Source organism: Hibiscus syriacus, unplaced genomic scaffold (assembly GCF_006381635.1).
Source record: "Hibiscus syriacus cultivar Baekdansim isolate YM2019G1 unplaced genomic scaffold, ASM638163v2 tig00111200_pilon, whole genome shotgun sequence".
In the NCBI taxonomy this organism is placed as follows: domain Eukaryota; kingdom Viridiplantae; phylum Streptophyta; class Magnoliopsida; order Malvales; family Malvaceae; genus Hibiscus; species Hibiscus syriacus.
Window position 1 is genome coordinate 154,787 of NW_024063016.1, and position 64,472 is coordinate 219,258.

Below are 64,472 nucleotides of genomic sequence, written 5' to 3' on the forward strand. Positions count from 1 at the left end.
TGATCAGCCTTGTGACAACTAATGCGAGTCTCCATTAATGCTACCATATGAGGTCGATGTTCTCGGGTGTACTCTCTAAGAACTTTCGGAAATCTAATTCTGCCACAACTCCGACAATTCCACGTCATTAGCGTAAAATCCATAAGACAAGAAATAACAAGATTACCTCTTGGTGTTCAATGCCCTCGACATTAACTTTGGGAGCAGCACCTTCAGTGTGCACCACACACTGGGCTTGGATATTTTCCTCCGTATTGGCTATAGCCTCACGAACTGGCATGCTAGTTTTGCCTTGATTTTAAGCTTCAAGTCTCTATTGCGAATAACATACGTAGCACTCCTTCCTTTGGCCATTGTGGTACGTCAGTTGTAAGCTAAATTTTGGATTTTCGGGCTCGACCGATCACTGCTGCTCTCCGCCTGATTGAAAACGATAACATGATGAAGCTTAGGATCAATGGAAGTCTTCAGCTCTTGACCTTTAAATCCTAAAGAATTGTCAAAAAATTGGGTTAATATTTGACATAAAATTAGTAACGTTAAGGCTTACCACTTCCGAATGATTTAAAAACTAGAAAATTTTGGGTCAGTTTTACTAAAATAGAAAATTTGGGTCGTTTTGTAAGAATAGAGAATTTGGGATTCCTATATAATAATAATTTTAATTATAATAATAAGTTTAAGAATTCAAGGGCCAATTTGATAATAAAGATTATGTATATGTATATTATTAAGATAAACAATTGAATGAGGCAATACCTTCAAAGGTAAAGGAAATACTAAAATGGAGGAAGAATAACTTTGGAAATAATAAAATGGTCGATTAACTTGCTTGCCCATAATTTAAAGTTAAATGCATTTTTTTAATAGTTTGAGTTTATTATAATACAATATCTATTTATAATTATTTTAATCATTCCTACATTTTTTAAGTATGTTTTTCATGAACCTAAAAAGATCCATTATATTGAGTTATTTTGGATATTACTTGCAAATTAAGTATTTATTGGCATGCTAGCTTGATGTGCTATTTTTGTGAACAATTTAAGATGATTATAAGGTAGTATATATTTACAATTCATTTTAATCATTGATAATATACACTCTACAAACGTAGCTACTCGAACATGATACCTTTAAAAAAAATAATATTTTTTACCACTAAAATCATTTAATGAATTCAACTTTATGCGCTGCTTAATAGGTACTTTATGTTGTAAATTACATGTCCACCTGTGGTAACTTAACGGCAAGATGTTTTCTACGCATGTTTGGCACTAATGGGAGGGTTTTAGGAATATATATATATATATATATATATATATATGACCATATTGTTATAAAATATGTAGTTTCTCTAATAGAAACAATTAGTTTTATTAAAAGAAAAATATTCAAAATTACAATGAAGGTTTACAATTATAATCGTAAATTAAACATATAATTAGGATATTTTCATGTAACTGTTAACACAAGAAATTAGTCACTTAAGAATTGAGATCATACAATGCCATATAAGGAAAAGGTTAAAAACTCAACCAAAATACTCGAACAAAGATATATACATATATATCTGAATGCATTAGCAAATGAACCATAAAAGATGATGAAAACTAATGAAAAACCATCGACAAGTCACATATCATAGTCGAGCGACGTGAGAAACTATCCACGAACGCAACCACATATCTCAATCTAATATGTGGGTTCAAAAGCAGGAAGATTAGCAGGATAATAAATAAGTGTCATTTTGATCAATCAAAGCTTCGCCAAATCTAACCCTGAGAAAAAAATAAAAACAAAAAGAACGATCAAACGATAAAAAAAGTGTCAAAAGACAAAAGAAAACGTATCATAAATACATAATAAAACGTGCCACAAAAATAAATAAATATAAATGCATAATTATTAAAAACTAAAAATCAAAAGGGAAGTAAAGATGTAATATAAGAAAATAAACGAAAAACAAAAAGTATTTTATGTCGATAACCAACACTAAAATATTATTTATTTAATTATTAAACATTTTATTGATTTAATATAACACTTAAAATTATCTAGACCATTGAGATCAAGTTTAAAATGTTACAATAATTCATGTGATAAAAAATTGATAAATCTAAAATAACAAATCAATACATGGTAAAATATTATTTATCAATTAATATTATCTAAATATTTTTATTATTAATTTTTAAATATTTTAAAATTAAAGAATCTATAAATAAATTTCTTCTTTGGAGAGCTTAACTAATTTGTCCCAAATAATTCAAGGTTATCTGGAATATTTTTCCAAATTTAATCGGGCCATATGGTTGGCCGAATGTAATGATCATGTATTAAACATAGTATTCTTTTTATTGTTATTCCGGTTCTAAAGTTTTGTCTTCATTAATTTGGACTAATCCGGATCACACGCCTGATTGTGGTAGGGAGTCTTCCAACGAGGATTTTTTGCACATACAATGACTCAAAATCGAGACATACTTAAACGATATTAAATTGCTTACCACTTAAACCAACTCCGTTCATAAACATAATATCTTTTTTGTCCTACTAAATTTTTATTTTTAAAAATTTAAAAATTTAAAATTTTCTTACTTAAAAATATTTTATTAAAAATAATAAATAACAATATTTATATTTCTCTTTTTATTCTTATATGTTATATTCTTTTACGACTATTAAAATAAATATGTTAAATCAATCGATTTTCCTGGAGATAATTTTTTAATTTATCTAATTTTTTTTAACAAGTTCTAATTTTTATCATAATTTTATCTAAAAATAGAGAAAAATTTACTTTAGATAAAGAAAAATATCTAACATTACACTAAATTTTTATAACTATACACATAAACTAACCTTGTAACTATGACATTTTCTTATAATCATTAACACAAAAACTAGTCTATTAAGATTATACAACAACCATACACGTAAAAGGTTAAAAACCTAACAAAAAAACTTGAACAATGATATATATGAACATATCTGACTGCATTGGCAAACGAACCACAAAAAGAGATAAAAATACTTAAAGATCATCGACGAACCGAAAATCAGAATTGAGCGAAGTGAAAATACAATTCATGAATGCAAATCGAGTATCTAAATCTAATCCGAGGTTCTAAAACAAGGAATATCAACATGATAACAAATAAACATCACCTTAATCAGTTGTAACGATATCAAATCAAACCCTAAAAAAAGATAAACTAAAACAACCAAATAACCCAATAAAGAAAGAGAAAAATATACGATAAAAACATAATTATTAAAAAAATGTGATATAAAAAATTTAAAAAAATTAGAAAACATGAAATATTGTCATCAACAACTAATTAAAAGTTGGTATAACCGTCAATCAACAAAAATAAAAAAAAGTAAAAACTTTAAATTTTTTTTTTTGAGAGAAAACAACTACCACTTAAACTTAATCATAAATGGATCTATAATTCATAATCTAACGGAAATAAAAATAAATGATATAACCAACTCATTAAATTATATAATTTAACATTTGATGATATTTATATTCTAAAATTTTATGATGAACATGGAATAAAAGCAATGTGACAAAAGGAGTAGTAATTAATTCCGGAAATGGATAGGGTCGAGATTCGAGATTCGAGAAGAGCGAGGCACCGAAAAGAAATGGTTAACGTAAGGCAACGGGCATAGGGATTTGGGAGAAAAGTCAAAACTTGGCTTATTCGGTGTTTTGGAGTTGCTTCCAATCTTTCTTCTTCCATCAAAACTTACTATTCTAGGACTGCGACCGAAGGCGGACACGACGACGTTTGGAAGTTCTATAAGGCACCTGGTTTTGCTGAAGTGAAAGCCAGGCAACCGCATTCCTTGAAGCAAAGCTTCCCGCTAACACTCAAACTTTGCTCACAACAACATATACGCACACTCCTCGGCTTCTTCCTCTCCAAGTAACTTCCTTTTCCCTTACATTCTTACTCTCTCACATCACTCATTCTGGATTCTTATGTGATTTCTGCACTATAAAACCCTGTTCCACTCTTCCCATCACTCAACCACTTTCTTCTTATCTGAGTTTCACTTCTTTTTCCTTTTCATTCTCAATTTGTCTCTGCTGTTTTTAAGGGTTGCCCGATGGTGGGTTTTCGATATTCAGGCACAATAACAGATTGTTTTTATTCTGTGCATTTATTGTTGTTGCCTTGATCATTTGACCTAGGAGTTTAATTGAATCAAATGGAGCTTTATTTTTCTTTTACCTCAGATTTTCTAATTGTATAGCTGTCAGTCAATCATGGAAGTAGATACTTATGGATGCTGAGCAGTGATTTCTCCTTTACTAGTCTTCCTTTTCCTTCAATTTATCGTCAGATAATTTAAATTTCCCCTTTATACTGATGCTGATATATGTTATTTTTTTATTTGCACCAATCTCAATACATATACTAGTGTTTGATAGGCATTCTATTTATATATATATGTCCTCTGAATGTTGTTTCCATATGCTGGATGTGGTGCAGGCAATGGGTTATTGCAAGCTTTCTTGCAGTGTGCTTTTCTATGCCTGTTCATCAGTTTGTGCCCTCCCTATCAATCTTTGGCTGATGGTGAAACCTGGCAGCTAAGCTGTTTATAGATGCTTCCGAGCGGTCAGGCCATCCAATACCTCAAACACTCTTTGGAATATTCTTTGAGGTCAGTTCAATTAATCTTTGCTTTCAGTTCAGATGTTATAACATTTTTATTTATTTGTTGAACAAGTGATCCTTCTTGCCCTATAGGAAATCAACCATGCTGGTGCTGGTGGGTTGTGGGCAGAGCTTGTAAGCAATAGAGGTTTGTTTGAAAACCTTATAATCAATGAAGTTGAGGAAAAAATAAAAGAATGGTTTCTCTCTCTTGTGTTTTTAAATTATATAATCGATTGGACCCCTATATTGAAGAAAAGTGCAAGGTTCAGAATCTTTAGATTACAAATTTTACAACACTATATTTGGTTTTTGCCTTGTCTAAAGTTCTTGTTCAGACTAAAAAATTTAGGATCCAACTGTGTACCCAATAACTTAAGGTTTACAACTTCTTGACTTTTTCTTTGATTTGGCATTGAGAGGGGACTAGACATTGGGGAATGTGAACGAGATGGTGAGCAAGTAAAATATTTTAATCACTCGATGGATCATACACCATTTTAATGCAAGAGAGATTTACCTTTCAGGCTGCTTTTCTGTTGAAATTATTTACTTTTCCCATATTGCGTGTTTGATTTTGCTATTTTGTGCTCTTTAATATCTCTTATACAATGGATTTCTCCCTTCTGTTGTTGATGAGACTACCCTCAACTTGTGAGTTTCGATTGGCTTTCAAGGTACCTGGTCTGTTCAGTCACTTGAGAGAACTTAATCATAACTATATGCCTAATGCAATTCCTATTAGCTAGAAGTTTCAGTATGATATGTGGTTTTGTCTTTTATTCACGTGCCCATTTTATTTTTCTCCTTGAGTTTGATTGATTGGTGGCCATCTAGATTGCTTCATAAGATTTGGTTGACTACAAATGATCGAGTCACAGAAAAGAACTTTTGGGGATAGTCCTTATATTTCCACTCTAAACAGAAAAAATATCAGTAAACATTTTCATTTGTTAAGGCTTTGAATTATCATTTTTTTTTCTCCTTTTCTTTTTCAAGGTTTTGAAGCTGGGGGATCAAATATTCCTTCAAACATTGATCCATGGTCCATAATTGGGAATGAATCATCTATAATTGTGTCAACAGACCGATCATCATGTTTTGAACATAACAAGGTGGCTCTCAGAATGGAGGTGCTATGCACTAGTGAGGGCACTAGTACCTGCCCATCTGGGGGAGTTGGTATATATAACCCAGGCTTTTGGGGCATGGTGAGTATAAATTGATATCATATCAAGTACTTCATGTGATATGTGTGTGTGTTTGTTCTGTCTCTGAATAATTGGGGTGAAACAAAGACTAGTGAAATGAAATTTTCTCTGCCAAATGCTTTCTTAGTGCATACTCTATTTTATTCGTTCTTTAGACAACATGATTGTAATGTAAACTATAGTTTCTTGCTTTCTCAGCAGTTCTACAGTTCATATAATTTATTCCTTGTTTCTCATGCAGAATATTGAGCAAGGGAAGAGCTACAAGGTCGTATTTTATGTCCGTTCAATGGAAGCAATTGATATTTCTGTATCTTTTACGAGCTCAAATGGGTTGCAGACACATGCTTCCGCTAACATAACGTAAGAACTTAATTAGAAATGGTTCCTTCCTTCAACAATTATTGTTTAAGATGCCGTAAGGCATTAAGTTAACTAGTTAACCCTGTTGTCCTTGCAGAGCTTCTGCTTCTGATGTTTCAAACTGGACAAAGATGGAGGTTCTGTTGGAAGCCAAGGAAACAAACCACAATTCAAGGTTGCAATTAACAACATCAAAGAAGGGTGTGATATGGTTAGATCAAGTGTCAGCTATGCCTTTGGACACTTACAAGGTTTTGTGTTTCTTTCTTAAGTGTGACGTACTGAAAATTGACAAATTTATGTTTTTACTTAGTTCAACTGCCAATATTTCTTGATCGCATAGAAGCTGATAATTAAGAGATTTTTAGTATGAGAATTGCTTAGAAATTTTAAATTGGCTATCCTGGCAGGCATATCTTCTAAAACGACGATGACTTTTAAACTAAAAATATGTACTTGATAGCTTAGAAACTCTTTGGATATATCTTGAACAAGCATGTATGTTTAAAGAAAACTCTATGAATACATCAAAATGTAATATTATCAGAATAGTTATTCGAAGTTTTAGATGTTATTTTGCAATTTGTCATACATTTGAGATGAATACGTTGCAATTCTCATGTGTAGGCTCCGTTCATCTGCAATGTTGGGTTTGGTGTGTGCCTGTGTGTTTTATAGATTATACTAGAAAGTTGTTACCAAACATTTTTTTCAATTTCAAAAATAAAAACAGAAATGGGAAACAATGCTAACCGGATGGAATACTAATTTCAAGGTTTCCTTTGGTTAGAGGTGAATTATTTGCAAATGTTATTTTTTCTGAAGGAGATTGCAATTTGCGGGTTTTCTATTGCATGACCTTGTTCACGATTTCAAGATGTCATATGTATCTTATGTAGTCTAATCTTTTATCTTGTAATGGTTTTGGAACAGGGGCATGGTTTTCGAAATGATCTCTTTCAAATGCTTGCAGATATAAAACCTCAATTTATTAGATTTCCAGGTATGTCCTAGTTATGTGTCTTAACAGCTTAGGTTGGATGCTTTTGTATACAGTCCCAATGCTGGAGTGTTCTTTTAATAATTTATTTTCAATTTGATGATAATTTCTAAACTTCAATGTCTTGGTTATCTAATTGTACAAGAATGCTTCATTCCTTTTTAGAAGGAACAATTGAGTCCTTTGTTCTCGTGTAAAATCTGTGACTGGAACAATGAGTCCAACCTATTGTTCTCATGGGTTGTCCTTGGCCTCGTCCTTTTTTATTAAATTAAAAAAGGAACTCAAATAATGAATTTGTTATCATGGTTTTTGGTATATTATGCGTTTGTTTCTCAACAACCTAAGGAGCTCCTCAAAGCTATGCAACATATAAAAGGCATCAGGTCAATTTATACGTTTTTAATGTGCTTAATACTTGCCAAGTCTTTTCTAAGTGAACTTTATGCAATTGCAAACAGTTTCCTTTACCGTTCCATTTAGTGACAGCAACAGGGTGAGGCCAGTCCAACTCTATACTGTTTAAATCTGTTTTGGACATTATGGTTATTTGGAATTGCCGTACGTTTAGAGTTGGCAATTAGATTGTTTTGGATCATTCTGTCCTTGAGGGGTTTGGATTATTTTTCAGTTGTGCTTCGCTTCGAGCCTTAATGGTTTCAAAAAAGAGAAAAATGGAAGTGTTTGGAGTATTTCAAGTTAAGGCTATTTTTTGTGTTTGGAGTATTTCAAGTTAAGGCTATTTTTTGTGTTTGGAGTATTTCGTGTTAGTATATCATTCAATATTTCAGTTATAATCTGCTGATCATTTGTCTTGTAAGTTTATTTAACACCTGCTGCCCTTGTGTGTTTTTAAGCACTACTTATATATATCATAAGTTATAAACATAAAAAAATGATTTATATTCTTAATTATATTGTATTAGGTGGCTGTTTCGTGGAAGGTGAATGGTTAAGAAATGCTTTTCGCTGGAAAGCAAGTGTTGGACCTTGGGAAGAAAGACCTGGTCACTTTGGTGACGTTTGGATGTACTGGACTGATGATGGACTTGGTTACTTTGAGTTCCTTCAAGTGAGTATCTTATTCGTTTGTATAGATTTCTCCTGAGCAATGAGTAATTCAATTTATGCTGTTCAAGTGCTAGCATTTTAAATTATTATTATCTTCATGCAGTTAGCAGAGGACGTTGGTGCATTGCCGATATGGGTGTTCAACAATGGTACTTTGCATGTGCTCTATGTGCTCCATTCTATCCATTAGTTTTTTTCATTTTTCTTAAAGTTATAGCAAGTTAACTAATTCCTTTAGTAACTTTACCTTTTTCCTTGTGCTTGATCAAAATTTACAGGAGTTAGTCACAATGATCAAGTTGATACATCCAGTGTTTTGCCTTTTGTGCAAGTATGTCTCTGCAATTCTCCCTTTTGCCAACGATGGTGGTTAATAAGACTGTTTTTTTATAATATGACTGAAGTTGGGATAGTCCCACATGGGTTTAGTGTTTGTATTAGATAACCAGAAGGAAAAGAGAGCCTTATATATATATTTTTTATAAATAAATATCTAGAGGTAGCTTAAGCGTAATTGGTTAAGGGTGATGATCTGCACTTGCTTTGCTGGAAATTTAAGGTATCTAAATCTAATTGATGAGATGAGGTAGCAGGGTTGGAATTTTAGGGTTTTGAGTAGCTAAAAAAATTCTTTTTTCTAACATTCTCTTCTTTTTGTAGAAAACAAAATTTTACAATGTTTGGCATACATTTTTTTAAAATAAAATTATGTATTTTGCAAACTTTCCAATGAGATTAGGAGGAAAAAATTCAAGAATGGTCTTATTATATGTGGTTACTTACTTTGTCTTTTACCATCTTTCTTTATAATGGTTTCTTTCTTCTTCCTTTTGATAATATTCTTTATAATATATTGATTGCAGGAAGCCCTTGATGGCCTTGAGTTTGCTAGAGGTGATTCGAGTTCTAGGTGGGGTGCTGTTCGAGCGGCAATGGGACACCCTGAACCTTATGATTTGAGATATGTTGCTGTTGGGAATGAAGATTGTGGGAAGAAGAATTATCAAGGTTGGAAAACTTATCATGCTTGTATATGCATATTTATGTGAATTTGTTAGTGAGATGGTAGTTATAAATGACTGAGGAACTTTTATAGTTTTTTTTTTTACATTAATAACCTTTTTTGTCAAAAAATATTAGTATTTGAAGGCAAATTCAATTTGTATGGTCCATATGATGGTGGACGTAGAGTCTAGCCTGTGAGTATTTGGTGTTGTGAAATTATAAAAAACACTGCTGTCTTAGGAGACGTGAAACGCTTTTATCCATTGCACAAGGATTGCTGGTACATGTTTACTATTTAGGTGGGGGAAGCTTGTTTTCAAGAGTGATTGGATTTGCAGTTGTTGGTTTCTTAATTGATGTGTGTGCATGTGTGTCACTCAGAAGCATATTAGCATAAGAGCTCATATAATGAGTAGTTATCGGGGATGGACCAAGGGGGGTGCGGTTGCACCCCCTAGAAATTTCAAATTCCCTTATATTTTATGTATTTTCTTTGTATTGTCGATTGATTATCTTATTTCGCACCCCTTAAATTTTTTTGGTATAACCACCGGTATCCGACCTATTGATAGACTAATCCGGATCGGATACTACAGAGCCGACACCCCCTAAATTTTTAATATAAGTTCTTAAGTTCGTGCCCTCTGACAGAAATTCCTGCGTCCGCACTTATCTTGGTTTTGTGAACTATATTATGCTCATGGCCTAGTTTCAGGAATACCGATGTTTAGTTCCACATTGTGATTGGTCCGCAAATATCTGATTTTGAAAAGTGTGCTTGAAAATTTGTGGTTGGCAAACAATGATGAATGCAATTTTCCTGAATCCTGAGTGATTTTTGAATACAAATATCACGGAAGTTACTGCCATCCTGTATCACTTAACCAGTGTTTTTACCCAAATATGAGAAATTTGATATGTTACTGCAGTTCTTTAGCAGTAAATGGTTATTTAATTTAGAAATATCAGTGTGGAGACTCACTTCCCCCTACTGTTTTTTTATTTTTGGTTGAGCAGGAAATTACCTCAAGTTCTATGATGCTATAAAGCGGGCCTACCCAGATATCCAAATAATTTCAAACTGTGATGGGTCGTCCACCCCACTCGACCACCCTGCTGATCTTTATGATTTTCATGTAAAGTTCTTGACAACATGCATAATGACAATAGGATGACTTTTTAGTTTATCTAATTTTGTTTTCTGCTTTTCATTTTCTGTTAAGAATATGGATGGCGTGATAAGTCTTTTCCTTGATCTCTTAATAGGTTTATACATCTGCCAACGACTTGTTTTCCATGTCCAATAAGTTTGTTCATACATCACGACAGGGTCCTAAGGTATGTAAATGTGGTTATCAATGACATTTGGATTTGTTTGTTTTCTTATTTGTTTCTTCAACACATTTCAGGCCTTTGTTAGTGAATATGCTGTGACCGGGAAAGATGCCGGCACTGGAAGTCTTTTAGCAGCACTTGCTGAGGCTGGTTTCCTTATTGGTCTGGAAAAGAACAGGTTACTTTTATTTATTTTTTATGTTCTTCCTATTCAATAAACCTCCAGGCATATCCTGGTCTCTTCATGAAAGCCCCACCTGATGGCACATTATTAATTGTGTGATTGGTTGGTTTGCTAATCTTGGATCCTTTCGTATAACTTCGAAGTTTCAAAACAACCGATTCTTCGCCATTGAAAACGGAAATTGGAAAAAGAATATAGTGCAGAGATTTTGATGGATTCTTGTATAACTTGTAGAAGTGTTTCTGGAGCACAAGCTATTTATATACCTAGACTGTGCTTCAATGTCATAATTTTATGTTTTCAAGCCTCTGAAAGTATGTTTACTGTACTGCAGTGATGTTGTGCAGATGGCTAGCTATGCACCACTTTTTGTAAATACTAATGACAGGCGGTATTTTTCTCTGTTCTTTTTTCTCTCTCAGTATATATATATATGTAATCTCTCCTAATTATGTTGTAAATATGATCTTGATAAACTTTGTTATTAAGGTGGAACCCAGATGCGATTGTCTTCAACTCCTTTCAGGCGTATGGGACTCCTAGCTACTGGGTACAACGTTTTTTTACGGAGTCAAGTGGAGCAACTTTTCTTAACGCAACACTGCAAACAGATTCCTCTACTTCCCTTGTAGCATCTGCAATTGCTTGGAAAAATTCAGATGGTCAAACCTACATCAGGATAAAGGTCTGTAACATGTTGATTGTGACATTTTTCTTAAAATATTTTCCCATAGCTAATTTGATTCATTTTGCCTTCTTCCTGACAAGAAGTCCAAGCGCTCCAAAACATTTTTGTTACCCAGGGCGCGTGATACTTAAGAATTAACTCACAACATAGGTTTCAGTATAGATACATTTACACATTTAGAAAAGGATAATTGTTTGATTTCCCTGAATGTGTTGGACCTAGAAGAACATCTTTTTGGTTATGCGTATATATTTATATAGAATTATTATCGGGTATGTTAATATCTATCCCAAATACAACATCCTTGGATGAAACCTAATATATATTTCCTTAAATCTGATTTTCTCGAGGGTTGTAGGTTTGTTGGTCAGTCAGTAGAGTAAAGTAATTATGAATTCTGAAGGTGATTTCATCCAATCCCTTCTACTACAAAAGAAAATTTCTGAATTTGACTTCCTAATTAAAACTTTGGCTCACTTTTCTTCTTATTAATTGTGATACTCTTATTGATCTATGAATGGTCTTATAGGCACCTAACCTCCAAATTGTCACCATTGGCATCGTGTTTAAGTTCAGTGGAAATTTGAAATGAAGTGCAGAGGACAGTTTTGGTGCAAAAGTAGACTTTGTTACTTGCTTTGTATCTTATAATTTTTATATTGAACTCGATTTTCATTTCTAATTGTGCCAGATTACTGTAGTCAAAAGAGAAGAGAGAGAACAATGATGGATAACTTGAAAATTTAGGCATTTTGGAATTTACATGTCTCCAATGTTGATATTTTGGAATTCACACGTTCCTGAAAATCTATCGAAGTATCCAAATCTTTTTACTTGCATGCTTCTACCATTGTCTTGCTAATTGAAAAGAAATCGACTGTCTTTGATTTTGTGCTTATATTCATCTTACCATATAACATATTCTTCTTTGTTTTAAAATCCAGGCTGTAAACTTTGGGAGCAATTCAGTGAACCTCCAAATTTCTGTTGGTGGAATGGATCCAAACTCTGTAAAGCTGTCTGGATCAACAAAGACCATTCTCACATCTGCTGGTGTGATGGATGAGAATTCCTTCAACGAGCCAAAGAAGGTAAAACTGCTATTTTATTCTTTATTTTTCATCCACTGTCCAGAAGGCATGTTCTCCGGTTTGCAGAAAAGTGTGTAAAGTCTTTGCGTATTTTTATGTTATTGCAGCTTTTCCCACCATGTTAGTCTTTCTACTACTTAGTTTGTTTTGACTTACTAACAAATGAATCAAAAGTTGATAAGAAAATTTGACAAAGGTAGAAAAATGTACGCTTCTGTTCTGGTCCTCATTTTGTTTTTGTTGCATTGATCATGATACTATTTTCAAAAACCTTAAAGCCATGTATTGATTGCGTGATAGATAACTAGGAGAAACCGATAACCACTGAGGAATGAATGCAAGGCATTCCATGATAACTAGTTGGCCATTGGAAAAATCCGAGTTCATGTTACTCAGTTTTATGCATATTCCCTAAGAGAGTTTATGGTAGTTGTTCTCCGGTGGTTTTCTTCACAGAAAGTAATATGAATTCCCGAAAGGTCGAATCTTGTCCCATGCATTATTAACATTAGAACCAAGAAAAAAATTGGAACTTAATATCTGGATGATAAAAACATAATCACTAAATTTTCTTTGTTGATATATGCAGGTCGTACCCATTCAAACACTGCTGGAAAATGCGGACAAGGAGATGAGTGTCCTACTTTTACCACATTCTTTAACTTCATTTGATTTGTTAAAGGAGTCTGTGAGTCGTAGAATTACAGAAGATGATTCGTCCCTTAAATCTTCTATCTGAAATAAATTAGTGGAAGTAGTAATATGCAAACTTATATGACATGGGGGGGGGGGTGTCTCTGTACTGTACTGAAACTATATATGTTCTGAATAATTTATAATGTAATGGTTATATACAGTTTCCCCGTCCATTTGATTTTCATTTCCGACGTTTTAAAGTTTTAGAAAACTACGAAAAAGGTATTTTCATTTTGGTATGTTGTGATCAAGCTGATAAACCTAGGAAAAGAAAGAGATGCCACCAGGAGGAAGATGATGGATCCAATGATGAATGCAAATTAGATGTTTAGTACATAAACTATCAGTCCTGGTCTGTTTTAATACCTAAACTCCTGGTCTGTTTTAATACCTAAACTTTCAATTTTCTTAAAATTGTTATAACCATTTTTTACAAAACAATTAAATATTTTTTTAAAAAAAGTTATGACTATTTATTTTGAAAATTTGGTTAATTGAAATTAATTTGAAAAACAGTTTGATTTTAGAGTCGTCACCAACCATTAAGTTAGGTAGGTTGGAAACTTTAAATGACAAAAAATAGTATGTGTTTTTACCAAAGATTCGTTTTTAAGGATTCGGGAGTCGATTACGTGTGGAGAATGATGAGCTCCCCCACAACGCCCAAATTTTGGTACCTAAACAATTATACGATGTTTAAATATTGAAAATTACGAACTCGAAAATATATTTAAATTATGATCCTCTTATTTATTCGAATTTATTAAAAAAATGTTAATTCGAATTATGAGTGCCATTTTGTGTGAACAATCTTCGGGGAAAGCACTTCCTTTGTAGTTAGGAGACTTTCCCATTGATTCCCCTCACAAAACGTTGTTTCGCAAATTGCGCCAAGATAAAATAAAGTAAAAATAAAACAAAATAAAAATGAAAAGTGATGAAAAAGATTCGAAATAAATAAACGTGGTATAAAGAGAGAAATATCGAATACATAACAACATTTATGCGAAAAAATCTTCGTAAAGACACCTTCCCTTGTAGTTGGGAGATGTCTTCGTAGATTCCCCGCACCATGGAATTTTCCAATTTTTATACATACATACAGACATGAAATTCTAACGATCAATAAAACAAAGTTACAAATTTGGGACTAATATACACATTTACAAACATGATAAATTAAAATACAACAAAAATTAGACATGTTTAATAAAATAAGGGACTAAATAGTAATAACAGAAATTTTCAGGACTAAAATAACAAAAATAGAAACTTAAATGACTAAAATAACAAAAATAGAAAGTTAAAGGACTAAAATAGAAAAAAAGAAAGTTAAAGGGTTGAACTGTAAATATAGAAAGTTAAAGGACCACAATAGTAAATACAAAAATTTAAATGACTAAAATAGTAAAAATAAACATTTAAGGGTCTAAATAGAAAAAATAGAAACTTAGAGGACTAAAACAGTAATTACAAATAAACTAGAGTCCAAATTGCAACTATTAAATAACATAGGTACTAAAAATGAAAATAACCCATAGACAATGTAAAGGTCTAAAATGAAATAAATCAGAAACATCAATGGTCAGATAATAATTAAACCAAAATACCAAACAGGGATTAAAATACAAGATTTACAAATATCAGGGCCAAATTCGAACATCAATAAAAATATACAAAACATGCTACCAGTGACTAAAATGAAATAACTAAAAACATTGTGACCAAAGTAAAAAATACAAAAATATGACAAAAATAAACAACTAGTGACTTAAATATAATTATTAAAAGATACATGCCTGAAACAGAACATTAAAATTTCATTTAATGATCAATTCAAGAGATTACAAATATATAGAGACCTATAAGGTGATTTACCCCCAGAAATATGAAAAACACGGGTGTGAGAACACAAAGAAACAGGGACTAAAGTTGACATTAACCCATAAATAAAAACACGCTGACACTCCCCTGTTAAACGACGTCGTTTTAAGTTAACTATATAGGCCCGAATTTAGGGCCTTTTCCCCATCACCCCTCATTTCCCCTCTTTCTCAGAAAAAACAAAGAGAGAGAGAAAGAGTCACAGACTCTCTCAACCCTCTCTTTGGGGAGAAGAAAGACCACAACGGTCGGAGAGGAACACGACAGTACACGCGACGGCGCTCGGTGGTCGGAGAAGCACAACCGACCTCAAATCGTTCTTCTTCTCCCCCACAACCTGAAACCCAAATTATTTTCACCTAAAACCAACCCTAGGAACGTAGATCTAAACCTTTACCTTTCGAATAAACGTAACTCCGGCGACCCGTGAGCTTCCCGACGAGCTCCGACCAAGGTAAGGGCTTTTTCCTTATCCCTTCTTTTTCCTTTTTTTTCGTTCAATTTTGATTCTCTCAACCCTAAATGCTCTCTAGTTTTTCCCCTTTCTCTCTCTCTCGTATTTTCTCTCTCTTATTCTTCTTCCTATTTTTCTCACTGAACCAGAACATTTCCCTCTAGTTCTTTTTCTCTTCTCTTGTCTCATTTAATGGATGGTTCCCCTTTGGTTAATAATGATGAGTTATATAAATAGGGGAATGGGTTTCTGATTTGGGTAGGTTAAAAATCTTGGATTTTTGGGATTTAGGTATTTTTTTAATTTAGGGTTTTTAGATTTAGTGATTATTGACTGATTTTCTTATTGATCTGGTGTCTGTTTGGTTACTATTGATGACGATGACAGCTCGGGATGACTCGACGACGGCTGATGCACGTGGGGAGATGACCGATGAAGCACACGCACCGGTAGGGAGTCGAATAACTACTGGTGGTGGCTGTTTTTTACCTATTGGGGCGGCGGTGACTAAATTAGGGTTTAAAAACCCTAATCAGGTTTGGGTTTAATCCTGAGCCGGTTCGGGTTAGATGATAGATCATTGGATTCTCAGGTTGGGTCTGCTGCTAGTGGGTTGCTGGAGCTTCGGGTTGGGTTTCTGTACTGGGCTCTGGGTTAACCCAAAATTGGGCTTCTTGTTTGGGTCAGCTATGCTTGCTGAGTGGTGAGTGGGTCCTGGGTAGGCTTCAAGGCCTGCAAAATATGTATTCAAAATACTTAATAAAATAATAATAATAATAAATATAATAATAATAATATAATTAATATTTTAATAGACCCAGACAAAAACGGGTGTTTACAGTTGCCCCTCTTTGCACATTCTTGTGTTAACAAGAATAGGGCAAAGACGAAAAAGACAACCAGTTTTTGTCTGGTTCTCTCTTTTTGGTTTAAAATTTGATGTGTTTGTTGGTAGGAGACGAAACTGCTCATACACGATGAAGAGTTCTGGTCATCTAAGGGTGACACGGCTCCTACGTGATGAGGAGATCTGGTCGGGGGATGACACTGCTCATACGTGATGAAGAGCTCTTGGCCATCTTTAGGAAGGGTGATAACTCGATTCCTGTGTGCTGAGGACAGTTGGTTATCTAGGGGTGACATGACTCCTACGTGATGAGGAGATCTGGTCAATGGATGACATAGCTCATACGTGATAAAGAGTTTTGGCCATCTTTAGGAAGGGTGATAACTCATTTCCTACGTGATGAGGACAACTGGTTATCTAGGGGTGACACAGCTCATACGTGATGAGGTGATCTGGTCAGGAAATGACACAGCTCATACGTGATGAAGAGTTTTGGCCATCTTTAGGGATAATGGTTTCAAGAGAAATCAACTCAAAGATTATGTTTCAAAAGAAACAAACTCAAAGATGGGTTTCTCAAAAAAATAATTGTCTCAAGAGATACCAAATTTTGTTTCCAAAGAAACAGACTCAAAGATGATTTTGTTAAGAGAAACAGACTTAAAGATTTTTTTCAAAATGAACAGACTCAAAGATTTGTTTCAAGAGAAATTGTTTCAAGAGAGACAAAATTCATTTTAAGAGAAAAAGATTCAAAGATTGTCGATTCTAGGGAAACAATCTCAAATGTGTTTGTTTTGTTTCAAAGAAAACAATTTCATGATTTGTTTTTAAAGGGGAAATTGTCTCACGCGATACGAATCGATTTTGAAAATCTCAAGTGAGATTAATTTTATTTCAAGTACAACAAATTTAAATTTGTATTTCAAAAAAAGATGTCTCAAGCGAGACGAAATTTATTTTGAGAGAAATTGTCTTAAGCGAGACAAAATTTGTTTTAAAATTCTTAAAATTTGTGGAAAAATGTCTCAAGCAAGACAAAAAAAAATTTAAAGAGAAGTTTTCTCAAGAGAGACAAAATTTGTTTTTAAGAAAATTGTCTCTAGCGAGACGACACTTTGTTTTTTAAAAAGATAATCTCAAGAGCTCATAGTCTATCTATCAGTTCCTGCATGTTGAGGAAACATCTTCAGAAGATCTGATTGTTGACTTCAGGAAGTCAAATATGTAGATGTCATTGTTCTTTTAGGTTGAAGACATCTAGTTATTTTCGAGCTTTTATTTCCTGAAAAATTGAAATGATATATTTATGACTGCCTATCTTGGATGTTTATGGGTGTCATGATGAAGTTTGTATTTTATTTGATTTGTCCTCAAGAGAGGGAAACTCAAAGTGTTTATTGCACATAATGATGAATGTTTGATGCAAAAATGCAAATTTCATGTGCCATGTATGTATGTATTGATGTATGTTTTCTCGATCTGGAAGAATAATGGTTGCGAGAGCATTCTTCATTCTATCATTGATTCAGTTTGTCTTCATTTCCACCAGGGTGTACTCTTGCAAACCTTGACTTGAGACAATTTGTTTTCTTTGCCCCATCAAATTTTGCCCCAAAAATTTGGTTTCTCTAGCCCCAACTTCGATCCTAAGACTCGGAGAAATATTCGTTAAATTCCAAGATATGCTTCTAGAGAAATTATCTTGTTTGATAATGTTTTTCTTCTTCTTTTTATTTTCGAAAATTTGAAAATTATCAAAAGGAATTTTGAACAATGTTGTCTCCTTCTAAGTTTCAGAATTGAAAAAAATCATAAAACATGAGTTCATTGGATATAAAAGAATTAACTACTCTTTTAATCTTTGATAGTTGTGAATCTTTGACAAATATCAAGATCTAAAGGTTGGTTTTGAGGTTGGCTACCTAAACTCTAAGGTTTGTTTTATTTATTCGGTCATCGTGAAGATCAAGGCATGCCCATCTTTCTTGGTTTGGCATTTTGATTGGAGGCAGACAAAATGTCACAACTAGCATAGTTAATTTCTAAACTCTTTAGAACCACTTTTGTTTCAGTTCTCTGAAATCTTCCATTTGTTCAAGCTTTGTAGACTCCTCTAGTCAAGGTAATGCAAAAATATCGGTTTAAAAATGAGATTTCTGAGTGCTCGTGTGAATTTGACTATAACAGGTGTTTCTCAACTCCCTTAGTTCATATTCACCGAAACTCCTTATTTTGATTTAATTTACCATTTTTTGGCTAGTTGAATTCAGCTTTATTGTACATATATCTTATAAATGCCTTTGTTTGGCTAGCTAAAGGATTCATCTCATCACGAAGTCTTCGACTTGACAACCACAGTGGAGTAAACACCGATTGCCAAGTACCTGATCAATGTCATGATTTGAATGTAATCTATTCATAAAGCCAGGGCTTTGGAGTTCCCTCTATAACCAATTGCTTTAGCGGAATAGCTCAGCTTTATTGTATACATATATATATTCTGGGTATGGATTCAATTTCTTAAGCTCGCTGAGGAAAACCTATTATAGTCCCAGTATTTTTTTATGGTAAAAAATCTCATCGTTAGAGTTCAATTTCCAAGTAACTGACCTAAACTAGATTCATCTACTTGACCGTTCCATCTAAGAAGATCATGATCATCATTAAATGTCATTAACATAAGTAGAACCAAATAGCTTTGTAATTTCATGTGCTAGTTGCCCCATTTTGTCTTCTCCTAACACATACCTGAATGTTAAGCCTTTGATTGATTGTACATGCGATGAAAGAGTTAGCTTGGTCCCTGCAAGATAAGGGTATGCACTCAGATGTATTTTTAGCTTAGGATCAAGGGGTCCTTGTTTTGCTGGGGTTCAATCTTGTCATTTGTCAAAGATTTATAACCTCAATTATTAAAGAGCTTTTAATTAAGATGATATTTAAAGAATTCAAGATTAACATTTTCCCATTGCTCATTTCCTAAGGAGAAAGCATTTTATTGAAAATGTTCGAACTTCAAGTGATTTATAAACATTTAAACATAAGAAGAAAAATAAGTTGAAACAAGATGACATGCATGAGAATGCAATAAAAACTCCTGATGGATTCCCAACCGACTCCCTATCAGAATGCCCCAATTATACATTGAACGTTAATACCCCTGAATCAATTATATCTTGGACCTTACGCTTCAATACCCTACAGTTCTCAGTGGTGTGCCCTGAGCTCCCAATATAATAGATGTATATGGCGTTAATATCAAGGCCTTTAGGATATGGTGCCCCTCTTGGTTTGGATTGAACTGGAGTCACAAGGTTCTTCTCAACTAGTATTGGGAGAAATTCCTCATATGTTATTGGAATTGGATCAATGTGACGGAATGCCTTATGAGGTTTGGTCCTCAGATTAGCTAGGTAAGATCCCGCTATGTTAATCTCAGTTGTTTCCTCAATGTCAGTACTATTAGTGCTTATTATCTGGCCATTCTTGAAAGCTCTTTCAATCATTTCTCTACACATGACGATGTTAGAGAAACTCTTGGTGGCAGCTCCTATCATGTAATTGATATATGGAGATTTTAATGTGTCGATGACTAGAGTGATGAATTCTCTTTCAATCATTGGTGGATGTACTTGAGATGCAATATCTCTCTATAGTTGAGCATATTGTCGAAAGCTCTCATCACTCCTCATCTCCATATTCTGTAACATTGTTTGATCCGAGGCCAAATCAATCATGTGCTTGTAATGACCCAGAAAGGCACGAGTTAAATCCTTCCAAGAACGGATTTGAGCACGACTCAATTGATTGTACCACCTTGAAGCGGGTCCAGTCAGACTGTCTTAAAAACAATGGATCATCATCTAATTATTATTGGTGTATCCATTCATCCTTCGGATAAACATCGTGAGATGTGCATTGAGGCAACTAGTTTCATCGTACTTCTCAAAGTCGGGCATCTTAAATTTAGACGGAAGCACCAAGTCGGGAACTAAAGCTAATTCATTTGCATCCATCTCATTGTGAGAGCTTTGTCCTCTTATTCCTTTAAAGGTCTCTCTGCACCACTGTTTTAAGTTCTCATGAATCTCATTGTTGGCTCTTTTTCATCTTATCAGGATCTGGCATGTTGTGATTAGTATAATTACCCTGAGGATTTATCATAGTTGTACGAGCTTTAGTGGCCGAGAAGCCTACTTGATGGCTTGGAAGCTTGTGGGGCGAAATGATTATTTGTGGATTAGCGTGTGCCATCACACATTCAGAGGCTTCTTTGGTCGAGGAAATCTTTTCTTTGCCTCTTTCCTAGTTGAGTACAGTCAGTTTAGTTACAATTTGATTCATCATGTCGTTTAGGTTTTGCAAGATACGATCCATGGTGGCCTTTTGTTCTTGCTCCATTTTGACTTCCTACTATGCTTGCATCTTTTGCAGACTCTCTTCCAGTTCTTTCTTCAGCTTCCCAAATTTTGCTTCCATTCTCAATACTGTGTGAATGAAGTTGCACAGTTAGAAGCACTTCTTCGGAATCCTCCACGAGATAAACCCATGATTCCATGATTAATGTATGTAAACAATACTTCAATGAATGACATGCAGAACACAAATATGCAAATGCAAATGTAAAAAATGTGAAAATGTTTAAATAAATACAGTGCATAATGTAAATGCAAAAGGTATCGATTTCCAAAAGTAATCATTCTTAAAAAAGAGTTCCAATCATCCAAAAGAGTTTTCATCTTTACAAGAGAGATCCATCTACAAATGCAGTTTGTGATATGTAATCCCTAGGCAAACTACCAAGCTCGGACCACCGGATTATGTTCTTCCTTGTTATGAAAACTCTTTTCTATTTTAATGATCGCTCTTCTATTATGATGATTACTTGGTTAATCAACAACTTTCTTTTATTTATGATGATCATGCAATGCCAAACAATAATAAATAAATAAATAAAAATTAAACATAGAAAATGTGTCAGTAAAAAAGGATTCAAATATCAAACAAATATCAAGAAAATAAAATAATGAAGGTAAAGAGAAGAGGTTTAGAGTTGTTTCTCCTTTGTGTACACTTATTTTGGGTACTTACTGACGAACAGAGGTTCAACATGAATTTAACGGGGTGGGTTATTATGGTTCACTATATGCATGGTTTCGGCTCTAACAAGAAAATGGTACCTGAATTGTCCTTGTTGGTGCCTTCTTAGGCTGTCAAACCCTCAATCTTGGCCCATTACAAGCTCATACGGATTGAGTTCAATTCGAGAGGATACATTACCTATGTACATGCGGAGAAACAATTTATCTCATGTAGACACAAGGTATATGAAGCCCAAAGGTTACTAGCTAAAACCCATGCGGAGAAACAAATTATCTCACGTAGGCTAAGCTTTCACCTCAACTTAAAAGAGACAAAGCTCGTAAGTGATACTATGATATACGAAAATATGTGCTGTGTGTGAGGAAAAACTAACAAACTTTAAAAACACGACAAAAATAACACTTTCACAATTTCCAAAATCGACTCGAATCTGAAAACCACTTAAATAAAAATCAATTAGTTTAAAAAAAGAAAATGTTGAAAATCAAAATAAATAAAAGGCTCAAAAATTAAATACAATTTAAGTTTGAAATTCCCAAATACAAAACAACATATAATTGTTCCTAGCCTGACTCTCGAAGTCCCCAGCAGAGTCCCCAAGCTGTCATAACCATTTTTTACAAAACAATTAAATATTATTTTAAAAACATTTATGACTATTTATTTTGAAATTTTGGTGAATTAAAATTAATTTGGAAAATAATTTGATTTTAGAGTCGCCACCAACCATTAAGTTAGGTAGGTTGAAAACCTTAAATGACAAAAAATAGTATGTTTTTTACCAAAGAATTGTTTTTAAGGATTCGAGAGTCGATTACGTGTGGGGAAGGATGAGCTCCCCCACAATGCCGAAATTTTGGTACCTAAACGATTATACAATGTTTAAATATTAGAAATTACGAACTCGAAAATATATTTAAATTATGATCCTCTTATTTATTCAAATTTATTAAAAAATGTTAATTCGAATTACGAATGCCTTTTTGTGTGAACAATCTTCGGGAAAAACACTTCCTTTGTAGTTAGGAGACTTTCCCATTGATTCCCCTCACAAAACGTTGTTTCGCAAATTGCGCCGAGATAAAATAAAGTAAAAATAAAACAAAATAAAAATTAAAAGCGATGAAAAAGATTTGAAATGTGGTATAAAGAGAAATATCAAATACATAACAACATTTATGCAAAAATATCTTCGTAAAGACACCTTCCCTTGTAGTTGGGAGATGTCTTTGTAGATTCCCCACACCATGAAATTTTCCAATTTTTATACATATATACATACATGAAATTATAACGATCAATAAAACAAAGTTATAAATTTGAGACTAATATACACATTTACAAACATGATAAATTAAAATACAACTAAAATTAGAGAAGCTTAATACAATAAGGGACTAAATAATAATAACTGAAATTTTTAGGACTAAAACAACAAAAACTTAAACTTAAACGAATAAAATAACAAAAACAGAAAGTTAAAGGACTAAAATAGAAAAAAATAGAAAGGTAAAGGATTGAGTTGTAAATATAGAAAGTTAAAGGACTACAATAGAAAATATAGAAATTTAAAGGATTAAAATAGTAAAAATAGACATTTAAGGGTCTAAATAGCAAAAAAGAAACTTACAGGACTAAAACAGTAATTACAAATAAACCAGAGTCCAAATTTCAACTATTAAATAACACATGTACTAAAAATGAAAATAACTAATAGACAATGTAAAGGTCTAAAATGAAATAAATCAAAAATCAAGGGTCAGATAATAATTAAATCAAAATACCAAATAGGGACTAAAATACAAGATTTACAAATATCAGGGCCAAATTCAAACATCAATAAAAAAATATACGACAAATGCTACCAATGACTAAAATGAAATAACTAAAAAAATTGTGACCAAAGTAAAACATACACAAACATGACAAAAATAAACAACTAGTGACTTAAATATAATTATTAAAAGATACATGTCTGAAACAGAATATTAAAATTTCATTTAATGATCAAATCAAGAGATTACAAATATATAGGGACCTATAAGGTGATTTGCCCCAAGAAATATGAAAAATACGGGTGTGAGAACACAAAAATACAAGGACTAAAGTTAACATTAACCCATAAAAAAACATGCTAACACTCCCCTGTTAAACAGCGTCGTTTTAAGTTAACTATAAGGACCCAAATTTAGGGCATTTTTCCCCATCACCACTCATTTCCCCTTTTTCTAAAGAGAGAGAGAGAAAGAAAGAGTCACAGACTCTCTCAACCCTCTCCTCTGGGAGAAGGAATACCACGACGGCCGGAGAGGAACACGACGGTACACGTGATGGCGCCCGACGACCGGAGAAGCAAAACTGACCTCAAATCATTCTTCTTCTCCCCCACAACCCGAAACCCAAATTATTTTCACCTAAAACCAACCCTAGGAACGTAGATCTAAACCTTTACCTTTCGAATAAACGTAACTCCGACGACCCGTGGGCTTCCTGACGAGCTCCGACCAAGGTAAGGGTTTTTTCCTTCTCCCTTCTTTTTCCTTTTTTTGTTTGATGTTTGATTCTCTCAACCCCAAATGCTCTATGATTTTTCCCATTTCTCCCTCTCTCGTATTTTTTTCTCTTTCGTTATTCTCCCTATTTTTCTCACCGAACCCGAATGTTTCCCTCTAGTTATTTTTCTCTTCTTTTGTCTCATTTAATGGATGGCCCCCCTTTGGTTGATAATAATGAGTTATGGAAATAGGGGAATGGTTTTCTGATTTGGGTAGGTTAAAAATCCCAATTTTTTGGGATTTAAGTTTTTTTAATTTGGGGTTTTTCGATTTGGTGATTATTGATTGACTTTCTTATTGATTTGGTGTCTGTTTGGTTACTGTTGATGACGATGACAGCTCGGGATGACTCGGCGGTGGTTGACACGCACGGGGAGATGACTGGTGAAGCACACGCGCCGATGGGGAGTCGAATAACTGTTGGCGGCGACTGCTTTTTACCTACTTGGGCGGTGGTGATTGAATTAGGGTTTATAAGCCCTAATCAGATTTGGGTTTAATCCTGGTCCGGTTTGGGTTAGATGATTGGTTATTGGATCCTCAGATCGGGTCAGCTACTGGTGGGTTGTTGGAGCTTCGGGTTGGGCTTCTGTAATGGGCTCTAGGTTAACCTAAAATTGGACTTCTTGTTTGGGTCAACTGGTGAGTGGGTCCCAGGTAGGCTTCAAGGCCTGTAAAATATGTAATCAAAATACTTAATAAAAAAATAATAAATATAATAATAATAATAATAATAATAATAATATAATTAATATTTTGTAGACCCGGATAAAAATGGGTGTCTACAAAAATCATATCTAAAGTGTAGATTTTGTTTTATTTTAGTATTCGTCGTTAAAAACTTTAGTTTTTGTTTCATTTTAGTATCCCGTTTAAAATTTAATGTTAAGTTTTGAAAAGATTGAAAGTTTAGGTACTAAAACAAACTTAAATTGATAGTTTATGTACTAAATGCTTTAAGATTTTAATGGTGGGGTACTAAAATGAAATGAAAACTAAATATTAAGTGTGATTTTGAAAAAAAAATCGAAAGTGTAAATACTAAAATAGACCAAAACTGATAGTTTATGTATTAAAAGCGTAGTTTAACCTAGTTTCTATTTAAGACTTTAAACATTTTGACAAGTTGACTAGATTTTATTTTTGGACTTGTGATAATTGTGACATGTTTTTATTACAAATAAGTTGATTAATCCTTGGAAAGGATACATGGATATAAACCTATTGAATTTTTTCTCTTTTGTTTGAAACTTTTTACATAGAATAGATATAACACTATTTGCACAATGTTTAAACTCATAAATTGAAAGATGTAATACATATCAATACTAGTCAACGGGTATCCACGTTATATTCTAGATTTATATTCATAATGTGTTACATATTGAAATTGAGTATCGATACTATTCTAGTTGTATTAACACTCAGATAATATAAATCAAATCAATTGAAATAAAAATCAACTTTTAAAGGTGTTGTATAAAAGTACGATTTAAAATTTAATTGTTTGGGATTATTTTTAAAAAATGAGTTCGCAAAGATAAAATGTCCATTATAGACATTATGTTGTAAATTAAAAATATAGCATTTCAATTATATTTACACTTGTATATGAATCATATCAATTTAAACTATAATAAATATTATTATATATGCATTATATCAATTTAAACTATAACAAAAATATATATAATATAAATAAAGAATATAATTATAATAAAAGTATATTTTATATAACTCATTATTAATATTTTAATATATAAATCATAATTTTTATTTATTTTTAAATGATTAGAATAAATTATTAAAAGTAATAAATCATTTTTAAATATTAAAATAAAACGTAAATGCATAATTAAGCGAAACTCATACATTTGTAAGTGTAAAATTATAATTTACTTCCAAACGTAAAGTTGAAAATGAAAATGTTAGAAATCTTAGTTTTTGTGGTTGGTTTGAAACCACCGTTTTTATCGATTTTTTTTTATTTTTTACTTATTTAATATTGATTTTACGATCAAAACGAATTTTTTAACTAAAAATGCTTCAAGCCATAATGTATCAAATTGATGTGGATATTGTCTATGAATATAATGTTGATCATTCAATATTGACATCTATAGTCTAGTATTACTACCAATGGCCTAAATTTGTTAAATTATTCAAGTGGTCCTTCAATAATGTAAGGTTTATTATATGATCTTGTAATTCGTAATGTTTTCAAGTAAGTCCCTATTTATGATTAATTGAATATGATTTATATGATTTTTTTTTCAAATTTGAGTACGACATGTTTTAAACAATCAATGTTACATTGTTGATCTAGTTTACAATTATATCAAATTGAGGGTATTATATACTAAGGATTTAAATTAGAAGTGAGTCGATTAACTTGAAAAGGACACAGACATGGACATCTTAATTTTTCCAATGTATGCGGTTTTTCTTGATTAAGGTTTTCTAGATAAGATCTATATAACGCAATACTTAAACCCATAAATTGGATGACAATACACGCTTAAACAAGCTTGAGTCCATGTCCCTCTAGATTGTTTTTTAAGTAGGTGTTCTATTATCTTATCATATTAAAGACGAATCGTTAGTGTTCATTAAAAAAAAAGGGTAAACTACGCCAATGGTCACTGATGTTTGGGTAAGTTTTCGTTTTCACCACTAATGTTTAAAAAGTTACAAATTGGTTACTAATGTTATCGTTTGTCATAAAATGGTCACTGGTCGTTAACAGCCGTTAGGAGCCGTCACGGAAAACATGCGTGGAACGTTAGATGCTTACCTGGAATGCCATGGTGGAATAGAGCATTACTCTAACGTTCATTTTCTTCTCCCCTTTAAATAAAACCAATCCCTAACCCTAATCTACCTCTTTTCCTTCATATTTTTCTTTGTTGAAATTTTTCTCAAATCCTTCCCAAGATAAAAGCTAGCAAAGGTGAAGATGGAAGACTCTATTGAAGTTCCTCTTTGTAATTGTGGACAACCAGCTAAGGTGGTGATGGCTTGGATGAATGAAAATTATGGGAGGAGGTTTTTTGGTTACCGAAATTATGGGGAAAAAATGAGTACAAAATGTCATTTTTTTTGTTTGGATGGATCCTCCCATGATGCCTCGGGCAAGATTTGTTTGCTTAGGGTTGTTGAAGAAATTAAGAAAAGTCATTTGAATGGTGTTATTTGAATGCTTAGGGAAACGAGAGGATTTTTTTGGCTTGTTATCTTGATTTTATGTGTCTATAAGCTTTGGGTTAGCAAATGAAAATGATGTTATTTGAATGGTGGATTAAAAGCTTTGTAATGGAAGTTTTTGTAATGGAAGTTTGTATGTGTTTCCAGATTAATTCTTATGGTTCTATTATTTTGCAATGGTTTTTCTTCCTTTGTATGTCTATAAACTTTGATTTTTGAATTGTGCATTTAATTTTTCTTCATTTTGCATTGAACTGCAAGAATAATTAAAAAATGAATATTACAAAGAAATGCCAAAATATGATGTATTTCATTATCAGTAAACTGATACAAGTCAAAATACAAGTAAGAACAATAATTTGTCAAACCTGTTCTAATTCAATATGACATTAAGCCTAAAGCTTAATTCATGAAAATATGGATAGTTCATAAGTAAACTTTACAAAAAGAATGGCTATGCATCAAAGCCAATCAAGCAGAAGCAGGTATATAACAAAGTAAGTCAAGTTCCTAGGTAAACTAAACAAAAAGTTCCATCAATACTACCCATTTCATTCTTTTGATGTTGTGTGCAAATCTTGATTGTGAGGGATAGAAACAGAAGATTCTTGACTTCCAGGCATTGCATGGTCTGTTGTAGATGGTGGCATCATCCAACGGACTGTTGTAGGTGGATTATGTGGCCTCATTGTAGGTAATTTTGGCCTTAATACTTGTTGCCTTGTAGGTTGGATGGTTCGAGCTCGTCGTTGCATTGGAGTTGAGTGTTGGGATGACTGGTCAGGTGCATGTGGTTGGCTGGATTCTGATTCATGTTGGTTTAGACTCATGTTACCGCCAACTTCTCCTCCACAGGTCCTCTTATTGTGGCCAGGTTTACCACACATAGAGCAGTTTCCCATCGAACCTTTCTTGCTTAATTTAGGCCCATTCTTATTTCCTTCATCAGCTTCCTTTCTCCTTTTTTTAGTTGGTCTTCTAGGAGGTCTTCTCAATTCTGGAGGCAGAATAGGCTTCATTTCAGTGACAGGAGTCCATTGCTTAGCACCTATTAACAAAGAAGAAAGAATTTAGAAAATTAGCATGACATAAATTATTTAGGTATATGTAAATAGTTGAGTAGTTCACCTTTGACAAGACAAATGAAATTAGAATATATTGCAAGCCTTGTGGATTTGTGGTAGCAAGTATGAACATAAGGTTCAGGTCGATCATTGTACAATTGCATGACTGCTACTGCATAGATACATGAGATGCCTGTCAGGTCCCATTTTCTACAAGAACAAGAGTGAGAGCCCATGTCCACCACATGTTAGTTTCCTGGACCATATTCAACCTGATATTTCAACCCTCCAGCATGTGTAGCCCAACACCTGCATATATCAATAAAAACAACATAGTTCAACAGAATATTTAAACATTCATAATGGTCTGCACATCTCAAATGGTCTCAACATATTTCAACATATTTCAACAACATATCTTAACATATTTGATAGCATATGTCAGCATATCTCAACGAAATATTAAATTTGAAAAGAGTTACCTAGTTGCTTGATCAATTATAATGTTCAACTTCTTCTGAATATTTGGACATAATGGCCCATTAATCTTTTCAGTTACTTCATATCTGCAAACAATTCTTCTCATAATTTTGGTTCTAATTAGCTCCATCATAGTAAGGATGGGCTTGTCTCTAGCTTCCAAAATTATCTGCACAATATATAATTTGTTAAGAGTTATAGAAAAATAATATATATATAAACAATATTATAATAAGATTACCTTGTAAAACATTCACAAAGGTTATTGAGAAGTATGTCAGATTTAGTAGTGGTGGAGAAGTGTGCTTTGGACCACTGTTGAGGGTTAAGATGCTTCATCCACTCAAATGCATCATTAGACAAAGTCTTCAATTCTGTTATGGCATCTTGGAATTCTCTACCATAAGTTGCTCTAGCAGATCTCCACAGTGCATCCTTAAGAGCTTTTCCTTTGTGATCTTTTTTGAAGTTGGCATAAATATGCCTTACACAATTCCTGGCTTCAGCATTAGGGAATAGCTCTGGCACAGCTTCAACAAGTCCCTACAAGGATAACTTAATAAATAATTATGATAATAGACTTACTAATTTATAATAAATGCAAAAGTTAAGAACATAACCTTTTGTCTATCAGACATAAAACACCATCCATATGAGTTGTCAATGTCCAAGTCTCTTCCAAGAATTTCCAGAAACCATAACCATGAAACTGATTCTCACTCTCCACAACAACATATGTTATGGGATAGATTCCACCATTAGCATCGGTACCAACTGCTGCTAGTAAGTAACCAGCATAATAACCCTTCAAGAAGCATCCATCAAGGCTGATAATCCTTCTACAACCTACTTTGAACCCCTCTTTGCAAGCTTAAAGACAAACATACATTCTTTGAAATAGTCTATTATCTAGTTTGCAAATAGTTGTAGTTCCAACATTTGTATTCCTTAATCCAAGTAAATATTCATAGATATTTCCATATTGTTCTTTCAATTTACCTTGAATCATTTCTAAGGCATGCTCTCTAGCCCTTCCACATTTAGTCAAAGAACAAACTGTCCCATAGTCAGTCATCACATTTTGTTTGAGGGAAGTCAAAGAATAATTCATATCAGACATGAATTTCTGAATATATTTCATCCCGATGAACCTATAACTGACATTCTTATTTTTTAACAACTTAGCACAAGTGTGTTCGGACTCGTAAGTCTTAATCTACCAAGTGTTCAAATCAGAATCATGTGAATGCAATGGGGAAGCCCATAATTTCCATGGACAACCCTCCCTACAAATTGCTTGTAATCTCTTGTTGTCATTAACCTTAAACAAGACAGTTGTTCTATTCACCTTCCCATATTGCCTAATTGCCTTCTTTAAAGTCTATTTACTACAAAATAACATACCCTTTTGAAATTTAGGGTTCTCCATATCAGTCTCTTTGTTAAACTCAAGGAAGGTAGGACAGGCATCTGAGTCATAATCTCTGTCATTGTTTAATTCCCCTGAATTAACAGGACTAGAGTAAAACATTTCATCAGATCTATTGTTAAACTCATGCCTACCCATGTCCCCTAAAATATTTATCACATTCTCCTCTACCGTACTAGGTAAACTCTCCTCATCATCAAAAGAATTTTCACCATCAGTTTCTTGAAAATCAGAATCTGATTCATTAGATCCATTGTTTTCATCTTCTACCACAACTTCTTCAAAATCAGCTTCTGTCCCTCTAACACCTTCATTACTAGACTTGTCTTTCTCATTGTCTCTTTCAACATTATCCATTTCTACACTAACACTTTCAACATTGTCCCTTTCAACACTACCCATTTCAGCATTGTCCCTTTCTACACTGTCCATTTCAGCATTGTCCCTTTCTACACTGCCCATTTCAGCATTGTCCCTTTCTACACTACCCATTTCAGCATTATCCATTTCTACACCAGCACTTTCAGCACTATCCATTTCTACACCACCACTTTCAGCATTGTCCCTTTCAACACTACCCATTTCAGTATTGTCCATTTCTACACTACCCATTTTAGTAGTATCTATTTCTGCACCACCACTTTCAGCATTATCCATTTCTACACCACCACTTTCAGCATTATCCACTTCTACACCACCACTTTCATAACATCCACTTTCAGTTATACCCTTAACTTGTGCATAGATGTGAATATATCTATTCCTAGGTAAACTCTATACCATTTTCATTACATCAGAATCAGTTCCTAAAGGCATGATGGAAGACCCAGTTAATTTTGCATTTGGCAGTAACCAAAATAATTGTAAAGGAGTAGGGACTAATATTTGCTCCATCATTTCACAAAAGTCAAGTAAAGAGATTGTGTCACAATCACACAAGTCAAAATAAGCAATCTTGTTACCAGTGAACTTCATTCTAGGTGAATGTACAAATGATCCACCGTAGTGACACACAACAAAAAAATTTTCATCTTCACGACCTGTAACAAGATTTTTGAATTGATATTCAGCATAGTAGGACCCATAACACACATATACACTTTATCATATTAACATATGATCCAATATTATTACAATATTCAACATACAAACATGTAAGGCCTGCAACAATACAATATTCAGAATATTTATAGTTACAAGCATATAACACATATACACATAAATAGTCATAAAGTCAACATAATTTATTAAATCCTTGTGGTCCACAAGAACACAATATTAACCATTATTTTCAAACATGTAGGGACCACAACATTACAACATTCAGAAAATATTATTAAACTGCATGGTTTACAACAATATAAAACATTCAACATACAAACACGCCAAAACCACAAAGTTAGTATATCCCACATATTTCAAAAATTTCAACATTCAACATATCCCACATGTCAAAACCTTTACAACATAAAGCATATAACAAAAAAAATAGCATGAAAAGTGGATACATGATTTCAAGTGGATATAAAGTGATCATATCAAGAAAATAACATATAACATAAAGTACATATCATTTATGTTGGACATAAATCATATAACATATAACATAAAGCATTGCCAGTAGAGTTGTAAAGTTGTATAACATATCATATAAATATGAAAAGTGGTCATATAAACAGAAAATATTGCAAGTCTAGTTGTAAAGTTGTCAACAGAAAATCAACATTACTTCAACATAAACCACATACATTTTCTGTCAAAAGAAAATAGAAAACATTGCAAGTAAAGTTGTCAACAGAAAATCAACATTATTTCAACATAAACCATATACATTTTATGTCAACACAAAATCAATACAGTTGTCAAAAATCAAGAATCAAGAGTAATATAAAACAAAATAATCGACATTATTTAAAAAAAAAAACCATTCAATTTTCTGGCAAAATTCTAGGTTAAACCATTTTCTCTCAAACTGAAAATACAGCTTATCGTAAAGCATGGCGTTGTCCCCTTTTTGTCGTAGCCTCCATGTCAGAACCATCTTCACTTTAAACCCTAAAAATTTCCTCGAACCCCTCTTGTAGATGCTTAATTTGTCTGGGTAGTTAAGAAACCAGAAAAAACTAGAGGGAACGGTTTGTAGAGAGTGGGGGGGTATTGTGAGTTATAAAAAAAAACTGTAAATGGGGGATGGTCAGTTTTTTTTAGATATAACCATTAATCAACAGGAAAAAAAGAGGGGGGCAACACAATCAAAAAGAAAAGGAGAAACAGTGAAAAGAAAAAGGACGAAAAACACAGAAAAAAGAAAAAGAACAGTACTTGTAAAAGGTTATTTCTCATATTCGATGATCAAAGGAAGGAAAGGATCTCTCTTGTCATTAAATCAGAGTAATACGCAAAATCAAAAAGGGGTACTTATTTCTATGTTTCCATTCTCAATTGTTTTTGTAATTTGCTTACTTATTTCTATGTTTCCATTTTCAATTGTTTTTGTAATTTGCTTGTACATGCATATGCTTTGAGTCAAAATCAAGTTAAAATATATAGAAATAACAGTACATTTACCTTAGAGGTTTGGGGTCATTTCTGGTGCTACATTCGAAGGAAAAAGAATAAATAGGTTCCTAAAAAACAGAATAAAATCAGTAAATATTTTGAAATCAATTCGTTTAAGGGTTGAATGCAAATAGGAAAAGGGTTTTAGTCCATTTACCTTATTCGTCGGAAACATTATTGTTGGTTTTGTCGGAGTAGATAGTGGGTACTTTTGTGAGGCTTCGGTTCGGTAACAAAGGGGTAGAGCGAGGTCGTGAGGTCTTGGTTCCTCAACGGAGCTTTCGAGGGTGAGTCCGCGGTGGTCGAGAGTTCAGCAGTGAAGATTGGGGGTTGTTTTGACCTTTGGGTTATGGTTTCTTGTTGTGAGAGATTTGAAGCTTAAGGGTTCAAGGTGATTTACGGGGTGGACTCGAGGTTGTGTGGATCCTCATCGGAGCCTTGGGCGGCGGCCATGGTGGCCACGGCCTCGTTTGGTTGCTTTGAGAGAGAATGAGAGGAGCTTTGAGAGAACGGCAGGGGAGGGGAGAGTTTATTAAAGTGAGGCTGAGTTTAGAATGAAAATTAGGTTAAAACTAAGCCTAAGGTTCCTAATATATTCAGTCTCCTAAATGGCACCGTTTAGGACCTGCGCCTAGGAGAGGGTTAATCACGCAGACGTCCCTTGCAGTTCTCATATGTTTCGTTTTAGTCCTTGCTTTGGTGTTGGGTACATTTCGAATTTGGCTCTTAATCTTTATGTTTATTACATTTTAGTACGAGCCATGTTATTTTAAGTTTTGACAACTTTATGTATTCGGCTCTTAAATTTCAGAATATTTATTTTAATCCATCTCGTTAGTTAAGTCATATTTTGTGTTGTTGATATTTTTGGCCTGTTGTTTCGTGTTCTTTTATTTTAGTCCTGTAACGAGTCTTTTGTGTTTTCCTAATTCTGTTCTCTTTGTTTATGCATATTCTAATTTAGTACCCAGTGTGTTACTTTTTTTTGTTTGTTTGTCTTCACATCTAGCTTGTAATTTTTATATATGACAATTTAGTTACTTAGTATGCTTGTTGAGTTTAGTGTTTAATTTCTATTTTGTATGCTTAGTTTTAGTTTTCTGTTATTTTGGTCCCCATGTCAGTATTGAATACGAGATTGTTGTTATTGACAATAGGTTTTTATATATATAGCAATTGATGTTATTTTAGTGTATGTGCATATTTTATTTTAGACTAAGATGGTTATTCGAATGTGTGACATTATATGATTAGTTTTTGCATGACATCCTTTTGTATAATTTGCCTGTTAGCCTCATGTGTACAATTCGACATCGTTACATAATTGATTTAAGGGTAATACCCTTTTAATTTAAAATTGTTTTAAGTGGGTTGTCTTAACTGATTAGAGATCCACTTTCGACAATTTTAAATTAAAAGTGTATCCCGAAAGTGAAACCTAAAAATTGATCCATCACACTAAAATTTGGGAATGAGAGAAAAAGAAATGTTCGTTTATTTAAATATATCGAGAAAAGGTTGTTATATCTTTAAGATCTGGTCTCGATATTTGTAAATAATCGAACATTCTTTATCTTTCTAAAATGACTTGGTAATTTTAATTTAATTCGTTTGAGTGTTCTTGAATGTTTTAAATTTACATTTTTGTTTTATGGGATCAAAAATCAAAATAAATCCGAATTTGTAAAGTTCATTGCAAAGACGTTAATTAATCGATTAGGTACCGATTTAGGGCGTTGTGGGGGTGCTAATCCTTCCCCACACGTAATCGACTCCCGAACTCATTTTTTTGGTAACGCAGACCTCAATTTGTTGTTTTAATTAAAATTAATTTTTACTTAAAATGACGAAACATTTTTGGTGCCCAATCACACCCTAATCAAAGATTGGTGGCGACTCTTCGAACCGTATTTTTTCGATCGTAAAGAAAATTCAAAATTTTTTGAAACGAGAGGTCTTTTAAACTGCATTTTTTTAATCATTTGAAAGAGAATAATACAAAAATTAATGTGGTTTTTTAAAATCTTACCTTTTCACCTTTTAGAAAAAAATCGTTTCGACAGCTTGGCGACTCTGCTGGGGACGTTTTTTTAGAGAGTCAAGCCGATAGTCGATTAATTAATTGTTTTTGCAATTGAAAATTACAAATTCGTTTTAATTTGGTTTTTGATCCCTTGTTTGGTTTTTAAATAAGTTTCGTTTGTATTTTGATTTCTTTAATTTAATTTGATTGACAATTAAATAGTTGTACTAATCTGTTTGTTAATGATTTCAGAATAATTATTTGTTTTAGGAATTGATTTTGAGTGTTTTTATTGTTTGTTTTTTCGCTTTTCCTCACACACTGCACAGCTGCATTATCATAACATGAGCTAAAACCCCGCTCCGTCCTAATTAAGTAGGAGTGAGAGACTATGCCCTCGTGTGGTTTTCACCTCCGCATGGGATAGTGGATCGCTCCTGGAGCTCACGCCTTATGGTCCTCGTGATGGTATTCACCTCCGCATGGACATAAGGAGGTGTGTTCCCTCGAAATTGAACTCGATCCCCTAAAGCCTGTGATGGGCCAGGATTGAGGGTTCGGCAGCCCAAAGGGGCACCGGCAAGGACAATTCGAGAACCTATTGCTTTAGAACCTAACCCGGCATATAGTGAATATAGAGCCCGAACTTAGGTTGAGCCAAACCCGAGCCTTAAGAATCCTGTGAGGAGGGTACACAAGGAAAAGCTTTGTTGAGTCATTTATTTTCGTTTTTTCGAATAAATGCATGCGAACTAGATATCATGCGGTTAGGTTTATTTTTTTGAACAAGCATGCGAATTAGATATCATGCGTTAGGATTTCTTTTTGTGGATAACAAAGCATGGGGGTAGATATCATGTTGGGTAGGATCTGATAAAGCATGATTGGGTAGCCAGCATGTGGGTAGGATTCTTGAATAAATTATTATCCCGACTTAATTGCTTTATATTTACTAACCGATCTTTTGTTGTTTTTGCCTTGTTTCTTTTCTGTTTTGCATTGCATTGTCCATTACATGGTGTTGATTTGGGGTCGATGTCCATATAGAAGGCCAGTAATATGGAACGAACGGTTCGAAAAGAGGTTGAAGACAATGCAGATGTTATGAGGTGGTCGGAACAGTCCCAGTTGACCAATGGAGACAGCGTGATGCCTGGATATGTGTCAGAGTTATTTGGTTATACTCACATCAACGTGTGTCAGAATGATCTAAGTGAGCTAAAGGAGATATGGGGAAGATGGACAGTAGCCGATAAGGAGAGGTTTTATCAGTTGTACGGTGATATTCCTTATCTTCTGGATGTTCCTATTGACAGAAATCTGTTTAGAGCATTGGCGCAGTTCTGGAATCCGGCTTATAGCTGTTTCACATTTGGTAGAGTAGACCTGACACCAACAATAGAGGAGTATCAAGCATTGATCCGTTGTCCGAGGTCCCAGATAGATAGAATATATACCAAGCTGCCAGTCACTCCTTCATTTAAGAAGAAATTACTATTGATGACCGGAATGAGTGAAGATTGGGTAATCAGAAACATTAAGAAGAAGGGAGACAGTGAGTGCATCTCTTGGGCTGCACTGAAAGAAGTAATTGCTCATCATCCTGATAAGAGAAAGAAGCTTGACTTGTTTGCTTTAGGGATTTATGGGCTCGTTATTTTTCCAAAAGTGTTAGGATATGTAGATGTATCAGTTGTTGACCTGTTTGAAATATTAGACAAGCGCGTGGATCCTGTTCCAGTTATTCTAGCTGAGACGTTCCGGTCTTTGAGTTCTTGTAGGCGCGAGGGAGAAGGACGCTTTATAGGATGTGCGCCTTTACTGCTAGTGTGGATTCTGAGTCATTTCAAACATGTTGAAAGAGCACCAGGATGAGTATTTCTAGATGGTTTCTCACCTTTGAAGGATTTTCTTTCTAAAGAGTGGCCAGGGGGTTTTACCGAAGAAAAATGGATGGTCATCTTCAAGGATATCAGAGATGGAGATATTTTGTGGCGAGCTTCATGGAATACTTCTTCGGATATACTTTACCGATGTGGAGAGCGAGATTGGGTTCCTTTGCCAGGTATATGGGGTTCTGTTGGGTATGCACCGCTACTAGTTTCCAGACAGTATGGGTCAAGGCAGTTCATTCCAGCCACATGGGACTTGGTAGGGTCGGATTTTGCATTCAAAGGAGATCAGTATAAGGGTAAAGTTAAAGGGGTTGCTGAGGCCTGGAAGCAAACTCGTCGCGTGAATTTGTTTACCTATGATCTCGAGTTGTCTCAAGAGTACGAGCAGTGGAGAAGCGGTCGAGTAAATGACAATATCCCGATGGTGAATCCTGAAAATATTCAGCCGGTGGAGGAACAGTTGAGAGTGGTGCCATCTCCATTAGAGTTAGCCAAGCGCGATTTTGAAGCAGAACGGAGACAATGGAGAATGACTTTACAGAAGCTAGAAGATGAAGTGTATCAAAAAGGATTGGAGATTGACATTCAGAAGAGTAGAGCAGATCGAATTGAAAAAGTAGAGAAGCAACTTCGGCTAGACTTTGACGATCTTCGGTCAACTTATCAGCGAATGGTAAAAGCTCAAGTATGTTCTAGCTCGAGTAAGTCTGTCGAATTGAGGCAAGAGGTGGCGAGCCTCAAAAGAGTAGCCGGAGAGAGTCAAGAAGAGCTCAAGCAAAGCAGGCACCAAGTTAAAATTTTATCGAAGGAAAATGATTCTTTAGAGCAGCGGTTACAAAAGAGTCAAGCCCAGAATGAAAAGTTGAAGGAGAAAATTTCAAGTTTAGAGACTGCATTACGACGATATCGAAACAAGGAAAGTAGCTCGAGCCAGGGAGAGGTTGAAAGTCTGAAAAAACAAGTGAGTGAGCTTGAAGCCATGGTTCAAGATTTTCAGAGGCAAGCAAGTGAGTTATCGATAGTTCCTTATGAGGGGGATATACACTGGCATTTTCGGTGGGAGCGAGCTCAGGCGAGAGTTAAGCAAATAGAGGACTTTATTGCTTGTTACCTAGACCACGCGCGGGGGATAGCTCAATATTTGGTCATTCTATCTGAGGAAGCTGCTGATGTAACTGAAGAACTGGATCCAGAGGCTGAAGAAAATCAGAAGATTGTAGAGTTACTAGCACACGTACAAGAAATAGGAGAGATGGTGCAAATTTATTTGTGATATGTTTCAACTTTGTAATTGAACGTCGTTCTAATATAAAGAGTTGTTCTAAGGAGTCGTTCCAGGATCAACACCCTGCATTTTGCATATGCATTTTTTAATGCATTTAATTTTTGCATCGCATTTTATTCATTCATAATCATATATTTCATATTCATTAATAAATATCAGTGATAACAAAATGACTCTGTGACAAAGTAATACTGGAAAATCCCAAGCATATCTACAGAACCAGGAAGAAAGTTATGGAAGACAAACTTGCCCAAATTGAGAAGGCTCAGTTGGATTTACAAGATAATATCAAGAAAATGCAAGAAGATATGATGAATGCCCAAAAGGAGATGTTTGCCAAGTTTGCGAGTATGTTGGATGGAAGAAATCCAGAACATGGGAAAAGCCCTATGCCAGAAGGTGTAACTGAAGACCCACTTCATCATCCAGGGTTAACCCCAGAACAATCTCAGAATGTTCAAGTGACCCCTGTTCATGTCGGGAAGGTGCACATTAATCCAGTCGGTGCTTCTGTTAACATACAGCCTGGATCTAGTTCATATCAGGAAGAACATCAATATCATCAAGTTTCGGACCTTGATGAAGAAGCCAAGAAGGACCAAAACAATCTGTTGGAAGAGAAATGGAAGCAGTTAGAAAGAGAGGTCAGAGCCATGAAGGAAGATACCAGTGTCTATGGATTCGACGCAAAGGAGTTAAGTCTAGTTCCTGATCTGGTCTTGCCTCCAAAGTTTAAAGTTCCTGACTTTGAAAAGTTTGATGGTACCAGGTGCCCCTCTGCACATATCACAATGTTTTGTAGGAAGATGACCGGATACATAGGGGACGATCAATTGTTGATACACTGCTTTCAGGAAAGCTTAACTGGCTCGGCAATCCGATGGTATAACCAGCTGAGTAGAGCTAATATTAAATCGTGGAAAGACTTGGCTAAGTCCTTTCTTGAGCAATACAAACATGTGAAGGATGTTAGGCCCAACAGGATGATGTTGCAAGGAATGGAAAAGAAGTCTAACGAGAGTTTTAGACAATATGCTCAAAGATGGAGAGATGTAGCAGTGCAAGTCCACCCGCCATTGGAAGAGGAGGAAACAAATATGCTTTTTGTCAACACCTTAAAGGCTCCTTTTTTCTCGCATCTTATCGGTAATCCTTATCGAAGTTTTGCTGATGTAGTTACGGCGGGAGAAATGATTGAAATGGCTGTTAAGAGTGGGAAGCTCGAGGGAGGAGAGTCTAGTAAGAGGCCACCAACGAGGAAAAAGGAAAACGAAGTCAGTAATGTGAGGCAGTACGATTCTAATAACATCATTGTTTCCCGTCCTCAAGGAGCAGGGTCATCGACACAAAATGACAATAGACAAGGGGCAAGGGACCAGAGGAGAGAGAGGCCTCAATTTGACCCCATCCCGATGACTTATAAGGAATTATTTCAGATTTTGTATGATCGGCATGTGGTTTCGCCGTATCACGTGACACCAATGAAACCTCCTTTTCCCAAATGGTATGATGCTAGTGCTCAGTGTGAGTACCATGCAGGGAACCCTGGGCATTCCATTGAGAATTGTACTGCTTTTAAGAAGGTTGTCCAAGCTTTGAGAACGAGGAATGTCATCAACTTTGGTGACAGTGAGAAGCCAAATATAGCTCAGAATCCGTTGCCAAGCCATGCAGGGGCAGGAGTTAATGCGATTACTGAAGAAAAAAGAAAGAGAATTGTAAGGAATGTTGGTGAGGTGGTATCACCCATGAGTTGGGTGTGGTGCCAGATGGTCAAGGTAGGATTGTTGAAGCCCAGTTTGATGGTTGAACAGTTTAACAGTGGAGAGGTATGTCTGTATCATAACAGTGAGGGACACGGTATTCAGCAATGTCCTGATTTCCTATATTTGGTACAAGACATGATGGACAATAAAGAAATTGAGTTCTTTAGAGAGATTGCTAAAGAAGAGGAAGCAGAAGTTTGCGCTTCAGAAGGGTCGTCTAAAGGGGTATACAATGCTAGTTGTCCCCTAATTATTACTCCCAAAAATCGAGTTGTTGAGAAGGTAGCCCCGAAAGTTGTTATTACACCTCCATCTCCATTCCCATATCGGGATAATAAACAAGTGCCTTGGAGATATGATTGCCAGATGGGAGATGTAACAAAAGAGAATGAGGAAGTAGATGAGGTGGGACGCTTTACTAGAAGTGGTAGGTTTTATTCTCTTAATCCACCTAAAGAGTCTAAGAAGAAGGTTGTAGTTGATAAGGGGAAAAAAGTTGATGTGCAGATAGAAGAGGATAAGCCTGTTATCAATGAACCAGTAACCGAGAGTGAAGCGGTAGAATTTTTGAAGTTTCTGAAACACAGTGAATACAGTGTTGTGGAACAGTTACACAAGTTGCCTGCCCGTATTTCTGTTTTATCATTACTTTTGAGTTCAGAGGCCCATAGGAATGCTCTGTTAAAGGTTTTGAACCAGACTTTTGTTCCGAAAGAATTGCCCATTGAAAAGTTGGATCGGTTAGTTTCCAATGTACAAGCTGATAATTTTTTATCTTTTTCTGAGGATGAAATCCCTTCGGGGATGATGGGTAGTCAGAAGGCTTTGCACATTACAGTTAAATGTAAAGGGCATGTGTTGTCCCGGGTCTTGGTTGATAATGGTTCAGCTTTGAATGTGATGCCCTTAGTGACTCTAAAGAAGCTTCCATTAGATAGTACACTTATGAGAACTTGTCAAAGTGTGGTTCGAGCTTTCGATGGGACTAAAAGAGAAGTGTTGGGCAAGATTGATGTTCCTCTGAATATTGGTCCAGCAACTTATGAAGTAGAATTTCTCGTAATGGACATTATGCATACGTATAATTGTTTGTTAGGAAGGCATTGGATTCATCAAGCCGGTGCAGTTCCGTCCACATTACACCAGAGACTGAAATTTGTGATTGATGGAAGGTTGGTATGTATTCATGCTGAAGAGGACATTATTGCTTCTGTTTCTACTATTACTCCGTATATTGAAGTTGATGAGCAAGCCGTCGAGTGTTCTTTCAGATCGTTGGAGTTTGTCAAAGCTACGTTTGTGGCCGAAGGCAAGAAGATACCAAAGCCTCGATTGTCAAACTGTACCAAGATGGGGCTTAAATTGACTCTTGGAAGAGGAGCAAAAGTTGGAAAGGGTTTAGGCCGACAGTTGCAAGGACCGATGAATCCCATATGCCCTATTACTAAAAAAGATCGATTTGGTTTGGGATATCAGCCAACTTCGAGGGATAAGATGAGGGGAATTAAGAAGGGCCAAGAAATCAGAAAGGCCAGATTGGCTGGTGAAGACCTTAGCTGGGAACCTATGACCTTCCCGCCGTTGAGTAGCATTTTTATGTCTGGGGGGCATATGTTTCAAGGGAATTCAAGGAATACTGAGATGATGGTTGAGAATGCCTTGGGATATTTAGGCATTAATGTTATAACTGATGATGAATCCGAGGAAATGAGAGCTATGGGCATTTATCCTGCACCACCGGGCTTCGTGTTGAACAATTGGACCGCGGAAGAACTGCCTGTAGTTTACAAATCTGTTACAGAGTAATGCACTGGAACTTTCTCCCTGTTGTTCATACCCTGGGGCAATAGGTGATTTTATGTAAAGGGTTAAGCTGTTTGTTTTTTCTTGCTTTTAATAAAGGATGCATTCTGTTAGTTCCAAATGGCAAACATTCTCCCATGCATTTCATTCATTCATTATTTGTTGTATATATGTATGTATTTATTTCTTTTTATTTATTTATATGGGAAAAGATCCTCCCATATGTATATATGTATATATATCTTTTCTTTCATTATTTTTTTCAGGAGCTCAGATATCAATAATATGAATGCCAATGACTCTGACCCGGAGATTGATTTCGAGAAGCCTATATGTCAAGGGGAAATCGAAGATTGTGATGATGATGAGAGATGTGAACTACCTTCTGAATTGCTGAAAATGGTGGAGAATGAAGATAAGCAGATTCTGCCTCATAAAGAGCCTACTGAGATTTTGAATTTGGGGACAAAGGAGGATAAGAGAGAAGTAAAGATTGGTACCACTCTGTCAGTTGGAGGTCGACATGATTTGATAGAATTGCTTCAAGAATACAAGAATGTGTTTGCTTGGTCATACGAAGATATGCCGGGTTTAGATACAGAATTGGTTGTTCACAAACTGCCAATAAAGCCTGAATGTAAACCGGTACAACAAAAACTGAGAATAATGAGACCTGAGATGCTGCTCAAGATTAAAGAGGAAGTGAAAAAACAATTTGATGCCGGGTTTCTTAAAGTGGCCAAATATCCTGAATGGGTAGCTAATATTGTCCCAGTACCGAAGAAGGATGGGAAGGTTCGAATGTGTGTTGACTACAGGGATCTCAACCGAGCTAGTCCCAAAGATAATTTTCCTTTGCCACATATAGACACTCTAGTGGATAATACTGCTGGAAATTCTTTGTTCTCTTTTATGGATGGTTTCTCTGGCTATAATCAAATTAAGATGAACCCTGAAGATATGGAAAAAACGACGTTCGTTACCATGTGGGGAACGTTTTGCTATAAAGTAATGCCGTTTGGATTGAAGAACGCCGGGGCAACATATCAAAGGGCCATGGTGACGTTATTTCACGACATGATGCATAAAGAGATAGAAGTTTATGTCGATGATATGATAGTCAAAGGCAAGACAGAGGAAGAACATATCGGGAATTTGAGAAAGCTCTTTAAAAGACTAAGAAGATGCCAACTAAAACTCAACCCAAATAAATGTACTTTTGGGGTGACATCTGGAAAGTTGTTGGGATTTGTAGTGAGCCGAAAAGGAATTGAAATAGACCCAGATAAAGTAAAGGCTATTCAAAACTTGCCACCCCCACGAACACAAAAAGAAGTCAGAGGATTTTTGGGGAGATTAAATTATATAGCTCGGTTTATTTCACAACTGACGGAAAAGTGTGATCCCATATTCCGCCTTCTTCGCAAGAATAACTCAGGGGAATGGAGTGAGGATTGTCAAAGAGCTTTTGAAGCAGTGAAAAGATATTTGTCGAGCACTCCAATTTTAGCGTCACCCATCTCAGGCAAATCCTTGATTCTTTATTTGTCAGTTTATGAAAATTCAATGGGGTGTGTGCTGGGGCAACGTGACCAAACTGAGAAGAAAGAAAGGGCTATCTATTATCTCAGCAAGAAGTTCACTGAATGTGAGACAAGATACTCACCCATTGAAAAGTTGTGTTGCGCTTTAGTATGGGCTACCCGAAGGCTTAGGCAATATATGTTGTATCATACTACTTGGCTTATATCTAAGCTTGATCCCTTGAAATATCTAATGGGTGTGCCTACATTATCTGGAAGATTAGCTCGTTGGCAGATCTTATTGTCCGAGTTTGACATCCAGTATGTAAACCAGACGGCAATTAAAGGAAGTGCTATAGCGGAATTCATTGCAAGCAGGGCTTCGGAAGAATATGAGTCGTTGAGCTTTGATTTCCCAGATGAAGATTTAATGGCTATTTCGGTAGAAGAAGCCGTGGCATCCACTAGCAAATATTGGAAGTTGAACTTCGATGGTGCTTCAAATGCCTTGGGACATGGAATCGGGGCAATTTTGGTATCACCAGAGGGAGAGCATTATCCTTTCACCAGTCGGCTTAATTTTGATTGTACAAACAATATGGCCGAGTATGAAGCCTGTGTTCTGGGTCTTAGAGCTGCTGTTGAACGCAAAGTAAAAATGCTCAAGGTGTATGGAGATTCAGCTTTGGTAATATACCAGCTCAGAGGAGAATGGGAGACAAAAGATCCCAAGCTTGTAGAATACCGTAAGTTGGTTATGGAACTTGTTGAAGAATTTGAAGAAGTAACTTTCAATTACCTCCCTAGAGAAGAGAATCAAATGGCAGATGCCTTAGCCACACTGGCAGCGGCATTTAAGATGAACGAATATTCAAATATGATGCCCATTGAAATGAAGGCTTATGAGTATCCAGCCCATTGTTTTAATATCGAAGAGGAAGAAGATGGAAACCCCTGGTATTACGATATCTTGCAATATATAAGGTATCAGAGTTATCCAGAACAGGCCACTGAGAATGATAAGAGAACCATTAGAAGAATGGCATCAGGGTATGTGCTTGATGGTGAGACTCTATACAAGAAAAGTCTGGATCAGGTCTTGTTAAGATGTGTGGATGCGAAAGAAGCCAAATTGATTCTTGAAGAAGTGCATGAGGGAATATGTGGTACCCATGCTAATGGGCATGTTATGGCTAGGCAGATTATGATATTTGGGTATTATTGGTCAACTATGGAAACAGATTGTATCAATTATGCCCGAAAATGTCACAAGTGTCAGATTTATGGAGATAGGATACATACTCCTCCTCATCCGTTGCACGTAATGACAGCTCCGTGGCTATTCTCAATGTGGGGCATGGATGTTATTGGACAAATTTCGCCCAAAGCTTCAAATGGTCATCGCTTTATTCTGGTAGCCATAGATTATTTCACCAAGTGGGTAGAAGCAGCTTCTTACGCAAATGTTACTCAGTCTACAATATGCAAATTTTTAAAGAAGGAGATCATTTGTAGATATGGTTTGCCCGAGAGGATTATCTCTGATAATGCGTTGAATTTAAATAATAAGATGATGGACTCGGTCTGTAAACAGTTCAAAATAAAGCATCATAATTCCACCACTTATCGCCCAAAGATGAATGGGGCAGTAGAGGCGGCCAATAAGAACATCAAAAGGCTCATAGAGAAAATGACTGAGACCTATAAGGAATGGCATGAGAAGTTGCCCTTTGCTCTGTTTGCTTATCGAACTTCAGTACGGACTTCAACTGGGGCAACACCATTTTCTTTGGTTTATGGGATGGAAGCTGTCTTACCTATTGAGGTGGAAATTCCCTCACTTCGGATTTTGTCAGAGGTAAAGCTTGATGAGGCAGAATGTGTCCAAGCTAGGTATGACCAGTTGAATTTGATTGAAGAAAAGAGATTGAAAGCTATTTGTCATGGTCAGATGTACCAAAAACGTATGATACGGGCACATGGTAAGAAAGTTCGCCTTCGAGAATTCCATGAGGGAGATTTAGTGCTTAAAAGGATTTTGCCTATTCAGAAGGATTTCAGAGGAAAATGGATGCCCAATTGGGAAGGACCTTATGTTGTCAAGAAGGCCTTTTCTGGTGGAGCTCTAGTCCTAACTGAAATGGACGGATCAGAATTACCATATCCAGTGAATTCCGACGCTGTTAAGAGATATTTCGCTTGAAGAAGAAAAAAAAGAGAAAAAAAATGATGAAAAAAAATGATGAAAAAAAAATGATGGAAAAAACGGAAAAAAAAAGAGAAGAAGAAAATGGAAGAAAAAATGAAAAATGAAAAAAGAGAAAAATGAAAAAAGAGAGAAATAAAAGGAGGGTTCAAGACGAAAACCTGAAAAGGGCGTCTTGGAACCAAAGAAGGTCTCAAGTTGAAAACCCGCAAAGGGCGACTTGAGTTGAGTTTGAAATTCAGAATTCGTGCATGGTGGAGGTTCTGAATCAATTTTGGAAGTAGAAAGAGCTCCTGATATGGATAGTAACAATGACAGTTGGTGATCAGGGATGAGACTGAAGATTAATGAGTCTCGATTGAAATAACCAAGAGAAATTGAATGCATATGAGATTCAATACTGGTTTAGGGCATCCAATGATAGAGATTTGTGGAGTTTAGAAGTAGCTTCATACTCTTAAGCATCACAATTTTGAAGATCTTTTTGACAGAAGCTACGCTCGAGACATTCTAACGGCGTGCCAGTTCAAAAGCATTTGCATTATTGATATTTGAAGACGCCTACTCTTTTGTTCTTTTACTATTTCCAGTTAAAAGTTTGCCATTTAGTTGCCTAAAATTCTCTGTATTTATATAAATAAAGAGATGTCTTTTCTTGATAATTTCCCTTTTGCAAACATCTTATTTTGAAAGGTTAAAACATATAGCTTAACTTGAAGTACATGAGATCATTTTGTATTATTGTGCAAAAGATTTTGGAAAATGCATGTATTCTGAAGTTGACAATGGTTTAAACATGTAAGCTTGTGTGGCCATGGGAAACTAAAATCCTCAAATTCAAAGAAAATCTCAGCCATTAAAAGATGACCCAAGGAGGTTATCATTGGTCGAGAAGTTGGTCAGGGATACTGACGGGTTTCAAGAAAGAAATAAGTCAAGGTACTGTTAAGGCGAGAGATATGGAATTGAGATTGTCAACTGGGGTGAACTGATCAAACGTTCTGTGCCCAAGATGAAGCCGAGTTCCATCGAGATCAAAAGGAGATAGAGTTCCTACAAAGAAGAAAACACATTGAATTGCATAATTGCATACATTTTAGGCATGAGTAGGATCATGGCATTCATAATCGCATGATGGCTTAAATATCTACAGGTTTCCCAGGGATAGTTGAAGATTGAAGATATGAAAGCATCGAGATGAAGATAACTGGTTTGACCTTTGAAGCAAATCATCTATAAGCCTTCACGAAAGAGTAGTGAAGCAAATAAGTTCGTTGAAGATTGAGTCCTATACTCTCTGAATGAATAGGGAGCGGACAAGTTCGTTGAAGATTGAGTCCTATACTCTCTGAATGAATAGGGAGCGGACAAGTTCGTTGAAGATTGAGTCCTATACTCTCTGAAGGAATAGGGAGCGGACAAGTTCGTTGAAGATTGAGTCCTATACTCTCTGAAGGAATAGGGAGCGGACAAGTTCGTTGAAGATTGAGTCCTATACTCTCTGAAGGAATAGGATACTCTCTGAAGGAATAGGGAGCGGACAAGTTCGTTGAAGATTGAGTCCTATACTCTCTGAAGGAATAGGGAGCGGACAAGTTCGTTGAAGATTGAGTCCTATACTCTCTGAAGGAATAGGGAGCGGACAAGTTCATTGAAGATTGAGTCCTATACTCTCTGAAGGAATAGGATACTCTCTGAAGGAATAGGGAGCGGACAAGTTCGTTGAAGATTGAGTTCTATACTCCCTGAACGAATAGGGAGCGGACTCGTTTATTGAAGATTTTTTGAGTTCTATACTCTCTGAAGGAAGAGAGAGCGGACCCGTTTTATTAAAGATTGTTCAAGTCTTATACTCTCTGAATGAATAGAGAGCAGATACGTTTTATGAAGATTGTTCGAGTCTTATACTTCCTGAAGGAATAGGGAGCAGGCTCGTCATTTGAAGATTTTTCAAGTATTTATCCTGACGTAACATTCTCAAGACCAGACAAATTCGGTCATCTTTTGATCTTTGCTCTATTCTCGTTACACGACAATGAACAAAGAGGGGCAGCTGTAGATGCTTAATTTGTCTGGGTAGTTAAGAAACCAGAAAAAACTAGAGGGAACGGTTTGTAGAGAGTGGGGGGGTATTGTGAGTTATAAAAAAAAACTGTAAATGGGGGATGGTCAGTTTTTTTTAGATATAACCATTCATCAACAGGAAAAAAAGAGGGGGGCAACACAATCAAAAAGAAAAGGAGAAACAGTGAAAAGAAAAAGGACGAAAAACACAGAAAAAAGAAAAAGAACAGTACTTGTAAAAGGTTATTTCTCATATTCGGGGATCAAAGGAAGCAAAGGATCTCTCTTGTCATTAAATCAGAGTAATACGCAAAATCAAAAAGGGGTACTTATTTCTATGTTTCCATTCTCAATTGTTTTTGTAATTTGCTTACTTATTTCTATGTTTCCATTTTCAATTGTTTTTGTAATTTGCTTGTACATGCATATGCTTTGAGTCAAAATCAAGTTAAAATATATAGAAATAACAGTACATTTACCTTAGAGGTTTGGGGTCATTTCCGGTGCTACATTCGAAGGAAAAAGAATAAATAGGTTCCTAAAAAACAGAATAAAATCAGTAAATATTTTGAAATCAATTCGTTTAAGGGTTGAATGCAAATAGGAAAAGGGTTTTAGTCCATTTACCTTATTCGTCGGAAACATTATTGTTGGTTTTGTCGGAGTAGATAGTGGGTATTTTTGTGAGGCTTCGGTTCGGTAACAAAGGGGTAGAGCGAGGTCGTGAGGTCTTGGTTCCTCAACGGAGCTTTCGAGGGTGAGTCCGCGGTGGTCGAGAGTTCAGCAGTGAAGATTGGGGTTGTTTTGACCTTTGGGTTATGGTTTCTTGTTGTGAGAGATTTGAAGCTTAAGGGTTCAAGGTGATTTACGGGGTGGACTCGAGGTTGTGTGGATCCTCATCGGAGCCTTGGGCGGCGGCCATGGTGGCCACGGCCTCGTTTGGTTGCTTTGAGAGAGAATGAGAGGAGCTTTGAGAGAACGGCAGGGGAGGGGAGAGTTTATTAAAGTGAGGCTGAGTTTAGAATGAAAATTAGGTTAAAACTAAGCCTAAGGTTCCTATATATTCAGTCTCCTAAATGGCACCGTTTAGGACCTGCGCCTAGGAGAGGTTAATCACGCAGACGTCCCTTGCAGTTCTCATATGTTTCGTTTTAGTCCTTGCTTTGGGTTGGGTACATTTCGAATTTGGCTCTTAATCTTTATGTTTGTTACATTTTAGTACGAGCCATGTTCTTTTAAGTTTTGACAACTTTATGTATTCGGCTCTTAAATTTCAGAATATTTATTTTAATCCATCTCGTTAGTTAAGTCATATTTTGTGTTGTTGATATTTTTGGCCTGTTGTTTCGTGTTCTTTTATTTTAGTCCTGTAACGAGTCTTTTGTGTTTTCCTAATTCTGTTCTCTTTGTTTATGCATATTCTAATTTAGTACCCAGTGTGTTACTTTTTTTGTTTGTTTGTCTTCACATCTAGCTTGTAATTTTATATATGACAATTTAGTTACTTAGTATGCTTGTTGAGTTTAGTGTTTAATTTCTATTTTGTATGCTTAGTTTTAGTTTTCTGTTATTTTGGTCCCCATGTCAGTATTGAATACGAGATTGTTGTTATTGACAATAGGTTTTTATATATATAGCAATTGATGTTATTTTAGTGTATGTGCATATTTTATTTTAGACTAAGATGGTTATTCGAATGTGTGACATTATATAATTAGTTTTTGCATGACATCCTTTTGTATAATTTGCCTGTTAGCCTCATGTGTACAATTCGACATCGTTACATAATTGATTTAAGGGTAATACCCTTTTAATTTAAAAATTGTTTTAAGTGGGTTGTCTTAACTGATTAGAGATCCACTTTCGACAATTTTAAATTAAAAGTGTATCCCGAAAGTGAAACCTAAAAATTGATCCATCACACTAAAATTTGGGAATGAGAGAAAAAGAAATGTTCGTTTATTTAAATATATCGAGAAAAGGTTGTTATATCTTTAAGATCTGGTCTCGATATTTGTAAATAATCGAACATTCTTTATCTTTCTAAAATGACTTGGTAATTTTAATTTAATTCGTTTGAGTGTTCTTGAATGTTTTAAATTTACATTTTTGTTTTATGGGATCAAAAATCAAAATAAATCCGAATTTGTAAAGTTCATTGCAAAGACGTTAATTAATCGATTAGGTACCGATTTAGGGCGTTGTGAGGGTGCTAATCCTTCCCCACACGTAATCGACTCCCGAACTCATTTTTTTGGTAACGCAGACCTCAATTTGTTGTTTTAATTAAAATTAATTTTTACTTAAAATGACGAAACATTTTTGGTGCCCAATCACACCCTAATCAAAGATTGGTGGCGACTCTTCGAACCGTATTTTTCGATCGTAAAGAAAATTCAAAATTTTTCGAAACGAGAGGTCTTTTAAACTGCATTTTTTTAATCATTTGAAAGAGAATAATTCAAAAATTAATGTGGTTTTTTAAAATCTTACCTTTTCACCTTTTAGAAAAAAATCGTTTCGACACCTCTTATATCCAAGTGTTGCTCGTTATTTTCTCTTAATCGCTTTCTATGTTTCCTCTCTTTGTTTCCTCATGTTTTCGGTTTATGGTTTTCTCAAGCACCTTCTGCAACTCTCTGAAACTGCTTCATTCGTGAAGGAGGAAGTGAAGAATGGAATCAAAATAGAATCGGATGGATCCCCTTTATTTTCCCCGCTTATTTTATGTTTAATTATTTTTTGGCTAAATTTTTGGTAAAACACCGGTCAACGGGAGAAGTGAGGTTCTCCACTATGGCAATCAAACTATCCAGGTAAGCATCTAACGTTCCACGTGTGTTTTTCGTGACGGCTCCTAACGGTTGTTAACGGCCAGTGACCATTTTGTGACAAACGATAACGTTAGTAACCAATTTGTAACTTTTTAAACATTAGTGGTGAAAAGAAAACTTACCCAAACATCAGTGACCATTGGTGTAGTTTACCCTAAAAAAATCATTACTCAATTATTACTTGACATGTGATATAAAATTCAATAACCTTTTTTATTTTTAAAAACTAAAATAGCTTAAAATTTCTAATTTCCTTAGTTTCTAAAAAATCCTCTAAAAATATTTAAAATTCTTAAATCCTATCAACATGGATTGGTTTAAATAGTAAACATTTTGATATTGTTTAAAGCAGGTAAGATCTCGAGTTCAAGTTTTTGAGTATGTAGAAAATACTTGTTTAGAGACTCACTAAAAATAGGGGGAGCAATGCGAGCCGATTTAGATTAGTCAAGAGAAAACCTTAGAACCGAGAGGGAAGAAAAAAACAATTTCTAAGTCCTTAAAACACTTGAAAATGAAAAAAAAAAATATAATGTGAATACTTATTTTACAATTAAGTACTAAATTTATTAACGTGTCTCTTCTCATGGTGTCTCTTTCATATGGAAAAATCACATTGGGTGGTGTCACTGATTGCAGCGCAACAATACATTCTTCATATGTTTCATATCATCATCCACCGCACTGTGCATATACGTTTTCACGTGCTCTTGGGTGAACATTCTCCGACAAGACACCGGCTTCTGGAACGACGTATCTCGGGACATACTCTCAGTTGTTCTCATCCTCCATTGCTTCATGTCGTCTGGTTCGTCGGCGGCCTCACAGTTTTCCATTTCTACCTCATCTCCACTAATCAGGTGCTCTTTGTTTTAGCCAAGTAGAGAGAGATTACATTTATACGAATACCGGATTCGATCATTCGGACTCATATAAGATAAGACAACATGTGTATCTTTTTAATTTCCCACCCATGTTTTTGCCAATTCATTTCCTTAATGACCCTTTGAATATGTGTTTTGCATTCATGAAATTCAGAAAACTTATGAGAGTTTCCGGTACCGCTACGATAGGAAGGCAAACCCTTTCAACAAAGGGATATTGAGAAACTTCAGGCAAGTGCTGCTTTCGAGGATCCCGTTGATCGATTTGCGGGCATTGGTTCCAGAGGATGGCGATGAACTTTCAGTCAAGGGGGAAAGCTTTAATGTTTCGAAACATAATCTAGACGTAGAAACGGGGTTCCCAAGCTTTTGCAGAAGATCGACGGCCTTGATGGTTTTGACAGCAACTCCAAGAACCACAAATTTAAAGATAAAACTAAGTTTGATATAGCTTGATTATTACGACCAACAACCGTTTGGACTGTAAAAATGAACCTAGTTTCAATTAATCGATTTGTTTTTAATTTTTTGTGTTTAAAGCTATATAGTAACAGCTAAAAACCGACACTATCTGGTATAAATATATATAAACTGCCAGAGACAAAGATTTAGTGTTGTTTTTGACAGCATTGTGAGAGTCTTGTTATGTCCGGTCACGACTGATCGATTTGTCCGACACTGGTTATATGTGAAGAAGATAAGAAGCAGAAAAGATATCCAAAATGTCATTTGGCAATTAACTGTTTCTTCGTTTCATTTGCTATATCTTGCTACATAAAACATGACTAAAGCTGAAAATGTACCAGAAAAATGGAACTCTTACAAAAATAAAACTCTAGTACACAAGCTGTGGTTCAAATTCAGCAAAATCAACGGATCCTGACTCGATCGGCGGCATCAGATATGTAGCCAAGAGCTCCGAGGCCAATGCTGCAATCAGTGGAATCCTCTTCAAGTTCTTCACCAACGGAATATCCTCTGTCTCCCCAACAGCAACCAATTGTTCGTTGATCTCAACCATTTTGTCCAACCTCCTCTTGAACTCCGGATTCTCAACATCCAGCACCGCAGGGAAAATCCTGGCCGTCGTGCGGTTTGTCTGCAGGCAAGGAATCTCAAGATTAACAAGTGAATAATGGCCGAAACTCGAGACTTCAAGGCCTCGTACAACCATTTAGCTGCTAACTAGTAGCTTCTACTAAGCTGAGGAAGATGCAGAATCCCCAGTTTCATGGCTCAACAAGATTAAAAGCAAGCTCAAATTTTACTAGCATAAGCACCTGCGGATGGAATGCTTTAAATTTAACAAAAACAACAATGGAGGCAGAATCAAACCTCGATGATGACATGCAAGTCGAATTCTTTGGTGTCTAGTCCAATGCCCTCGTAGAAAGCAGTGCGTTGACAGTCGTTGAGGTACATGGTAACATACACCTGCAGAACAAAATTGTTAAAACACTGTGATGGGGATGTAGTATGACATAGATAGCATGAAAGAAACAAAATGATTACCGAGAGACAGAAGAATCTGGACCACAGCTTAGCCTTCCAATCATTAAGGAACGAGGCTGTGCCTTGAGCAACGCAGAGAAGAAGTCGCCGTGACGGTTTTCGTCCTGGCACCAGTTCTCAAAATACTTGAAAATAGGATAGCATTGGTACTCTGGATTCTCTTTGAGATGTCTGTAGATAGTAATGTATCTCCAATACCCAATTTTCTCAGATAAATAAGTAGCATAGAAAATGAACTTTGGCTTGAAGAAGGTGTACTTCCTAGCCTTTGTCAAGAACCCAAGGTCCAATGCCAAATTGAAATCAGACAAACCCTTGTTCAGAAACCTGTAAATCAATAAAATGGTAAACTTTAACTTTAGTTAATCTGTTCATACTGGCCATAAACAGAGAGAAAACTATAATGTGCATACCCGGCGTGCCTGGCTTCGTCCCTTGACATAAGAGAGAAAATCTCAGCCACAACTGGATTGGTTTTCTGCAGTATTTAGCGAAACAAATGAATATATATTTAACTATGGCCAATAGGGCTGTAAATGAGACGAGATAAATAACAAGATACTCGGTTGAAGTTCAAATTTGAGGTCGGTTGAAGCTTGAACGAGTTTGAGCTCGATTTAAGTTAACTTTGAACTTTTTAAATTGAGTGAGCTAATCAATACTCAAGCTTGAATGTCTCATTTACAGGCCTAATGGCTAGAAAAGAGGATAAATGAATATTATGATACCTTGAGCCTCCTCCCGAGTTCTTTGTAGAGGAGAAAACCGGAGAACTCAGCAGTGCAAGACCTCTCCAAAAACTCAACGAAGATCTGTCTCAAAGGACCATCGATCTTATCAGCAGCCTCCTTGAACTCCTTGTTCCTCACAAAGTGGGTCTGGTTGTAATCAGTCTTGAACTCTTGCAGCAGTGCCTCGAACTCAGACTGGTTAAGGTTCTTGTTGATATCGGTGTTGAAAAGGGTCTCCATCTCATCGAAGTCGGTCGTGTAGAACCTCGGTGTCAAAAGGGTCTCTTTGATTGCCGTTTTGGCAGCTTTCTTGCCGCCCTTCGCAACTGTCTTTGCAGTCGTTGGCGGCGAAGTGGATGACATTCTGAAGGTGGCGAACTTCACACATCGTGAGTTGCTGAAAATTGGGGTGGTGGAACTGAACTTGGAGATAGGCTTTAGAATGGCCATTTCGGTTGCCATGCTTGTTTTCTGACAGAGTAGGATAAGTTGTTTGATTTATAGGCGACGGACAGTAGATTGAATCTCATCCAATGAAATCTGTGTCTGTGAATGGGATACTGACACGTGTGAACTCCATAGCCGGTCTGATTACTCTCTTTGTTTCTGAGTGGCTGCATGGCCCAATGATTTGTGGTGTACCAATTACCGTTAAACGCTCCTTGATTTCATGGCATTTATGATATTTTTTCTTTATTTTTCTTTTCATTTTTATCGTCTTTAATATAAATTAGACTAAATGAATTTTGGGGCTTAAGACTTAAAAAATGAGAAATTATTTAATTTTAATATTTATATACGGTAAGTAATAATGTTGGTATATTATCAATTGTTTTTTAGTCTAATTTAGTGGCAGAGTCTTTGGATGTTTTTATGAAATGTCTCACATTTGAATCCCAAATTTAACAAAATTCTTTTATTTATGATGATAAGTTAATATAAGTTAAATATATACTTTATCTGTTCATATATATACATGTATACTTTGGCATAACCAAGACATGCATTCTCCCTAGCTTAAGAGGTTGAGTGCATAACCCTCTTCCAAGAGAGCCAGCTTTGAATCCAATTAATTTTGTTTAGGAATTTTTCCTTGGTTTTGTTACTAAAAAGGTGATCACATATGATTTGAAAATAAAAAAAATATTGAAAATTAAAAATTTTTACTAAAAATTGTCATTTATTTTTAATGATGAATGATCAAACAGAACTAAAATGTAACGCTATATATGTTTTAAAAAAATAGTTGATGATCAAAACAGAATCAAAACAATAAATAAATAACTAAATAAATAATTGGACCCTTAATATTATTTAAAAATTAACTTGTATAAATGTGACTAGGACAAGGGGAATTTGACAATTTGTCCATTGCATCCCATGTTTAGATTAGGAGAGTGAATTTTGGGATATGAGTCCAAGAAAATACTAATTTTAAAGTTTTTCATATGCTTAAAAAGATCACACGCAATAAATAAATTGAAACTTGTAGATTTTATAGATTGCATCTTAACCAGAATGACAAGAAGTAGGATAGACTACATATGCTTTCTTATTCCTTAGAGAAGTTATAGACCCCACGAGCCAAAAGGCATTTGAGCTCTAACAATGGCAGAACCAAAACAGAAGCCGCTAAATGGTACACGATGCTCAACCCATGTTCCAAACCTATATATGATGCATACTCGAATATAGATACAAAGATATGATATTCTTAGGACATTCTAAATACATGAAAAGTCGATAAAAAATGAAGATACCTTACATTAGATACATATCTGTGTACTGCATTCATCCAAATCTTTAATAACAGAGATATAAACATAGGCTTCAATACTAGGCCAAATCTCCTCCCAAAATTAGCTTTTGTTGTTACCCAAAGATCTCAAAGGAATGAATCACCTTCTCCATTTTCTTTCACCTCAGAAAATAGTTACAGGGCAGTGAAACACAAGCATGTAAAAGTCACTAAAATGACAGGATTATGGAATGGGATGTATTTAGGAATCAAATGAACAAATAGCTTGTATTTCACCTAAGAGATAGCAAAATCAGGCAAGTACTTGGATCATACATCTTTGAGTTTCCAAAAAGAAATCGAATAACAGCAGATTCAGTTCATTGAGGTCATCACTGCTCGACAGCATATGACATCTACACGATAAAATAAGGAATTTGAAAAGAGCAAGAAAAAGGGTCATACATTCTTCAATTTCTTCATCTTAGAAGGAGCCATCGTCCCTTCTTCCTCAGCTTTCTCTTGCGAACAAGTCGCTTCCTACGAAGCCTTATCTTTTTGGCCAGCTTCATCCTCATCTTCTGCTCCGCCAACTGCTGCATCTTAGACTCTAAAGGAAGTTGTCCCACACCCAAATCTTCCTTCATGCTTTCCGATGGAACCTGTTGCTCGCCATCGGTACTTTCGGCAGATGCTTTCACAGTCATCACCGATCTTTTCTTGTTGGGACAAGCTGAACACCGATTGAACATTTTAATGATGATAATCACCGCTTTCACCCGCAACCTGGAAACTGACAACGAACAGAAGAAAAGATGTGACAAGGCGAATAATGTTTACATCAATGACAAGGTGTTCGATGAAAATTCCCAGAGAAGATGGAGTAAACGAAAAAAAGACTTGCTTGGTAAAACGACGATGGGCAACGACGTGGGTGAAGTAAGAAAAGGAGAAGAAGATAGAGAGGGAAGTGGATTACAGGCGAGGAGAGCCATTAGTTTGTACTCTGGTTTTGGATAAGCCAGATAAATATGCTCTTTTTTGCTCCCCAGTCTTCAAACTATAGAACCGAACGGATAATATGAACCAGAAAATAAAGAAAGAAAGAAAGCTTGATGGGTCTATGCATCTGCAGGCCTTCTGCCCACTAAGTCATGGACTTAATAGCACCCAGCAAACCACGAAAGTCGCAAGGGAACTTCGATTCCAAAAAAATTTACTGTAAGGTCATGGTTCTAGCGTGTATTTTTTATGTTAACGAGTAAAATTAAAAGTCGCAAGGTAATCGTTCTTATTCGCTTACTTTAAAACATTGAATGAAAATATTCATTTTTACAATTAAAGAACTAAAACACATATTTCGACATAGAACAAGGACTTGTAATACAGTTAACCGGTTTTAAGCATAATTATTCTCGTAAAACCCAAAGCTAGACTTCCTTTAATTGTTATTTTCATTGACAAACTAAAACCCTAAACCCGATGTAAAGGACTTGAAAGCTTAGAAACTGAGACGGAAAGAACTCGGAGATTCTCGTCGAGGTTTCGCCAAAGGCAAAAATCCAGTAATTGCTAACCCCATCGTCCTCATTTTATGTTTGGGATTTCGTTCAAATAAAAAAAGCTGTTTTTATTGTTGATTTGTGTTAAAAGTGGTGGTTTTTTTCTTGTGATCTTTTCGTTGTTTTGTTTATGGTTGATGTTTTCTGATATGATCCCTCTCTTTTTTATATTGAAAATTTAATTAAATTGGAATTTAGGGATTAGTTTCTTATGAACATATGAATTGGATTCTTTATCTGGATAAGATGCTTTGTTAAAACTAGAAGAAATGGTTTATGTGGTACTGATTTCACTTAATTTGCATTGACAGAGGATGATTCTGGTGGGAGTACAATGGAACTGGCTCCCGATATTGGGCCTTCTTAAAGCAAGTGCTTCATCACAGATGGATGCTGCAATAGTGGCCTTATCGAGGGAGTTAGCCAAATTGAGAACAGGAAGAGCATCTGCTGGTAATTTCTGGTTTAATTGATTTATTTGCATTTTATAAAATGGGCCTTCTGTTAAAGCAAGTGCTTCATCACAGATGGATGCTGCAATAGTGGCCTTATCGAGGGAGTTAGCCAAATTGAGACAGGAAGAGCATCTGCTGGTATATTTCTGGTTTAATTGAATTTATTTGCATTTATAAAATTTTATTTTATTTGTAGTATAGTACTTTAGAAATAAAACAATTTTACCGTTTATACAGGAATGCTCGACCATATTATCGTTGAAACGGAAGGTGTAAAGATGCAACTGAACCACTTAGCTGTTGTTTCTGTCATTGATTCGAAAACTTTGTCGGTGAATCCATATGATCCAAATGTAAGAGTACAAGCCTCTTCTAGGTTTAGTCCATCTTTTTGAGCAAAATGCTGAAACAAACATAACGTCTTTTTTTTCCTATTCTGTTTTTGATCCAAAGAAAACTTCAGCCTTTGGTAATCTTCTGTCTAGAGCATGGTGAATTACAATAAATTTATAATCCACTTTGGAGGAAAAATAATAATGAAAGTTGTTTTTTTTTCAGACTCTGAAAGCATTAGAGAAGGCCATTGTTACATCTCCGTTAGGTTTAAATCCAAAGGTGGATGGGGAACGGTTGGTTGCAGGTATTCCACCGTAAGTATTTATTTTGAATGATTTCCATTGTGGACAATTCTTTCTAATTTAAGAGCTGATAGTATTTGGTAGTTAGTATGGAAGAGCGTTTGGTTTGATTGTCAATGTAATAGTGCTTACAAATTAATTGCAATCTATGTACAATTAGTATGTTCTAATCTCTTGCTTATATGATTAGATTGGTTGTTATTTGTCATTTTATCTGCGATTGGTATTTTCTTTTTATTGTTCATGCTTGATCTTTATCCTTTGCAAGCACACTTTATGGTCTCTCAACTGATTTAGTTATTCTGTGTTTTGTGATTACCAGATTAACAAAAGAGCATATGCAGGTGAGTTTTGGATTGTTTTGACCATTTTTTCACTTCTTATTTCGCATTCATGATTCATCTATGCTGTTCACTAATAAAAATTTCTTGCAAACCCATTTTCTCTAATTTTTGTTTTTAAACGTAAAATAAAATGCAATGAAAGTAATTCTGAGTTCCTACATTGAGATGTTGACGCTTTTAAAACGAAATGTCCAGTTTGAATGTGACATTCCTTGTTATACTTGAACTTTCTCCAAGCTATGGTTCAGAGGTTCATATTTGGTAAATTTGCCCATATTGCCTGCACTAATTTGTAGTGGATGATCTTTTATAGTATACCTAAGATATCGAACCCTTTTACCTTTTAATGTTATCTATGGCAACCTCAAGGAAAGCAGCAGTTTTTCCTTTAGTAAACGTGTGGCGCGAGGGATAGCGAAAAAGGAATACAGCTTTTGTCAAAGTAAATTTTGATGCTGGAGACGGAGGAGCAATTGCTACAACTTATCAGTTGCTTACTTTACAGGCACTGGATACGATAAAGAAAGCGGGTTCTGGTTGGTTTCCAAGGATGAGGCCAGATTGGAGAAAGAAGTGAGTTTCATTGGGAAGTTTATTGAAGCTATAGATTAGTGAGTGAGCATCCATTGATGTTTGAATTTCTTTGCAGATTGATGAGTTGACTAAGAGTTTGTGAAGTCAGCTGACGAATTGTGCAAGGCCAAGGAGAAGGAGATTGCTCAAGGCTGACTGATAACCAATGTAATGTTTGAGCCAACAAATTGATTTTGATGCCTACTTCAGTCTTTATATATGTAGATTTTGATAGAAACCACCATTGATTCGGGATTGTGAAAGTAAAATTATGTACTCCTTTTCCCTAAATTCATGCATTATGTAGAACCTATTTTACGCTAATAAATTCTAATTACATATATGTTGTCATCAATTTTCTCACGGTGTGTGGTGATTTAGTTTTAAAAAAATTGAATAAATATCTTTAAACAACTCAAGTGTTTAAAAATCATTATAGATGAATTTTCAAATTTTTAAGAAATACATATAAACTTTTTTACATTAACTATTGATACGTACATACACAGTTTGCAATATAATATAATATGTATATAATTTTTTGAGTGATTGAAGGGAGTATTATTTTCTCATGAGGTCTTGATTTGAGTAGTCATTGATCAAATGGAGTGTTGTTTCTCCTGTCTTGATTTGAGTAGTTAAGTCTGTAGGGTGTGTATACATTGTTAATGATTAAAAGAATTTATAAACTAATATTAGTTTGTATTATTCCAGACTATTCAAATATATATATATATATATAAACATTCGATTAAATTAAATAAACCAACAAGTTAAAAAATTTAATTTATCTATTTGATTTCAGCTTATTCAGAACATTTAGGGCAAATTTAATTTATCACATAAGGAGTTGGATCAGTATCGTCATTTTCCTCGATTTCATCACGTAAGGAGTTGGATCAGTATCACAGTCTCTCTCGTTCCATCAGCATTATCTCACTTGAGATAGTTTCTCTCCAAACTCAAAATCATTTCACTCAAGATTTTATCTTACTTGAGATTATTTTTTCTTAAAATAGATTTTATATCATTTGAGATTATTTTCTTAAAGCAAACTTTATCTCACTTAAAAGTGTTTTTCTTGAAACAATTTTTTCCTCACACGGGACAATTATCTATAGTTTCCCGTAAACTCACTTCCTTTGAAAATCAGATTTTATCTCTCTAGATATCAAAAGATCATTTTTTTGGTCTCACATGAGACAACATTATTTCTAAAATAATAAATGTACTAATCAATAATAATTGTGTCTTTGCATAACCATCGTCTATGGGATTAAGGGCAAACCAAGCGAGAGTAAATTTGACTTACCCCAAAGAATAGTGAAGTAAATTTATTTTGATCTAACCTACCCTAAAGAGCAACGGAACAATTCCTTTTTTTCAAATTCTTACCCTGAAGAGTAGTGGAACGAATTACCTTTCACAACTATTACAATGCCAAAGTAATTTAACGAAAATTTCTGCCTATTTGTCTTTATCCTATTATTGTTTACACAATAAAGTAAAGAGAGACACTGTAATGAGTAAAGAGGGATAATAATATACTCATTTTCGACCAGGGCTCGTTTGAATTTTATATATATTATTACTGTTATCTTAATTTTGTTTTAATTAATAATAGCGTTGATCAATTATATATATATATATATATATATATATATATATATATATATATATATATATGTGTGTGTGTGGTGTGTGTGTGAAACTACAGCTAGCCTGGAAGGACAACTGATAAGGGAAGCACCTGGAATGGAGATGGGCAGAGGCAGCGCAAGGTTGGAGAATATTAGGGTTTCTCAATTTTCATAATACTTGGGCTCAGGTCTAGGCCATTTCATTTGGGTCTTCCATTGTAAATTGGGCCTATAAATTAAAATAATAAAAAATAGTTTTGTTTATTTAATATGCCTATATTTACAATGTTATTAATAATATCTTGATATAACATATTTACAATGTTATTAATAATATCTTTCCCTCATCATTCGAAAAAAAAAACACAAAGCAATAACAAAATCTCTTCCTGATTGTAATAGGAGCCTTAACTTTATATTCTTTACAATTTAGTCCTTGAAGTTTTTATTAGATATTCTTTTGACATAATTAATTAAGTTATTAATTATAGCCTCCACTTTAGGTTTAATTTCACTTTAGTCTTTTAATTTAGGAAGTAATTTGAATTGGCTCTCACATTAACATGCCCTAGAGACATTTTGATTATTCAATTCAATAATGGTTAAAATAAATCAGGATTAATATTAAAACATCCATTTTAGGTTTAGTCTTCTGATTTCTTTAATTTACATAATTTTCACTTTAAGTTAGAGAATCTTTAATTAACCCACCTAGCATAATTAGGTTTATAAATGGTTGTGTGATTGCATTTTAATTTTAAAATAATAAGGCAATGTTCATTTATCAAGGAATTAAATTTCTATCATCCGCGTTATGCTTAGACGGTGACCACTGGTAATTTCCAATATATCATTTTCAAAACACATATCATGATTTTTCTTAAACTTTAAGGCAAAGTTTTTTTTTATTTTATTTAGATTAATAACGAAGCTTTCGCATTACATGCTTGAGGGTGGTCGTTATTGATCTTAGTAAATCGACATCATTTTCCAAACTTGACATCCATAATGATTTTTTAAATTAATAAGATCTCGAACTCAAAAGTTCCAACTTTTAAATATAGGGTAATCTATTAGGTACCAATATCTGGGTGTGGTGGGGTGCTAATCCTTTCCCACGCGTAACTGACTCTCGAACCTGACTTTTGATTTTTGCAAACCTAAATTTGTTGTTTTTGATAAAATAAAATGTTTTATTAAAATTACCCGATTTTAGGTGTTCCAATCGCACCTTAAAAATGATTGGTGACGACTCTTATCTTTTCATTTTCAAAATCATTTTAAAACCCCATTGTTGCAACTAGTCAGCTTTTTCCCCCGGAGGGCGGTTGTGATATATAACTACTTAACGAATTACTTAACTAAATTAAATTCATCAAGTGATTTTAATGAATTATTGAGTTCAAATAATTATATTTGTGAGGTGTGAATGTTATCAATAATTAAAAAGGATTTTGAACAAACACTACCTCATGATAACGCTAAACTCTTCTAAAAAGAAACAACTAAATTAATACCAATAACGTAATCAATAACTGAGTCATTAGTCTAACAAATGTAAATGGACATCATTTCCACCATAGTTGGTTTATCTCTATGGTTTCACCAATATCCAAACATGCTAGGATTACACAAAAGTAGCATCTTTTACACTCAAGTTTGAAAGAGTTAGATGGATATTTAAAAACCTAATCAAAAGGATAAATAACACCTTAAATGTTTATTTCCAACCCCAATCGATTCCCAATTATTGAACTTTTCTTTATCGATATAGAGTTTATAAGATCTTTGTTGTATGATTCAAGAATGAAGGACTGCCTTTGGCTTCGCCTGGCTAAGATGAAACCGAGACCTAAAGCTAAGGATTCATCAACACTAATTAAATGAGCTCAAATGATTACTTCTAAGGCATAACATCACTCTATGTAACATTCAAAGATTGTGAGTATTTTTTCCCGAATAGTTTAGACCGATTATAATATAGTATTTCTTCAAAAATAAAAATCAGTTTATTCACAATGCTCATACATATGTAAGTGTAATAGTTTGAATTTTATCTTTAAAAAGAATATTCATTTCCATTTATAAATATTAAAACTCATAATACATATAAAGAAATGTTAGTGATGCTATGAATAATAATGGGTTGAGAGATGATATTATATGATTTGGTGCTTCATTTAAAATCGTTCATGTGTAGGGATAGACACAAGATTTTATATTAGTTAGATAAATTTATAAAATTTTACGAGATGAAAAATAAGTTTTGATAAAAAAAATTACAAAAGAATATAAATTATATTAAAAAGTTAAAATTTATACTTTTTGGTTATATAAAAGTTAAATATAGTTTCAAATTCAGGTTTTGGTAATTTTTTTCAAGTTTCATTTGATTATATTTAATATATAAAACATCAATATAGTTTAAAAATATAAAAGTTAAAATTTTATTTTATTTTTATAAAAAAACCTTAATTTCATGATTATATATATATAATATTGTGAAATTTAATCAAACTTGGTTTGATGACTAAGGTAACTGCATTCTGTCTTAAATTTCTAAGTTAGAATTCCCTTGCAAGCATGTGACTTTCCGTTTTTTTTCTCTGCCATTAATTATAATGGATTTTATTTAAAATGTTGTTACCCAATGACAACTAGGGGGGTGCTTAGCCTAGTGGTTTAAGTGGTGACATGAGTCACAAATTGATTGACATAAAATAAATTAATTTAAATTAGTAAAATATCCTTCAATTTGACCGTGACACGTGTTATCACTTAATTGGAGATTAAATTTATTAAACTGAATTGAAATTATGATGAAATTGATAGAAATTTATAAATATTGAGGATCAAATGTGTAATTAAACTAATTTTATTAAATGTCACGTTATCACTTCTGTTAAATATTACCTGCAAGTAGCTTAATTGAATGCATTTAAATAGTTAGATAACCTGTTTGACAAAATTTCAAAAGTGATGGTCAAAATGGAAAGAAATAACAGTTAGGTGACCAATGGTATACTTTGTCCAAATAAAACTATTTAAAAGGAGTTTAATATTATTCTGAAAATGTAATGAAAAAATATTTCAAAAGTTTGGTTTCGGATTTAAGTATTAATATTTTTTTATTAATCTGGGATAAGTACAAGACAATATCTAGTCTCATCCATTTAATATTGAACACTCACTCCCCCAGTATTCTTAATGCTCAAACCCCAGATCTCAAGAAATATCAATAATTCATTTACCACTGAGATTATGCTTTAATATTAATATCTGATTTTGAAAAGAAAATATATATCTCTAGAAATTATTTATGATTTGAAATGGATTTTGACCTTAAAAATACATTTAAAGAATAATTTTTAGTGAAGATTAATTACGGAAATGTAGAGAGAGAAGGAAAATATGAAGAAGGGGAAAGTGTATAAAATATGGTAAGATAAAATTGTTGGAAAAATAGGGATTTTCCTATCCCATGTATACTGAACACTCCCAACGAGTGGGCTGCAAAACATGGGCTTTTTCCTTGTTATTTTACGAAATAATTTTTTTGTGCGGATATGGGTAGTTGCCATTTGGGTCCTCTTAGTTCTCATGTCTCACCACTAAAGCTTTCAATCACGTGAACATGGACGGACTGAAGATGTGTGGGTAGAAAGGTTCGTCTTCAATATTTTTAAATTTATATATATTTTAATTTTTTAATTATATTTAAAAATTAATTTAATAATTATATGTAAAAAATATAAAAATAAGTTTGGTTTGAAAATATAAAAATCTAAATCTTACTTTTTGTTTAAAAAAAAGTCAATTAATTGACTATATATAAGGCTTGTTTAATGGCTACGGTATTATGTCTTAAATTTCCAAAATGAATCCTCTTTGTTTTGATTATAATATGTTATAATTGAAATATTGTAACCTATTAACAATTGAGTTGCTTGTCCCAGTGGTTTAGGTGATTTTACATTTTTCCAACACCTAGGTTTTCCCTTTACAGCATATTTTTCTTCTTCTTTATGTTTTGTGCACAAGTTAAATGATAGTAACACATGCTATCATTTAATTGGAGATTAAATTTATTA

The 64,472-nt window shown here is 34.6% G+C and overlaps 1 protein-coding gene and 3 pseudogenes across 1 annotated transcript; 2 read left to right on the forward strand and 2 right to left on the reverse strand.

Moving 5' to 3' along the window:
• Window positions 1-4,514: 4,514 nt before the first annotated feature.
• On the forward strand, window positions 4,515-13,496 carry LOC120155679 (alpha-L-arabinofuranosidase 1-like). Its single transcript, XM_039167176.1, is given in 19 exon segments — window positions 4,515-4,551; window positions 4,554-4,598; window positions 4,601-4,686; window positions 4,773-4,827; window positions 5,679-5,890; window positions 6,132-6,253; window positions 6,351-6,504; window positions 7,187-7,256; window positions 8,180-8,325; window positions 8,428-8,473; window positions 8,603-8,655; window positions 9,188-9,332; window positions 10,347-10,465; window positions 10,596-10,667; window positions 10,739-10,842; window positions 11,183-11,239; window positions 11,338-11,533; window positions 12,481-12,627; window positions 13,217-13,496. Coding segments are annotated over 19 exon segments (2,016 nt in total). The 3' UTR covers window positions 13,367-13,496.
• A 38,472-nt stretch (window positions 13,497-51,968) lies between these two features.
• On the reverse strand, window positions 51,969-53,908 carry LOC120155680 (annotated as a pseudogene).
• Window positions 53,909-55,303: 1,395 nt separating this feature from the next.
• Window positions 55,304-56,280, reverse strand: LOC120155653 (annotated as a pseudogene).
• A 140-nt stretch (window positions 56,281-56,420) lies between these two features.
• LOC120155659 lies at window positions 56,421-59,032 on the forward strand (annotated as a pseudogene).
• The last annotated feature ends 5,440 nt before the right edge of the window (window positions 59,033-64,472 follow it).